Genomic DNA, 71,306 nt, shown 5'->3' on the forward strand with positions numbered 1-71,306 from the left:
GTAAAGCATGTAACTACATATTGTTCCTCATGTCCAACAGAAATGCCATTATATAATATACGTATATAATATACGAAAATATACTGTAGGGAACACATGAAAATCATTAAGCTACAAGGAACATCATCATCTCTGGCAAGTGAATGATTTCATAGTAGTTTTAGTTTGCAACTTACTGTTTAGTATAATTTCAAAAAAGAGAAAGGTAAGAAGTGTTGGCCATTATCTCCTGCGGTAATAAGATAACCTCAAAAAGATGTGCAGGAGTGTTTGTAGCACAAATGCAGTTCCTCAAGGAAAATGCAGTCTGGCATCACCCTTACTGCTATGGATTTTGCATTATAGAGGCATCTCAGTGATATAGCTGGATAATGGTGGTCTATGGCTTCTCTGAATAGATTATGAGATTTATTTTTTTCTGCTTGAAATTTTCCAACCTTATACTGCAACAAAAAATGTTGAAGCAATAATATTAGCCTGCTTTAGCAAAACTGATTGTCATCGTGTTTTTTCACAACTCACACTGCATATTTTTATGAGACTGAAAGACAGTGAGACCTGCTATTGCTATGAAATGCAAGCTCTTGAAAGGGTCTTAGTCATAATTTTCCTAAAGGAGTTTTCTTTCTCAGTGCATAGATAACAAATAGCAATGAAAATTCAGCGCTATTCAGTCCTACAGCTCTTCTATTACTCAGAGTTAATATTTTACTTAAGAATCACTAGTTATTATATTATTATCATAATAATGGCAATTTGTAACTCATTCTGCATTTCATAACAATAACAAGGAATTCTCAGTTTGGCTTATATACAATGAGACTTCTTGAGATGGATAAACTTTACCTGGCAAGTATGATAATTTATGTTTAGAAGTAACATCAGAAGTGAGTAGTGTCTGTGGTAGCTGATACCTCTGAACTATTTGTTAGGTATAGCTCTGCTTCCCAAGGGACAAAACTGTGTGTCTGTGCATGTGTGCATTCTAAAGAGCCAGACAAATCAACACAGACATAGAGACTTACACAGATACCATGAACAATAAACCAGGTTGACATAGGCAGAGCAGTGCCTTTACTGGCAGCTTAGTATCCATAACCACCCCCTTCATGAACATGAACAGAGTCCAGTCCTTTTCTGCCTTTCCAGGTGATCTGGACTGGATGTTTTCTAGTGAAACATGAACACACCTTCAGTCCCTATATTTATAAGCACAGTGTGTTCCTCAAGAAAGAGTATAGAAATTAATTGAAATTTATCCATTGTACGGTCTGTGGCTGGATGTCAAGCTCCTTACCCTGTCCTTGGTGCAAAACTTGGGTCTTTCTACGAACCACGTCTCCTGGGTCAGGAAAGAGTCCCCAGTGCACTGCACACACATAAACACAGATTGATCCCACCTGTAGGCAGCCTAAGACACTTCAGACTTCCAACTTCTGTTTCTAAGATCTGTAAGCCCCCCACTGACCTGTGTTCCCTTCTTCTGCTTAAGCCTTGCCCTCCTCTCTGACCAAGCAGAGTTTCAGTCCTTTGGACAGACTCTTTTCTATTGCATCTGATGTCTGTCCTCAGCCTAATTTTGCATGTACCAGGTGTGGAAGTTCTTGCCTTGCATGGGAGACTGAATGGGACTGAAAACACCATTAACAGTGAAATCAGGTCACTTTATTTCCAACTAAATCAGATTCAGGATTTGTGTCACACAGAGAAGCATAAGCAGGATAGAGCAGGCCTTAGGCACTGAGGCTGACTTTGGATCAGCAGGCATTCATTGCCCCAGATGAAATAGTCGTGGTGCCTGCACTGGATCCTATTCATCCTGCTTCTCTAGCCAATTTTCTCCTTACGATCTGAAAGAGCTCGTGCACCTGTTTAAAAAAATCCACTAGCTTCTGGAGTGAAAATGGGCCGGAGCTAAAGCTGTCCAGTGGTGTTGGTATTGGCCTTGGCATCTGATGGGGTGTTGAGGCAGCCACAGAATGTCTTGATGCTGTTCTATCTGGCTGTGGGTCTATCTGGACCAGGATCCAGTCATAGAAGTGCTGAATGGAGGTGTAGACTCCAGGCTGGTTTCCTCTTGCACAGCCTTTTCCCCAGCTGGTCACACCAACGAGCCAGAAGAAGGCAGCATTGTTGTCTTTGCACACCAGAGGACCACCGCCGTCACCCTGCAGTGGAGCAAGGGAGGAATAAGGTAATGTTGGGTGGCTGCTATCAGCACTAGAGCTGAGTCATTCTCTCCCACAGCCCTTGACAAGGCTGTACTCCTGGTAGAGAAAGTCTCAGCTCACATTCTGGAGCCTCCAGAACTTTGGCTAGGAGCAGGTCAAGGGGCTTGTATGGTAGAGCTGTCTCTCATCTCTGCACAGTGATCCTGGATGTGCAGAGGATGGATATTCCAGACTTGGAATATGGACCTCTGGACTGCCAGTTCTGGGTGTAGAGCCAGGTCTCTGGGACAATGAGAACACTGGGCAAGGACCTGCATATGAGGGAGGGGAGGGAAGCCCTAACAGTGGTGGGCAGCCAGGGCTGGGAGGGTGACTGGTCAGGCAAAGCAGGCCCTGGGCTGTGTTGGGTGGTGCTGCTCAGGCTGCCCCTGCTTCTGGGGGCTCAGGGGCTTGCCCTACCTGGCAGGGGTCGATGACACCCACTGGGTAACCAGCACACAAGTTTTGAGTGTGGATGGCCCCTCTGTACCAGAGGCTGCTGTTACAGAGCTGGACATCAATGAGGTGGACCTTGGCCTCCTGCAGGACATCACTTGGTCTTTGAGCTGTGAGCACAGAAAGAAATGAGTGCAGGGCAGTTCCTTGGCCATTCCCATCCCCTGCTGGGGGATGAAGCCCTTCCCTAGGGCTTCCCTGGGGCTCCCTGGCAAATACCATGTTGTTCTGCTTTCCCCCTTCTGTCTGGATTTGGGAAGTGGTCCAGGACTACCTCTCCAGAAGCAGACATTCTGCAGCCTGACTCTGGCTTCAGCATCTGCTGTTGGGAAGCCCAGCCCATCTCCCTGGTGTGCCAAGTTTGCCCTCAGGACATGTGTCCTTTTTGGGAACTCACCTCTGGTAGTGGTAGAACTCCAGCCAGCAATAAAACAGGTTTTCAGCTCTGACACTTTCAGTGTGGTGTCGGGCACACAGCCCATCTGTACATAGTGGCTGCACACAACAGGCTGGTCCAATTTCAACAAGGCAATGTCATTCCTCTCTTCACCAGGAATATAGTGTTCATGAACCCGTAGCTGCTTAATCTGGCGCACTTGCACCTCAGGGCCCAGCTGAGTCAACTGGGTGGCCCCTATCACCACATGCCACATATTGCTGTTCCTAAGAAGCACATGGAGAAGGAGGTGAGTGGCAGCAGAGTCATGTGCTGCAGCAGCACAGGATTTCCCTATCCTCTGCTTGCAAGACAGAGAAGAAAGCAGTATGTATGACTGCCCTAGCATGACTTAGGCTCTGGGAATTTTGACCTAGAGGCTTCTTGGAAGAAGTGGCAAGACTGCAGGGTGCTCTCCTGGGCAGTCTCTTTGTTGGGGTCTGCAGTGCCCAGGCATTGGGTATACTGCAGGGCAACAGAATAGGAGTAGCCCATGGTGCTGCCAACAGGGTACCTGCTGGTGTTGTGGAGATATACCCACTCCCTGCTGCTCCCTACCTGGCATTGATGAAGCAGTGGGCAGCTGTGAGAACCCACTCTGTGCTGATGAGGGACCCTCCACAGATATGCCTGGATCCTGTTCCTGGATCCTGGATGCTGACAATCCCAGCCCAGGCTCCTGGCTGGACACCTGTGCCACCGATGCTGTGCAGTTCAGCATAGTCTGGATCCATGGGGTCATAGTCATAAGCCATGGGGCCGTAGGAAGCAGACATGGGCCAGAGACCACAGGTCCCTCTGTAAACAGAAACTCGTTGTTGACCTGCTTCATGGCTTGCTGCTGCTCAGGTTGAGAGTCAGCCAACTTCCCTCCCCCCACGGCATTGTTTGTATGGACAGCAGAGCCAGGGAATCCCATGGTCTGTCCACCCATTTCTGCTTGAGCCCCATAGACAAGTTGTGCTGCAGCTTGGGTGTTGTCAAGGAACTGAAACTCCTGCATGGAGCTCACAGGAAAAAACCCTCAACTATTGTCCAAACTCCCTCCAAGAGCCTGAGGCCACTTACCCACAGGTATCCCATGTGCTGAGCACAGACCGGTACGTGGCCAGTAGGACCATAGGACCAAGGATGCATAGCAAATTCATCACTGTCAGTGACATGTATCAGCTGCAAGGAGTGAGGGCTCATTCAGTACAACTGCCAACTAATGCTTGCAGTACCTTTGGCCCTGGAGCTGATGTCACAGAGCTGGTTCAGTGCTTTGGGCACAGTGGCCTAAGGGGTGGGCAGTGGAGGGGAAGCATAGCATCATAGAATCATAGACTGGTTTGGATTGGAAGGGAATTTAAAGATTATCTAAATCCAACTCCCCTGCCTGAATGCCTTACTCTAGAGCAGGATGCTTGAAACCTTATCCCACTTGGGCTTGAACACTTCCAGGGATAGAACAGCTTCCTTAGACAACCTGTACCAGTGCCTCACCACCCATGAAAGTTCCAAGCAGGAGGGGAAGCAGAAGCTGGGATTGGACATTCCTGATAGGCCCCAATGAATGCTCTGCTAGCAGGATCAGGGTGTGCAGGTCTTGTGGCAGGCAGCAGCATCTGGCTTCCAGCACTGCCTGCTAAAAGCTCACAGGAACACACACCCTATGGGGCATCACAGCCTCTTTGGAAAGATCACTGACACCTTGCTCTCTGCATCAGTTTGCCACCAGGTTCTTCTCAAAACACATCCAACAAAGAGCAGTATGCACATGTCTGGGTGCTGAAGATCCAACCCAGTTACAACTGCAGTGTCCATGCTGGCCATGCCAGCTACAGTAACACCGTCTGGCAGACTCCATGTCCTTGCTCTCTGTGGCTTCTATTGCTGCTCTGGACCCACGCTGACAAGAACAGTTTTGGCATCTGTGGGTGTAGCCAAGGACATGTCATTTGAAACTGTGGACCGGGAAGGATGGTCCTGCTTTCAGCCCCACATGCCAATCTCCATGGCTTTGGTAAATCCCGTACCTGTCTCATCTCATCAGTCTGGCTGCTACAGCCTTGTTCCCCTGCTGGAGTGCAGGGCAGTCATGGTAGAAAAGCAGGAGCCAGTCACATCTATTGAAGCTGCTGAGCAGAGCTAGGTTGCTGGAGGGGAGGAGCAGTGTCTCTCTTCTGGTATCTTCCAACAGAAGTCACCTCTGCTATTCTACCCTGCCTACCTTTACAAGACTTAGCCACTTAAACCTAAGGTTGCAGAGAAGAGCCGTGAGAACACAACAGAGAGGAGGTAAAAAGGGCCTAATGGCAAGAAACCCAGTCTGGTTGACTTCTTAAGGAGAAGGTGAAAGATCAGGAATGGGAACTTGGTACTAAAGGAGACTTCAGCCTGGCAAGGAATACTTCACAGACTCTAGCTGATGTTAGGTAAGCTCAAATAGAAGACAAGATGAGGTTTGGTGTTTTGATTTTTTTACCAGCAAGTGAAATTACTGTTAAGGCAGCTTGCGAAAGAAAGGCAGGGACATCCCTCTTTAAGTCTTGTACCATAACTGGATTCTTTGTGCAAGCACTACATGGTACTCAAACATCTGCTTGGGAAGGTCTTTGAGGAAAAATATTTGAATGGAATTTATTAAAATATGGGGAATGTTTAAAAAAAATCTCATTTTAGGATGAAATTTTTTTTTGTTGCTCCTCTAACTGTTGAAAGAAGAACATGTATATGTTTCTGGAAGAGCATGTATTTTGCTCTTGTAAAAGGTACTCACACAATGTTCTGTGTATGTATTTTGACAGAAGAGACAAAAAGGCATGAAAGCAAACAGAAAAGCAGAACAGTACACTGAAGATGAAAAGATGGGGGAAAAAATGAGTAGTTCAGTTTACAAGAAAATACCAAAAGGAACTAAGGAAATGATCAATTGGAGATCAAAATATGTTAAAATCACAGATTCTGAAGAGTTGGGAAGTATACTGTAATGTTTCAAAATTGACAAGAAAGAGTTTTTTGTTAAAAAATAGTGTTCGTGTGTTCATTAATCTCCAGTTAGTGTACCTAATAAAAAAATAAAGTGTTTTATTTAATATACATTATTTGCCTTGCTTGACTTGAATTGCCTTGCTTGAATCAAACTGGAAAGCATAAGAGTATACCTTTTGTGAACTCATCTTTCAATTTTAAAGTTATTTGCAGAAAGGTCTTCACCTCAAATGAACAAGACATCTTCCTCTCTCTGATTCCTACTCCAGATTGTTCACTGTAAGTGCTATGTGTGAAGGGTGAGAGATCCACAGCGCAGTTTGGTCCTGAGCATGTGCAGCCTGTGTTGATTAGCTTGGAGAAAAGGAAGGAGGGGAGACCCTACTGCTCTATTCCACTCCCAGAAAGGAGGCTGTAGTGGGAATTGGTCTCTCCTCCCAGGTAACAAGCAGTAGGACCAAAGGAGCCAGCCCTCAGGTTGCTACAGGAAAGGTCTAGTTTAGAAAATTTCTTTACTAAAAGGCTTGTCAAGCTTTGGAACAGACTACCCAGGGAAGGGATTTAATAACCATCCCCAGACTTATTTAAAAACCACAAAAACATCATGCTTAGGGATCATGGCTTACTGGTGGACTTGTCAGTGCTAGTACAATATAGCAAACATATGGAAAGGAGTAAAAGATCACTTGCAGTTACTGCTGACACTTGACATTCTCTGTTGTGTTTATTTGAGTTTTTTCCTTAAGGATGTCTTCTAAGATATCTTTAAGACACACAGACATCTGGACATCTTCCCTTTACGCAATTAGCATAGGACTAGTAATGCAGCATTTATCATTATTGAGGAATATTGCCAGAAGGGTTTAGACTAATTTATCCACTTTTTTTCAAAGTTGTTATAGTTTAGGGTTTGTATGATGATGTAACAATGAGGACAAACATTCAAAGTTACCCTTTTTAAGTGCTTCTCAAAAAGTTAGAAGGCCTGACCCTGGTTTTGTATCTAGACCACACTTCTGTGGTAAGGAGATGAGCTTCCTTGCTGTTTCTCCTTTCCACACCCATTACGTTACCTAGTAGTAAAGATACCTATTAAAATTTTGAATAAATTGATAAGAAGGTAATGTGCAGGAGGAAGATTACATCAAGTATGTATAATTTAATTTCAGGTTTCTTACTAGAAGTACTTAGAATATAGAACAAATGGACATTTGCATATTGATAATACCAAAGTTTTGTTTTTCCGCATTCTGCTGGTATAGGTTGACCTTCATTCTCTTATTTGATACCAATAAAAGTAACAGACCTGTAAAAAAGGTGCCCTCATCCCTGTTCTGATTTATACAAGGTCCACTCCCAGTTCTGGAAAGCTCAAGATTACAAAAGTAGTTTAAGACTGCCCCAGCCCTTCTCCCTATTTTCTGCTTTGTGTATCTATTCTTTCAGAGGTATAGTGTGAAATGTCTTCATATGTCCATTCTAGGGGATAACAGTGCTGTATAGTGTGTCTGTGGAAAGGTGAAGTAAGATTAGGAAGGCTGCAATTTGGCCTCTTGGAAGACAGAAGAAAGGGAAAGAATTGTTTGGCCATACTTCACCTACCATTTACAGGTGCCATTTATAGCTAGGGCACCTGGATTTGGTTGGAACACAGGAAAAACTCCTTTTCCCTGAACACTTAAGGTGTTTCTAGGTCCCAAAAAATATTTTTATGGGATCAACCTGTGCAGCCTGTGCAGTGCAGCTGTGTATGAGTGGTTTTTTTACCTGTGGTAAGTTTGTATGTCTGGGATCTAATTTCTTGTTTTTCCCTCTCCCTCTCTCACCCTCTATCCCAAATCCTACAGCTATACTACTCTCCTTGTTTAACACATCACAGTGGCTATTGAATAAAGAGACAGAAATTAACTCTACAAGTGTGAACACAGATGCTAGAAAAAGCTACCTACTGTAGACAATATTTCTGATTTTGGTGTTAATAACAGATAACTTAGGGATATGCACACATCAGGAATCAGAGAACCACAATTTCTTTAGATTGGAAAAGACCTTTAAGATCATCATGTCCAATCATAAACCTGGCACAGCTAAGTCTACCACTAAATCATGTCCTTAAGAATCACGTCTACATGAATTTTAAATCTCTCCAGGAAAGGTAACCACTCTCCTGGACAGCCTGTTTCAATGCTTGGCCGCTTTTTCTGTGAAGAATTGCTCTTAATAGCCAATCTAAACCACCCCATGAGAAAACTTGACATTATTTTCTCTTGTCCAGTCACTTGTTATCTGCAAGAAGAGACTGATCATCATCTGGCTACGGCCTCCTTTCAGACAGTTGTAGAGAGTGATAAGGTCCCCCTGAGCCTCCTTTTCTCCAGGCTAAACATCCCTAGCTCCCTCAGTTGCTCCTCATGAGACTTGTATTCAGAACCATTTCCAGCTCCATTGTCCTTCTCTTGACACACTCCAGCACCCTAATAATGCCTTTCTTGTACTGAGGGGCCCAGAACTGAACGCAGGATTTGAGGTGTGGCCTCCCAGTGCTGAGTCCAAGGGGACAATCCCTGCCCTGCTCCTGCTGGCCACACCATTGCTGGAACAGGCCAGGATGCCATTGGCCTTCTTGGCCACCTGGGCACTGCTGGCTCATGTTCAGCTGCTGTCAGCAGCACCCCCAGGTCCTTTTCCTGTGGCAGCTTTGCAGCCACTCTGCCCCAGCCTGTGGCACTGCCTGGGGTTGTTGTGACCCAAGGGCAGGACCCACCACTGGCCTTGTTGAGCCTCACACCACTGGCCCTGGGCCATGATCCAGCCTGCCCAGATCCCTCTGCAGAGCCTTCCTGCCCTCCAGCACATCAACACTCCCACCCAGCCTGGTGTTGTCTGTGAACTGACTGAGGATGCCATGGTGAACAACTGTCTTCCTAACATGCAGCTTCCCTCATTGTTTCTAGTATCTTAAGTGATTTGACCTTGATTTTCCCCTTTCCATCCACAAATGAAAGAAAAAGAGAAAGGAGCCAAATGAGCAGGTTTCTGTATAATGAAACAACTCTTTTTAATATGTAAATATCCTTTAATATTCTGTAACTTGGATTTCGCACCCACCAGTATTCTCTTTCTTATTGGTAAAAATCTAGGGGGAATCTAGTTAGGAAGAATGTGGGGAAAAAAATCTTTCTTACAACTCTGGGGGAAAAAAAAACAAATATTGGCTAAGTAGTTTAAGTAGCAGTATCAGCTGCTGTTGCATGGAGATCCTAAAACCTGCCCAGAAATCTGGCAAGACCATCAGATTATTGATGTGATCTTCTGCCCTCAACTGCTTTTGATACTAGAAATGTAGAAAACTCTCATTTTTATAAATAAATTTCAGCCTATCTTTGGCTGGAGCATGGTCATTCTGTCTCTCTGGCTCTTTGGATTTCAGTTAGAGAATGGTGTAATCCCTAGGACTGCAGCACACACTTGCATCCTGAATGAAGTACTTGGCTTTGATTTCTCAGCTGAGTTTCTTTTTCCATTTAAGACCAGAAAAGAATTGCTCAATAAAAGCCACATTAAATTGTTACTGCTGTTAAAAAAAATCACACATCTCCTTGCTTCACCCTTATTCTGTAGCTAGATATTAATTATTAATGGCTTAACTTGGGGCAATGTGATAAAAGATTTTATCATAGTAATAAGTAATAAAAGTAATTTTGCTTTGTATACTTAATTTAGTTTTCAAGTATTTTCATACTGTCTTAGTTCAACTTACCCAAATGAGCACTGCAGAAGAAGACATTAAAATGTGTTTATCTTATAATTAACAAAGCAACCTCTAAGCCAAAGAACCTGACATTTGCTTTTTTATGAGTGAATAATTTCTGGACAAAAGTTATTGTTTCTTGCTTGAATAGAACACCTATCTGTGATAGGTATGTAAAATATATATCAGGTATATAAGTGATTCTTGGAAGTAACATGTTCATACGTGAGTGCTGATTTTATGGTATGTTTCTGCAAGAGGGGGTGATGTTTATCAGTAAGTTCTAAAATGCACTTCTGGTAATTTGTGTTGAGAATTGCCTTTTATTAATTTTGAAAATGAAGCTGTCAAGATTTTAGAATAGCACATACATTAAAAGCAAATGGACATATGTGGATTTGTATTTAGTTTAACAGGTAATATTTTTAATATTAAAAAAGGAACCAGAAACTCTGCATCAGTTATAACAGTTGAAAAAATGGCAGACTTTTAAGAGCTGACTCAAACTACCTGGTGAGAAGATCTCCATTTTGGAGTAGACAATAGTTAATCAGCAATTCTTTCACCTGTCTACAACTCTGGGAATTCTTTATTTTAACATTTTGAAATCTCAGTCCATTTGTCTCCTCATAATATCTGTGTTCTCCCTGTTTTGCACTTACAGATCTTCTCAGTATATTGTATGTGAGAAAAAATGCTTACTGTTTGAATAGTTTTTATTAAAAATTTTAATAAGGGAATAAAAGGGGCAATATTCAGGCCTGGGATGTTTTGGCAATCAGCCAAAAACCACATCCTTAGCTTAAAACAATGTTCTCTATTTACTATTGTTATATTACAGGGGGTGCATGCATGTTCGTGAGTTTTATACCTTATCCAAACATTCCTGAGAATTTAGATATTCTAGGAATGCTTTTGCTTGGTTTTAAATTTTGACTTGTCTGTATGCTATCCTTCAGATTAAATCAATATATTTTATTTCTTCACATGGCTCATTTACATGAGTAAATTGGCTCATAAATTGGGCTCTGGTTTTTGTCACTGTTATCATTCAGATAAGATAGTCCACAAACGTAAGAAACAACAAAATTATTTTACACCATTCCCTGAGTTAGCTCATGAATAAAAGCACTTTAACATTATATAGTCTCTATTTTAATATTATGCTAAGGCCTAAGATATAACATATTTATCACACTACTATTTATATAATCTATACAGCACATACATAAACTGACATTATATTATACCAATAAGCAGTTAAAAGAGAATTAGAAATTGTACCATATCAAAATCTTTGTGATTAATAATTGTATGCAAAAGCTAATACATAAATGTGAAAGCAAATATTATATTGTCATTTATAACATTATAGAAATACCTCTTGGAAGAGAAAACTAAGTATAGGACCACCTTGGTGAGTGTTATTTAAGGATGAAACTGCTATTGTGAAGAATTATGTTTCACATTAAAGACAAACTTTCATTTCCTGTGATTCCATGATCTGTTGAAGTTGCCTGAGTGGTAAGAGGAGAGAGGAATTAGTATTCTCTGTCCTATCATTGCGAAAGAAGATGAACTCTTCATTTTTCTAGGTAAGAAATGCTTTTGACAAAATTATACCATTATAGAGTGGTCACCTCTTGTAGATCAAGAAATATAGCACATGTACTGTAGAAAAACAAGTTTCAGACCTTACAGTTTATTGTATTCATGCAGGCATTGTTGTTTTGTATTAGCAGTGGTTACTTATATAAGTCAAAATTCTGTTTAGGCTTTGTGACAAAGAGCAAAATAGAAAAGCTTTACATAACTTCAGTAATGGTTTAGTGCTGTGACAAAATAGTTGACATTTACTTACTTGAACTAACGTGTACTTAAATCCTTTGCTGTTTCCTGTTGTTATGCATGGCTGGAAGAATCAGCAGTATGCCAAGATTCACTCTGCTAAGTATGTAAATTGATGTTGGAAATGAAGGACACGTCCTTTCTGTTTTAAATGAAAAGACAGGAAAAATATCCACCTGCTGCAATCCATTCCAGCTGAGCAGGGATCTTAATTAGGTGTTTACAGCAGCATATTTTGGAAGAAAAGCCGTTAATTACAGATCAAAACAAGCAGGAGGAAGGAGTCATCAATTCTTCCAAAAGAAGAAGAAGAAGAAAAAGAAAATTTATAAGTAAAACAGGTTGTGCTCTGTTCTCATTCTTATGCTGTATTTGGCATAAAAATATGTAAAAACAGCTGGTGGAATTTATTTTCTTTCTGGAAATACCCATGGAACATGCATTAATTGTTTCCTGTTTTGTATTTTTTACTCTTACATGAAATACATAAGAGAATGTATAGGAGACCTATATGACAATCCCACAGTAATGCTACAAAACAAATACCCATAGAATCTGATGAAAATTAATTAATTTTCATTGGCATAGCAAAAGTACAGCACTAAAAAATAAAAAATATCAATTTCCTTAGATTTGACTTGTGACATTGACAGTGCCTAGCTTGCTTATGTTTTTGTTTTGGCCAATATTGGTTTCAAATCTAAAAGCTTTTTTGTGAGGATAATTATGAGCAAGCTTACTAGTTTTCTAAAATCTCTGTATTCATTCTCAGCACCCATGGCATGAGTGACTTTAAAGATGATACAAGTTTACTTACTTACAAGTGAAGGAAATTTCTACTAAGTTTTGAAGCAACAAAAACAGTAGAAATCACTTTCAGAGTGCTATCACTCATTTATAAGAAAGCAGTAAGTAAAATGTTCAAGTTGTGTGTTACATCTAGAAATACCCTAAGTTATATGAAGTGCTATTCTAGTTTGAAAATTGAATGCAAAGGATACCAGTATGTTTTCATAGTGGCTAGCCAATTAACCATATTGAGTTCAATAATTTTGACTACTGTTCTTATATACATTAGCTCTTAGAGTGCTTGGTTGTGAAATCCTGCCACAGCACACTAATCACATTTAATAGGCTCTCCTTGTGAGGCTTCATTAAGTTTTTTTTAAATTTATTCTTCTCCATTCAACCCCCGCCCTCCCACAGCAATGAGCAGAACTCTGAAAGAAAAAGCAAAGGCAAAGAATACTTCCAAAAAGGGGAAAATAAAGCATATTCAACAGCAGGAGACAACTTTCAGAGCATTTTTAAGGCCTTAAAATTTTTCAGGTTTGAAACTAGGACACATTAATTCCTGTGCAGGGTGGGACATTCTGCCAACAGCCTGATTCTCTTCTATGCCACTGCTTCAAAGTCTCCTAGATTCAAATATTTACCACTGTACCACATGGATGAATAGTAGAGAAGGGGCAGTTCTGGACATTTTTTTCTCATTTAAAACAACTCCCTTCTGATTTTACAGCATAAGGTAAAAATAAAAGTTTGTACTTTACTAGACAGTGAAACCTTTCACTTCTGTGAAGGCAATGGCCTGAGATGTTATACTTAAGAACAAAAGAAAGGCTCTTCCTTAGCAAAGTAAACTACAGTGGATTTGGCAGCACATTTTACACTTGCTCGCACAGCTGCAAATCAAGATGAAAAGACAATTCAAATTTGAAATCATGTTATTTTAAGAAATCCAGTAATACCACAGAGGACTGATTTCCTGGCTTTATTCCAATGATATTTTCCTGACATACATTGGCTGAGTGTTGTGCTTACACTTTCAATTTCATAAAACTCTTTATTAAATGCAAAAAAGCTGCCAATAGTTTTTACTACAGAATAAAACCAAAACCATACTGGAATTTATTAATTTTACTTAGTTCAGCTAGTGCTGTAAGTTGCAGAATAGTATATTTTTATTAGAAGTATTTTATTCTTTCATCCATTTATAGGTATGCATAGATATATTCTATGCTAATACAGCACCTGAAAACAGAGGTTCCTAATAGACCTACTGGTGTTATAAAAAAATCACTTTGCAGCTGTGCATCACTATATGTGAGTCACATGAAAAGGGAATATTGTCCAACCAGCTGCTTTTTTTTTAAGTTGAAATTTAGCTTGCACTAACATTCAAACTTGTATTATACCAGTGTCAGTTTTATTCCTGAGAGTTCGTTTGATACAGAGAAAGAACTATTTTTCTGTGTTCATTTTCACTGTTTTATGTATGCTCACCTAGGTTCACTGTCTTTACTTTTTAAAATACTCTTACCAATATTCTATGTTATTGAACAAAACATACATCATGTTCATGAATGTAATACCTCAAAAGATCTTTGAGCAGCATGCAGCATTCATACTTTAAACATTCAGCATCTGTTTCCAGGTATTTCCCTGTGTGAAGATAATCCTGTGGCTCACCACAGAAGTCTGTTAACTACTGCAATTTTCTCTCAATGGACTCAGCAATTTAGTTCATTTTGAAACATGAACCTAGAGTCATCTTGCATACCCTTTGTAAGTGTTCTGAGATTTCTCTATGCCTATAGAAGTCTAACAGAACATATTTGTAAGTCCCCCACAGCATAGCATGATATAAAACTAAAAATTATAGGGTATGTGTGTCTTTCACCTTTTCTGTAGCTCTGTGAGAAGTATTGATAGTGCAAGCTACATAAATATCTGTATTTCATTTGTGTCCTTACAAATGAAAAAATCTATAGAGTTGTAGAACAGATTTTAATGAAATTTCTCTCCATGTAATGTCATCCACAAGCACATAGTGACTTTTATAAAATATGTTTCTGTGTGGTTCAGTGTATGCCTCATTCTGAACAAATGAGCTAGAAAATCAGAAATCAGAATCAGAAATGCAGATATAATTTTAATATCAAAACCACAACTGCATAAACAATACAATCAGCCTTTAGCCTACCACACACTGTTGGAAGGCTGGTTTGAATTCAAAGCCCCAGGAAAACAGACACTTTTCTGAGGAAGTTACATGCTGCTCAAAATAATTAAGAAACAGCTATATTTCAGAGATTTTTCTCCAAGTCAATGGCCATTTTAAGATGTTTAAAAATAGATTATGACATTACCAAAAATAGTCCCTAAAATTGTTAAAATTGTAAATGGCTAGAGCTTCCTGGGTGAAGCCATAAAATGACTGAATCATCAGACAATGATTGCCTTATTATTTCTAGTAGCATTTAATACAGCAGGCATTTAGAGGCTGGAAGAATAAGTCTGCAAACTGCATGCCTTTTATTCTTCCTTAAGCCCTGGCATGTGAGCTACATGTTTCTACACTTCATAATTAGAAAACACACATATTTACAATTGTGCATTGATCAAAAGGGAGCTAAAACTGGGGAAAGATGCACTGTCACGGTGTAGCTGGAGAGTCAGCAGGATAGAGGACAACAGTTCAACAGGAGACTCCAGGCAGAAAAATTATGTTCTTGCTGCAAGCACCCAAGATGGTATTGAATACCTGTTACCTGCTCAGGTTCAGCTCACCAGGCTGAACCCACATGGACTTTGATGACATTCGATGCACACATTTACAGAAGAAAAATAAACAAAAGTAAAGTCGGGAAAACAAAGAAAAGGGAGCGGGAAGTATAAAAATACCTTTCCTTCAGTGGCTGCCCCTCCCCAGATTACCTATTTCTCAGGCAGTCTAACAACAGACTTCAGCCTGAGTTTGCTGAGACTTCAGCATTTTTTACAGGAAGAATTAGATGATCCTCGTGTAACTGGTTAGTCTGTAGTCAGATATCCAATGGATTATGATTCCAAACTACTGCACTGAACAAATCATTGCTGAATGGCTCAATAGAACTTACGAAAATCAATCTTATGTTTAATGGCCTCTGAACAAAAGTCAGTGTTATTTTGAACTGCTATTTTTAATTTTATTTTTTCTGCAATAAATATTTGTGAGTATCTGTGAAGAAATCCCAATCTTTAGCATTTTTTCAGTGTGGAAGGGGAAACAGAAACTCATTTTCAGAGTTATGGGTAGTTTGCTATGCTGAGGTGATACAGCTAACACTACAGAGATCCTTAAATGTACATTAATCAAACACTCAAAAGCATTAATAAAAGAGGATGGTACCACAACATATGCATTATGGCTGAGTTCAGGAAATAGCACAGAACTGAACATGCTACAGCCTCTAAAATAAACCATTATCACACAAAATCCCAACAGAAAAAAAATTCCCAAGCAAATATATAATATATCTTGAGGCGAGGAACATGGATTCAGTTTTGCTAGAATATAGCTGGAATTTCCCAAGAATTCAAAGAGAATAGTGCTTTCTTCCCAAGATTTGTTAGGAATACTCAGGGAATACACAGGGCTTGGTCAGGTAAGCCAGTAGATCAAAGAGCACTCATGGTTTTTTATGAAAAACAAGACAAGAGAAAAAGGCCAGACTTCACTCACAACATTCAACTATAATACTGGATTCAGAGGATCTCAGAAATTCTCCCAGTAACACTGATTCTAGGACATGTACATGTCACACTCCATCTGCTCTTGAAATAGTGAGCTGAGAAATGACTCTACAGCTCAGTGTTTTGAGCCAACTTTAGAAAAGGGCTAAAATAATTCACTTTAATTGTCACGTGAATGAAACTCCTAGCAGGTCTATCTAACTATAAACAAAAGAAAGCAAGTAGTATCAAGAGGCACGGAAGCCTGCACTCTATTCTTCTCAATAGGTAGCTAAATTACTTTCACTGTCACTTCTACCAGGTCTCTACACTTTGGGAAAAGAGCACAAGTAGATTCTCACACACTCAAAGTATGGAAATAAAACAAAAACAATAATTAGTCTGTGGCTCTCAGTGTAAACAGGTATCCCAGAGTAACAGACTGTGAAAGCTACTGAGAATTCACCATTTATTTTCAATTGCATCTCATCCTCTTTTCCAACTCAGCTGACTTTTAATGAACAATGCACTGAATTCTAAGTAAGTGAGAAAATTAAAAATCAAGCTAAAACAAACTTGTAGGCAGCCACAGGGGAAAGTAAAATAGGGAGTAGGCAGCAGGAGGCAGAGAACACCTGTGGCTTTGCTGCATCCACTGCTGTGCCATAGTCCAGGTAATGGAAGTAAATCATAAAAACTCTAGATGCTGTTACCACCCTTCCCAACTTCAGCATGGCAGCAGGAGTAGCTGGCAACCAGTTCCAGGCTATCTTTGGATCTCCATCTTTGGCGACTCTTTTGGGCAGCAAAATTCAGTTATGCCTACACATCAGCTGCTGGCAAAGAAAGGATATTTTTTCAATGATGAAATGGTTGTACATAGTTAGAGCAAAGTATCAATGCTGTATTATTGTTACTGAGTACAGCCTCCAGTGCATTTTCATTGACACAAAGCTGTATAAATACCAGTGACCAATTTAAGATCTCACAAGACGTTTTGAGTATACAGCTATATTAACTGCAAATCTGACTCATTTTCTATTTACTTCAGACACAACCAGGAGCCTCTGACACAACTTCCATCAGAACTGGGAAGTCTGGAACAGCTCTTGAGACAGAGAGCACCAGACTTCTTCCAAATCTGTCTTTAGAAACACTACAATTCACAGGTGCAGCCCATACTCAACACAGAAGACTCAGGACACATTTACAGGAGGTGTTGGAGAATGTTACTCTTCAGGGAAGGGCATCCAGAACTGGCCTCAGAATTGGAAAGCAACATCAGTGCGGCAGTCAAGGGATTGCAGAAAGGCAGATGTTGTGCATAAAAGGTTGCTCCTCAGTGTAAGCAGTTTGAGAGTTGTTGAAACAGGCCTAAAAGACAGATCAGAAGCTGCGCTACACCCTGTTAACTTGCACCTCTGTGTCCTATGCTCTGTCCTGTGCTCCATCACACAGCACACCCCTGTCACATGACACTGCAGCCCTCCAGGTTTCTCCCCCAGCTGCATAAAAAAGGCTGCATCTACACACAGTGGGGAGCTGGGAGGCACAAGGATCACCAGGAGTGATAAATGACAAGTTTTATGGTGATTTTGTAGGGTCCATCTCAGGTAATCCTGGCATCAGAAAACATGTCAGAATTTGGCTGAGCCAAGCCACATGTAACCATGGGTTTCCCTCATTCCTGTTCTCAGGCATGCTTTGTTTTTAGGGATTCCCAGTCAAGATGCTTAGAACCATGAGAGTGAAGCCAAGGAAGCCCAAATTGCAGCAAGAACCTCAACCTCTGTGGGGTTCACACATCTGCTCTGATCTGCACAGACTCCCTCTTCCTTGAACTGCTTACCTTGGCTGTTTCAGCAAACATTAGTGAGGGGACCTCAGTGAAATGAGGACCAAGAGAAGTGAATTACCTCTGTAATCAAGTATGATAATCAGCACATTTACGAGCACGGTCCTGGTTCACGAGCCCTTACCCAACCCCCCTCAGGTGAACCAGCACTTGCCAATGGCCTTTCACACCACCCCAGAGCTGGTGCCATCCCATGCTCCCTAGCATCAAGGGTGCTTAATCAGGGTTGTGGCACGTTCTCATTTCTGTTGTGCCCCAGGCAATCCACATCTGAGAAGAGGGGCCCAGGGTGCAGTAAGGGCAGAAAAGGAAGAGGATCGCTGATGGCAAGTTCAACATGGTTTAGCAGTGCCCTGGCAGCCAGGAGGGCCACCTGTGTCCTGGGGAGCATCAGGCACAGCATCACCAGCCAGGCAAGGGAGGGGATTGTCCTGCTCTGCTCTGCTCTGCACTGGGGCAGCCTCACCTCCAGTGCTGGGGGCAGCTCTGGGTGCCACATCAGCCTAATGTAAGGCTACAGAGGGTCCATGAGGATGGTGAAGGGCCTGGAGGGGAAGCTGTATGAGGAACACCTGAGGTCACTTGGTCTGTTCAGCCTGGAGGACACTGAGGGGAGACCTCACTGCAGCCTACATCCTCTCCTTGAGAGGGGGAGAGGAGGGGCAGGCACTGATCTCTCCAATGTGGTGACCAGTGATAGGACCTGAGGGAATGGACTGAATTTGTGTCAGGGGAGGTTTAGCGTGGATATCAGGAAAACATTCTTCACAGAGAGGGTGGCTGAGCACTGGAATGGGCTCCCCAGGGCAGTGGACCCAGCACCAAGCTTGATGGAGGTATTTGGATAATACACTCAGATATATGGTGTGATTCTGGGGGATATCCGTGCAGCACCAGGAGCTGGACTTGAAAATCCTTTTGGGTCCCGTCCAACTCAGCATATTGTATGACTATCTGAACAGAATTCTCTCAGCCTTTCCTTCTAAGAGATGGTCCAGTCCCCTCTTGCTCTCTGTTAGACCTGCTCCAGGAGCTCCACATCTCTCTTTTTCTGAGGAGCCCAGAACTGGACGCAGCACTCCAGGTGAGGCCTTATCAGGGTCAGCCCCTGGAATGGAAAGGATTACATCCTTCTATCTCCTGGGAATACCTGGGAATACCTGAGGTGCCCCTCAGGACACCACTGCCCACAACGGCATACTGCGGGCTCAGAGAGGCCCGACTGCCGCCAGGTCTCTCTCCGCACAGCCGCAGCTCGGCGGGCGTCCCGGCCTGTCCCAGCCCCACGGCAGCGCGCCCCGGCAAGGGCCGCCCCGGCGCGCTGTACGGCACGGCCGCGCGGCACTGTCGTGCGGCAGCAATGCGGTGGCCAATGGGGAGCGGCGCCCGGCGCACGCGGCCGTCAGGCGCGGTCGGGCCGCACGTGTGCGCGGGGAGCGGCGGGCCCGGAGCCGGCGGCGGGCCGGGCTGCGCGTGTGGGCAGCGGCGACCGCGGCGGGACTGCCTGAGCCTCCCTGAGCCTCCCTGAGCCTCCCTGCCCGTGCGCGGCCTCTGGTACCCCACCGCTCGCTGGGAGGGTGTGACTTCGCCATGGGTGTTAGCCAGGAGGCGCAGGCTGTCTTCTCCTCACAGGGGAGCCGCGGCGGTCCAGTAATGCTGTCTCTTGCTCTGTTTGCAGTGTTGCCGCGATGGAGAACAAGGGAAAAAAGAAATTCGTGGGGAAGAGTGGGAAAGGACCTCGTGGAAAAGCGCCGCACTGGAAAAGAAAATTTAAAAAGGATAATGGTAAGAAGGCGAAGGGTCCTCAATAGGAGCCCTGACTGAATGGTTATTATTGTGTACTGTCATGCTTGGAGTTGGTTTTGTTTTGTTTCCCTTGGGAAATTCATGTTTTGAAACGACTAGTTTGGCAGATGAGCAACAAGAAGTGGGTGTTCTCTGCCTGGACTTCAATAAAACTTTGACAGTGTTTTCTCTCCTTTGAGATCCTCCCAGAGGTGCTGATGATTTAAGGGCTGCAAGAGCAATTGGTGAGGTAGATTGAAAACTGGCTGAACGGCTGGGTCCAGACTGGTATGTTCCCTGGAGACCATTGATTAGCAGTGGACCCCAAAAGTCAGCACAAGGTCGAGTTTGGTTCAACAGTTCCATGGAGGACGTGGATGAACATGAGCCAGCAGTGTACTCTGGTGTCTAGCTGAATTTTGGGGTGCATTAGGAAGAGTGCTGTCTGCAGATTGAGGGCTGTGACCCTTGCCCTCTTCTCAGCCCTGGTGAGGCTTCACCTGCAGTGCTGTGTCCCAGCTCTGGCTTTTCAGTGCAATAGAGATATGGACATTCTGGAGAGAGCTCAGTGGAGGGCTGCAGAGATGATGAGGACCTTCTTGTAGGAAAGGCTGAGACATCTGGGTCAGTTCAGCCTGTCCCAGAGAGAAGACAGGGCTGAGGGGGATCTGCTCAATGTGTAGAGGTGTCTGAAGGGAGGTTTCAAAGAGAGCCAGACTTTTTCAGCAGTAGTGCCCAGTGACAGGACCAGAGAACAGTGGGCACAAACTAAAACATAGGAGATTCCTTCTTATTACCAGGAAAACCTATTTACTCTAGGACTGACTGTGCACGGGCACAGATTGCCCAGGGACATGGTGGAGTTTACTGCATTAGAGACAGTCAAAAGCTACCCAGACATGGTCGTGGACAGCCGGTTTTGGGTGGCCGTGTGTGAGCAGGAGGATTGAATGAGGTGACTTTGAGAGGTGCCTTCCAACCGCAGCCGTTCTGTAACTGTGTCTTGTATTCAAAACTGTACTGACTATATGAGCCACTAACTTGCTGAAATGCTTTAAATAGGTTGCATTGGAAGCCCTTCATCTCTGTCTGATTCACCTAAAATATTCTAAGTTAAAAACTTGAAGTTGATAACCTTTTGATTCTAGACTTGGCATTCCTACATTAATACAAAACTATCTGAGAGGTGAAGTTAGATGGGAACCTGCTGTGGGTTAGATTGAGAATATGGCTTTCACTGCTGTCTTAGAACAGATGATGTTGAAACAGCTCTGATTGTGAACTATGAAAAGTTTAGGGATTTGGGGATTGATGACTGGGATGATTGATGCCAGGGATGGTGAAATTCATAATGTAGAATAATCCTTTCTATGCCTGAGCTGTTACACTGCTGCCCAGAAAATAATGCCTGGGCAAAACTTCTTGGGAGAAAACATGCATACCCAGGGACTGCAGTGAAAACACAAGCTTTGAGAAGCACCTAAGAATTTTTGTTAAATATGGAACTGTTATTACAAAGTAGTTTAATTCTTGTTACAGTATTTTTAATTTTTTTTTTTAGTTTTGTAGCAGCAATAGCTGTATGATGGCATTTTAATTTCTGTTGTTTTGATTAATAGATTCAGGTCCACCAAAGAAGGTCTTCAACAAAGGAGATGAGGAAGGAAAGCCTAAATCCATTTCCAAGAAATTTGTTAAAGGACAGTTAAGACCTGGAAAAGCTACTGTCAAACAATTCAAGAATAAACAGCAACCAGAAAAGTTTGCAAAGAAGAGAAAACTACAGGATAATGAAGAGGGAGGTGAGCAGATTTTTAAGCCTGGATATCAAGGAAAGCCAGGTCTTGGGGAACACATTGTTCATCTAGAACTTCCTCTTTCTGTCAGCCTTTCCAAACTGGCTGAATAACTCCAGGTTTACTTCCTTTTTAATCTTTGCTGCGGGAAAAATTACTTCACTTGGCTAGGCTTAAAGTTGAGGTCACAAAAATCAACAGTTGGGAATTTTCTTGGAAGTCAAAAGTAAAGACATAGTAGCAAATTTAAAAATCATCATACCATCTTAAAGCTCTGTTTATTTTAATGGCAATGTTAAGTGATTAGCTAGAAATTGGCAATTGTGACACAGTTTGCAAACACAGAGCTTTTCATAGTGTGTTTTGAACTGTTCTAAAAGTACTTGCTATAAGCTTTGGAATAGAAATTCATGCAACAAATTTGATTATCCTTTACATTATTCCCTCTCTGTGGTCCAGATTATCTAATCACATCCTTTAAGAGGAAAAAAAAGTGTAATGGGTGTTAATACTGCTTTTGCATGTTTTACAGCAGGTTTTTTTTTTTTGTGTTTATGCAGAAAGCCTAAATAGTTGTCTGGTTTTATCACGTTTAAATTAATTTCTTTTTCAAATTAATTTATTCTGCTTGAGATCTTCATCTTTTCCTGTCCTCTCCTTTAAAGTAAATCTGTACTTGGACAGTTGACTAGTCTTGTAAAATGAGAAGTGGAATCTTAAATGAGGGGTTCTGAAGCTCTGCAGAAATATGTAATTTGTTTGAAGGACAGTAGATTATGTCGAGTGTTTTATTATTGCTGTTCTTGCATGTTTGCAGAATGGATTAATATGGAATATGCACTAGATGTCTGAAAATCTAATAACAGTAGAGTGTTTTTATTAGGCTGCTTTAAAAAAAGGAAACCCAAGCAAAGCTTTAAATATTGTTTCTAAGAGTAAATTAAAGCCTCTGTGTATTGCACTGCTCTCAAAGCATTACAAGTTTTTTCTAGTAATCACTTAGGAGAGTGATATAAAAATCAGTAATATGCTTTGTAAAAAGAAAAGCATGGGTTTTTGAATGGGTAAAGTTAAGTACCTGCTGCTAAATACCAATGAGCAGTGCTTTAAGCTGTAAAAATTTAAGACTGTGTCTTTAATGCATGATTTGTGGCCCTTTTATAACATTATTTTGCCCAAATTTGTTGTGTGGTCAGTGTGCAGTGTATCGTAAAATGCCATGCTTAAGGAATTTGACTGACAAAGATTAGGAATGTGAGAAGGGTTTAGCTTTTTTTCTTTTTTGAGTTTTCAGATGTGTATCTTTGAGTTAGGGTTCTCCTTTTGAGAGAGGGAAAAGATGTGCATGAATTAAGAGAGAACTAAAACAGAAGAATTATTGGGGCAGCAATAATTGCTGAGTACATCTTCAGTCAATTTTCAAGCTATTAAGAGATTTGTGATGCGTACTGTTAGAGTTTTGAGGTAAATTAATTGTTTGCTTTGTTCTTCCAGTAGTCTAAAAGTGGTGATTGCTATCTTAGCATACATTCAAGATTTATGGTTTCATGTTATCTAGCTGAGTAACTGTAGGCCTTGTTAGTGATTCAAGTCATAGAACTGTCACAGTTTAGGCTGGTAAAGAATTCTGTTCATGCTCTTCTATTGACTGTAGAAAACATATTTGTTTTTGTCCTCAGGGTCAGATTCTAAGAAGCCAAAATGGGATGACTTCAAAAAGAAAAGGAAAGAGTTAAAGCAAACTAGACAAATTAATGATAAAAGTAATTATGATATAATTGTAAAATCAAAACAAATATGGGAAACCATGAGAAGGTAATGACTTTTTTTCTTCCACTCTGTTGACTTTTAGCTGTAAATGGCTAGATTAACCTCTTTATCATCTTGTAATTATATAAAACTTTGAATCTCTTTGGGTGAACAGTAACATTGCATGCAATTTTGTAGATAGTTCAAACAGAGTATGATAACTCATAGTCCTAGGAATGTTTGGATTGAACTTGTATTTTAGGGTGAAATTTATAAATTTGTGAGTAATTGCTTAAGAAATTGCTCTTTTTTTTTTTTATTTTAACCCTGAAATACAGAGCATGATTGACCCAGATTCTGCAGTGGGATTACTGCATGAGTTTTTTGTGAAAGATCATTGTCTCTCTGAGGGTGTAATTCTAGAGCTGGTGCCCCATGTCAGCAAGAAAAGTTAATTTTGCTTGTTCTAAGTATTTGTGCTTTGCGTGCTTACAGATCTTCGGACCTGTAAGCAGCTCTGACTGCAAATTTGAGTTTATTTTAAAAAATATTTTTACTCAAAGAAAGAATAAAGTTAAAGTGTGGAATTCTGGTTTGATTTCCACAAACTAAAACAGCTTAATCACATCTCTGTACAGGGTTAATGAATGGCAGTGCAAATTTGGATTGGCAGAAGCCAACCTGGTTTTATTTGTACTGTCTTGCTTCTTAATTTATAGATATAAGTGAAGTGTACTACAAAAAAGCTGCTTCCTCAATTAGAATTGTTTTACTGGGGTTCTTTTGCTTGTAGGAAGAAATGTGATAAGGAGAAACGAGAAAAGCTGATGAATGAACTACAGAAGCTTCTTCACGGGAAAATTAAAAATGTAAGAAAAAGTTAATGCCATAGTGCACAAATTCACAAAATCTTCTTTAAAAACTCTTGTGAGCAAAAAGAATAAAAACAGGGCTGAATGACTGCATTTGGTACCTGTATTTCAGGACAGTAGTCCTGAGATGCTTTGTCAGCTGGCAGTTGTAAAAGGCTGCCAAGTAGCTTTAGTCTGCTGAAATTTGATGTTAACTGGGGTTCAGGAACTCAGAGGTTTAATTAGTTACAATGTTGATTTGCAATTTTCTAGGCAAGTTAGTGTCCTCATGCTTAATTGTACTAAACAGTCTTTCTGCTTTATTCTTGAAGTGTATAAATTTGCAGTGAGGAGCATGTTGAGCTTTTTGTATTCCATGCTGAAGTGGAACTGTTCCATCACACTTACTCTGAAATTATAAAGAAAAGGAACAAAATGGAGATAGCATTTAATGGTTTTATTTCAGTATGAAAAACCTTGGTGCTTGTCCTTAATTGTCAGCTGCTGTTGTGTGTATTTTCTTTGATAGAGTACTTGTGAAGGGGTAAAAGCCCATAAGTCTTGGTTTGTTATAAGCAGGTAACTGCTTTTCTAATTTTATAATTGGCATTACGTGTAGCATGAAACTGTACCAGAGAACACATATATAAAGATAATTATGGTGCATACTGCCTTTTGAATGGCCTAGAGTAATGAAATATCTCTGTGTTTTAGCTGTCATTTGCACACGATTCAACCAGAGTGATCCAGTGCTTTATTCAGTATGGTAATGAGAAGCAAAGGCAAGAGACATTTGAAGAATTGAAAGGTATTTTCATTTTACTTACATGCTTCTGTATTGTGGTTAGGATGCATTTAAACAAATGATGCTGTTTTGAATATTTTTGCTTTTTTTTCTGATTTGATGCATCATTTCTAGTGAACTCTTCATACTTATTTAAATAATGACATATTGTTTCATAGAGTTAATGTAGTGAGAAATAAACCAGCTGAATGCTTCTCCCTTCTTCTAGATAGCCTAGTAGAGCTGAGCAAGTCAAAATATTCCAGAAATATTGTGAAGAAGTTTCTTATGTATGGGTGAGTATCAGTCAAGTGAATTTGCTTATCAGTGTTGTGTTGTTTCATTTCCACTGTGAATTCTGCTTCTTAATCTATAGTGGATTGATCATTAATAAAAAATATGTCTCTGGAAACATCTTTGTAATGTAATGGAGTAAAGTCAGGGGAGTGCTAACAGTATTTTTCCTTTTGCAAGAAGTAAAGCTAATGCTGTACATGTGTAGGAGAGTATGACAAAAAATTGGTTAGATGTATGCTCAGAGTTGATCTTAGCTATATATAAAACTCTGGCGTTTTAAAATTTTCTTTGCTAAGTGTTGCAGGATGGCATTCATTATTCTCTAGAATTTATTCACTGTTTACTTTCCCTTGAAGTGTCTTACAATTTCTCCACATTCTTGGCTTTTGTTACATATTTTCCCAAGTGCCATAAGGCTGATTCAGATTCATAAATTTCATGGTTTCTGTGAAAAAACTTACTACCTAAATGTGTTTCTAAAAATAAAACTATCAAAGGTAAGCTTATCTCTAGAGGTTTTAACCATTGCTATTTGTATTTCCCTGTAAAACAGGACAAAAGCACAAATTGCAGAAATAATAAAAAGTTTTAAAGGCCATGTGAAAAAAATGCTCCGTCATGCTGAAGCATCTGCTGTAGTGGAATATGCATATAATGACAAAGCCATTCTGGAGCAGAGGAATATGCTGACAGAAGAGCTGTATGGGAACACTTTCCAGGTTTACAAGGTGGTATTTCAATACTTTGTAGTTTAAGATAGTTTAGCCTGTAAGATATTGTGTTAGTAATGCCTTACCTCTCTTACCTACAATTTCTTCTGATTACATTTCCTTCTGTCAGCTGTCCAAAGGTAGTCTAGTTTAGCATGTTTAAATGTAATGATTACTTGCACATTTCTCGTTTAGATGAAATTATGGGTTTTTATAGTTTGACCTATGTAAAATATGCCATGTTCATGTATGAGATTGCTCTCTGCTCATCAAAGAGTTAGTTCTTATATAGTTTCAGTTCTCATAGTGTCTAGGCTGAAACCATCCTTGCTGAGGTGAGACTTAGTAATTCATCACTAATACTGTAGATGATGACTCTTGTGTCAGAGCTGCCTTCTATCTTGTGAGAACTGAGTGTGGGCAGAATGGGCCGGTATCCACATACAGTGTTCCATTTAGGCTTAGTTTTTCTCTTTGTTTTTTTTCCCATGGAAACTGAAGGATTTGAGTCCAAACTCCACTGAAACCTAGGTCTGTGGTAGATCCTCACCAGGCGGTTGGAACCTTCTTAAAACTACATCCTCCATTCTTTTGAATTCTGTTTTTTATTTTTGCTGATTTGGGAAGTTGGTATCCATTAGGAATTTTGCTACAAAGTACAGAACTGTTTTACACAATTGCTAACTTCACTCCAATGACATTTTCACCTTGTCACTTATAACCAAGATTTCTGTTAAAATCATCTTAAGAAGTTAACACCTCATTTCTAAACCTGTATTTTTCTTAACAGGTTAAGTTAATTAAGATAAGTTCTAGTTAGGCATTTTGCAACACTGAGTAGTAGAGAGGCATGTTTGTTGTGATTATGGGCTGTAATTTGTACTGAGTCAAACAGCCCATGAAATCAAGTGCAGTGTTAGCTTCCATCATTCTGCTGTTTTTGACGTAACTTCTTTAAGTAGCTATGCATTGTGGTGCAAAACCGAGATTCAGCACAAATGTAGGTTTATAAAAAATTGCAGTGTAGTCTTTAAAAATAGCAGGGATGGTTTAAAAATACTTCTTCTGATTGTCTATGCAATCAGACTTCTCTTCAACCAGATTATTTGAAAGTGTTACCACTGTAATTCTTTTGTTATTATACCAGAAAGTGTTTCTGTGTGTAAGGTATATGGTATATATTCCTCCTCTCTGCTGTTATCTGAAATGGAATTTCCTGGGCCTTTGTTAACTTCTCAGTTTATTAACTTGTTGTGTTGCCCTCTGATGTATGCATAAAGCAGGATTTCTGCTTAGCTCAGGAGCACCATAACACAATACCAGTTTTGTGTATTTTGCTGATATAACTGGCAAAAAGCAGCTCAGACTATAAAAGTGGGTTTTGTTTGCTAATGCGGAATATTTAATTTGTAGAAACTTATGTTTACAGCTTCTGACATACTCAGAAAAGGTTTTTATTTTTAATATTGTAAGAATTGTTAGTTTTGCAGAAATTAATTTTGTTTTTGATATTTGTGACATTTTATTGAGAAAGATCTAAACATTTCCTATGGACTCTGATATTTACTGGTATGATTAAACCTCTGATTGTGCAATCATTTCAGACACCAGCTGTCCCAACACTGGAAAAAGTGCTAGAAGCTCAACCTGAAAAGAGAGAGGCCATTTTGGATGAAATGAAGCAGATTCTTACACCAATGGCACAAAAGTAAGGACAAAACTTGGCTGAAAGTGTGACAATGTAATACAAACCAGTTTGTTAGTGACATACAAACAGTGACACTGGTAAATTTCTAAGTTCAGATGACAGTTATACTGTCATCATTACTCTTTTAAGCTGTAATATTGTTGTGCTGACTAGTCTGTGGTTTTGTCCCAGGTGTCATAATGAGTGTCTTACCTTAACTTTGAACTCCACTTTTGTGAATTAAAGTGTCCTCTCTCCCAGTCAGACAGTTGGTAGAAATGTTGCACTGTCACATATTTCCATGATGCATTATTTGATATTCTTCTCCAGTGGTCTTTATGAGAAAATAGGTTCTGTTATTTGTAAGTTTTGGTAGAATCTTCCATGTATTGTAAATGTTAAACATCTGAATCAAAAATGGCTGTGTGTTTTTTGCTTACCACACTGCCTAACTTTTTAAAATACAGATGAGGTATTGCTAGCATAATTGAAAATTATTATTTGTGGTGAACTTGTTGCTTATTTTCATCTATCCAAATACAGAGAGGCAGTGATCAAACACTCACTGGTACATAAAGTATTTTTGGACTTTTTCACTTATGCTCTTCCGAAACAAAGATCTGTAAGTATCTTTATTTCGCTTTTTGTCTTCTTTTGCCTTTCTGTGGAATGTTTTTTATCTTCTTGTGAAAATGTAAGTTAACTAGACAAAAATACACATCTTTCATTGATAGAGTTCTACACATTTGGTGATTCTAGATAGATGATTGGAGAGTAGTTCTGTATGGAGATTCATAGTCACAGGGAGCTTTCACAGTAGTGTTTATGATACTTAAATTAAAAAAAATATGAGATGACTCTGATGTTTCCTCTCTTCCGGCTAAATGATCCTTCTTAGTAGCTGGGGAATAATGAAAGTAAGGACCATTGCTTGCAGTAGTTTAGCTTTCCAATGTGTTGTTTCTCAGCAGCTTGCAGTGACTGTCCAAAAATCTCCTGACCAAAATACAATGAGATTGGCCCTTCTGTCAGCAGCCAAAACTTTGTGTGCTGTATCTGTATTAAATTGCAAATTTAATATTACAGCTGTGTGATGTGACATGATTTAAGCTGATATCATGTTTGACTTTACTTGTCTTCAGGATGTGTGGCTCAGCCTCACCTTGGTTCTGCAGGTCAGAGCCGTGTCAAGTCAGGCAGAGCTTTCTACACTTGCTGTCTCTTGCCTCTTTCTGCCAGACCGGACTCCTGAATACTTCTTTGTTACTCTTAACAAACCCAAAGCTAAGGGTAGGGAGGTGAATTATTTTTGGCCTATTCTGAGTCCAAGTCTTCAGAGCCCAGAACATTCCTGTTCATGGTTTCATGTAATGCTGTGTCTGAAAATGCTTTTGGATTTGCAGGCTTGCATGAATCAGGGGAATAAGGGTGTATCTCCTTGCTTGGCTTTCTGTGCAAATGTGCTGTTATATGGGCATGCTCTTTGGGAAACCCCTTCTGTGGATCTGTTCCTGCCTATGCTTAGTTGTGTAGTGATTGAGCAGTTTGTGAAGAATTGGTGTAATGCTTGGAGCCTTTGGCTAGAGAGCACGTAGAACTAGGGACAGAAAGAGGCATAGGCAGGAGCTGTGCTTCTAGGAGATCTGGAGTAATTGGATAACAGAAGTAGTATCTAGTAACCCAAGAGGGTGTCATTTGATTTGGTTTGAGTTTGGCTGATAGTATTGCCAGATAGCTTCAGAAATCATCTTTCCTTTGATATAAAGACACAGGTTTTGGCTGTGTCTTGTAATATCTGATTTATAATGTAACCTGGTGCTTAAATAACTTTTTAGTTCTTCTTACTTTCTGGCTCGTACTCTGTATGTATGAATACACATCAGCTTCAAAGATTTCTTCCTAAATTAGTGGTTGTCTTTTTCTCTAATTTCTGTCACAGTTCTGAGTACCCTTTCTTAAATTTTTTGTAATAGGACAGTTGACAAGCTTCAATACAATTGTGATTTCATGGCATGATTATGTGAACAATGTAGTTTTAAAGAGAGAAAGCTTGTGTCATTTACAGTCTTTTGGACTCCTCTTGAGCCAGTTTTTCACAGGGCAGGGAAATGAGAGTGGTTCTGCAGAGCCAGTGATGCAGTATAGTGTGGGCAGACAAAATAATGCTTTCGTTGGTATGCCCACCTGCCTTGGGCTCCTCAAGCCTTTTTTTTCATCTTTTTGCTTTATCACCTTTTCCTCCCCAGGAAATGATAGAAGCTATCAGAGAAGCTGTCATCTACCTGGCACACACTCACGATGGAGCCCGAGTGGCAATGCACTGTTTATGGCATGGCACTCCCAAGGTAATGTTTGATTTCCCTCTACTAAGTCTTCCCTGACTGCCAACATGAGTTCTTCTGCTTGTACACATTTTCATGGAATTAACAGTTTGAGGGCAAGGTTAAAAACTGACCGCTCTTTATCTGTTGGCAGACTTAAGCAGTGTTTTTTTTGTGAATCAAATGCATTCATTAGAACTAGTGAAAGCATCTCCTTTTATTTTTAGCAGAGCTTTTGGCAGTGACACATGGAGTAATTTTTGTCCCATGTATTTCTTAATATAAGCAAAACTTACAGTAGGGAGAGGTCAGTAAAGAAATCATAATGTGAAACCATGTTTAGCTTTGGAATGCCAAGACTTATAAAATATTATAGGAAGTGTGTTTTATTTCCATCTGCTGATGTAGTATCCAGAAATATTTTGGTGTAATGTATGTCATCTTGTCTTGGAAGTACTGTAATGCCTCCTGTGTTTTTCTGTATTAAAAAATATAAAAGATGACATACTAAAACAATCCCCTTGTTAAAGAATGCAGAAAAAAATCAAGTTCCTAGGATCTAGGTGTTGTAATGGATCAAAAGAAAACTGAGCAGTGATTCCAAGAGCCAAAAATACAGAGAGGAAACAAAATATTCGTGCTAGTAACAGGGGTTTAAACCAAGCTAGAGTTGAATATGTTGAATATGTTTCTTGAAGAGGTAATGAAGAGATGAAGTGCATTCTTCTTTCATTAACGGACAAAATATTAGTGGATTTATGTGGTGGTTTGGGGTTTTTTGTTTGCTGTGGTTTTTTCCATATTTTCCTGACATCTCCCATCTGAACTTGTAAATATGCCACAGGATCTCTCTGAAATCAAGTCACAATTCAGGTTTAACTTTTCACACAGGTTTTAGGTGTAAACTAATAGAATATGTGTGAGTGTTTGCTTTAGAAAGCAAATTGAAGATTATATTTTTGGAAGGTGTAAATAGCAGTTTAGTTACTCAGAATCACAGATACTCTAGGCTCATTTGAGTTTCTTCTTTCCTTTTGGATAGGACCGAAAAGTCATTGTGAAAACTATGAAGACATATGTTGAAAAAATAGCAACGGTGAGTGTTCATTAACCATTTATTTCATAGTCTCTGAAACCAGTGATTTGATAGAGGATAGCTTGAATGTTCTTTGGTACTGGGAACCAACTTTGAGAACTTAATAAAACAGCAGTGATGTATTCGATAATATAAAATAATTGAACTGTATGGAATATTTAGAGACACACCAGGGAGCTTCATTGTGGGCACTACATGTAGCACTATGCTTCGTTATGGCTGAGTTCATTATTATTCCTCAGTTTTCTTTCTACTTTTTATTTTGTTGATCCCAACTTTGTATTGCATCTTCATGTGCTCATTGGTAACTCTCCTTGGTTGGGAGTAAAACAGCCAGTATAAAGAAGAGGAAGAAAAATCAAGATGTGTTGGAGATGTTATTGAAAAGGCTCTTTGAACATTCATATTTCTTAGAAGATGCTTAGTATTTTTTTCAAGTCTGGAACCTTAAAAATACATTGGCATACAATGGAATAAGTCTATTTTATTTTTTAATTAATAACATATGTGTTTGGAGACTGCAGCACCTGCAGAGTAATGGTTGAAACCAGATTTCATGGAGTTGGGCAAAAGAGCAGCTGTAAAGAAGAGCTTTTTAAATTTCCTTTCCTGGTTGTTGTGGGGTTTTTTATTTGCTAATAGTTTTTGTGGTCTCGATCTGTGGCCTTCAGACATTTTGATCACATCCTGGGCATGCATCCCCAATATATATATTTATGCATAAATTACATGTCTTTACTACTATAATAGTGTACATTATAAAGCATACACAGAAATAGAAAATTTGAAAGGATGGGATAAAAATAACCGGAGATTATTTTTAAGAATAACCTCCGGTTATTTTTATTATTTTATTAATGGTGCAAAAAAATATTTTCTTTCTGCATCACAGTGGATTGTCTTGTGCAACCCACTTTGAGGGCTACTGTTCTGGGTAATGTTTCTCTCCATAATTTTCCACCAGAATAAATGAGTTGCTTGATGTTATAAATTACATAATATTTGGAAATATGAGTCAGTGGATCAATAATGTCTGACACAACGCTGGAGCACAGAAGATCTGGCTTCACTTTGATGTAGAGCCTCACTGACATACAAGTGCATTTGGTTGTGCCCTTTTGAGTTGAGACATATAGCAGTAGAGGCTATATGGCTCATTACAGAGATATAATTTCCAGAAATGTTGTATGGGACTTAGTTCAATTTCAAGTAAATCTACAGTAAAAATGAAATCTATATGTAATTAATGTTGTTGTAGGGAAAATACTGATTTCAAATGTTGACAATACAGTAGTTTAAGCTAATAGCTTGAATGTGATAAAACAGTATATCTACTTGAAATGGAAGATCTACCTTTGTTTTAACAACATACTTCTCTTAATGAACCTTGCTTTTAGAGAGAAACCTAAATGTTGGACTTCTCTCATTCTATGACAGTAGTCAGAGTCTGCTTGTGCTTCATGTTGTGTTATGTTTGAGAACCCTCAGAAGTCCTGATTCTCATTCAGTTAGTATATTAACAAAAAATGACTGTATGTGGTTTCTGATATTTTGTTTTTGCAGGGTGAATTTTCTCATCTGGTGTTGCTGGCAGCTTTTGATTGCATTGATGATACTAAACTTGTGAAGCAGTTAATTATATCAGTAAGTAATTTAATTTCTCCTAAGATAGTACGTTAAATAGTGTCAGTATGTTTGTCAGTGTATAGGAGAATGAAAGTAGGACTCCATCTGCTTTTTTAGACCATTTAAATACTACCCATCTTAATTGTTTCATTATATTTATGTATCATGATTAATTTTTTCTTTGCCTAGCAGACCGTAGCACTTTCATATATTATTTTTAAAATTATTTTAATTATTTATTTTAATTAATTTTTAAGGTAGGTTCAATGCTTGCTGAAATTTTCCCTTTTAGTACACATTCATTCTGGATGATGGGTGGCTGGAGTCTCTTTAAAAAGTCAGTGTCTTGGTCATCCTACCACATCGATCAGGACAGAAAATGGAGAACAAGACATGGCCTTCACACATACACAATTGGCCCATCAGGGCTTATGTGAGGTCAAGAATGGGAAAGGATGGCAGGAAAAGAAAAAAAAAAATCTTGGGATCAAAACCCAGCTGTTCAGATAGTGGATGAAAAAAGTAGCAGATGATGAGTTGGGGGCATCTTAAAATCAAGCATTGAAGCATATTCTGTTAAGGAAACCAGTTTTTAAAATTATTTCAGAAACAGTTAGACTTCAAAAATACCCTATAGACATTAGATTTCTGTCCATTAAAAAATTAGCTTTTTGTTGGTTTGGAATTTTTTCTGGTAGTATTGCAAAATTCATAATTTATGTGAGTTGGCAGTATAGCTGAGAATTTGTGGGTAAAGGAGGGTTTTAAGCTCTTTAAATTCTTTTGAGGAAAGTCTTTTCTTACCATCATCTCTCGGGTCCACAGAGTCTTAATCCTGGACCAAAGTGTGTGTGTGCTGCTTTGAACTTTCATAAGTGATTAGAACTGTACATTGAGTGCTTGGCATGTCCTCTCTTTCATGAGGACTCCAAAAAGATGGAGACTTTACCAACAAGAGATAGCATGTCACTGTCTCTAGAGTTTCTTCTGGTACTTCTTCACAGTTCTAATACTGATAGTGACCAAGAACTGTTATTTCATTAATGTTTCATTGTGGTTTGTTTACTCTCACAGGAAATAAAGGCTTCTTTGCCTGATATAATAAACAACAAATATGGAAAGAAGGTCTTGTTGTACTTGCTGAGTCCTAGAGATCCTGCACATTTTGTTCCAGAAATCATCACACTTCTGCAACAGGGAGATGGAAATGCCTATAGGTAACTCAGATGTGAATGTTACATGTTTTTTCTTAAGAGCCCAGAAGAAGTTGTGCAACTTTTTGTCATGATTTAATTTCAACTTTTCTTTGTAATAAATCTAAGTAATATAAATATATAAAAATAATATGTTTGCCCCTTTTGTAAAGGTCAAATATTGTGATACATTTTGTGTGTGAGCTCAGGTATCAAATTTAATAGAAAAGAAAATTTGTAATATGTGTTGCTGGTGCTTTGGGTAGCATAAAAGTATATCTCAAAATCTAGCAATAAAAATGGAAATTGTTAATTTGATTGGAGTCAATTGAAATTAATGCTCACCAGCTTTTGAAGAGGGAGCAATTCTAGATGACTAGGAAGCTGGCTGAAAAATGCATCTCCCATAGTCGAGATAACAAAATGAAAAGAAATAGTGAATGTCACTAACAACAAAAATTTTATAAGGTTTTGAGACAGTCAGCTTTAAACACTTTTTCTCACTCCATATGTTCTTAAATTCTGTGTCCAACATATGTACATGAAACAGAGGAAGTAATAGTGCCTATATTTGAATCTAGCAGTAATTTAAATGTCTCAAACAGCATATACACTCTGAAATTTCTTGTTGCTTGATGTGCACACAGTGCATATCTTCTGCAGTAATGTGCTGTCTCTTTCATCAGTAAGAAGAACACTGAACTCCGTCGCCATGAACTTCTGGAAGCTATTTCCTCACCTCTGCTGGAGTATTTGCAAGAACATACCCAAGAAGTAGTGATAGACAAAGCTACTTTTGTCTTGGTTGCTGATATTTTAAGAACAGCTGTTGGTGACATACAGCCTGCATTAGATGCAATTGCTAAGTTAGCGGCAGAAGAGCTGGTTCCAGGGGGCTGTGATGGACAGGTAATGTACAGAAGACAAGGTGCTGAGATCTTGCAGATCTTCTGTACTACCAAAATGAATTCTGGTCTTGTTTCTCTTTATGTAAGACATCAGTGTACTGCCCTGATAGCACTTGTACATTTGATCTGATCCTGTTTTCTGACTTTGGGATTTCATAGTTTGCTAGTGCATGAGGAGTGATGGTGGCTTGAGCCAGCATTTCATATGAGTCGTAGGGTAAGGTGCTTCATGATCCTCAATCTTCAGAACTCCTTTAAACACTTAGAGGGAATGTTGCTGATAAGTGTGTTACACAGTCTCTCTTTTATTGTTATCACTCCAATCAAGCACTTAGAAAAGTTTTATAGGTCATTTGTCTATTTACACTGAAAAGGACGGAATCTCTTACCTTTCAGGTGTGCATATTTCCCTGCAAGGAAAGATCTTAGATAAGAGCTGTTTGTTTTCACAGTATGACCTTCTCTTCAAAGAGTTCCCCCCCATTTTGTTAAACTCAGTCAGATATGTGTCCATAGACTAGAAAGCAAAATTATACAATGTATGCTGTATTTAAGATAGATATCCTCCTGGTAGCTGTAGTGTTTTAGCCCTGTGTTTTGCATTCTTTGATACACATTTTATGAAATTTAATGTGAACTACGTATGTTTTCTGTGACTTTCTGTGAACCATACTGTAGTTGATTTTCAAGTGTGGAAATGTGAAAGGTCTGGAAATTCTGGCAGAGGCAGTATGACTAAGACGTTCTGTTTATTAAGAAGGAAGTCCTTGGGAGAGCGGATTAAATGCTGTTTGATACAGTTTATATTACTGAAAGTTAAATGTTACAGGGAAGATGGTAAGAGTTAAAATGGTCAATTTGAATGAGTAGCCAGAAGCTTTCATCAAACTTGTTGATATTAGCATAGGTCATGACTCAGTGAATCAGTGTGATGGCAGAGTGAACAAATCAAGCAGAAATATTTATGGCCAGACATGTAACTGAATTTTGTACCAACATCACTAAATAATTTTGTTTTAATTGATTTGTCTATTCCCCTTAAAGCTTCACATTGCAGAACATCCGGCAGGCCATCTAGTTTTGAAATGGTTAATAGAGCAAGATGAAAAAATGAAAGAGAGTGGAAAAGAAGGTATGTTGGAAATACAGCTTTATTTGTTCAGATTGACTTCAGAGTAATTTGCTATCTGACCTCAAATAAGATAGTTGCAGTTATTTCTTTGAGTGTACTAGTATATGGAAAATTTAATGTTACTGTTTCTACCTTTCTGCTGTTGTGAGCTGCTATACAAACAGAACGCCAAGGATATGTTTGCTTTTTTTGCAGTGCAAGCAGTGGTTGGGATTTTTTCTCAGGGCTTTAATGTGTATTTGGGGCGGAGCTCATTTCTGTGCTAAAAATGTCTTAATAGCTTTGCTAAGTTACGCAGTAGTTTAAGGATAATAATAGAAACAATAAAGTCTTTCTTACAGGAACCCCTGTTTCATTAGTGCTTGTAAGCCAGGCTGTAATCTTAATGTGTTCATTAGTGCTGCTGGGTTAATGCTTTGTAACTGTTACTAAAATAATTTGTGCACAAAAATAGGACATCTTTGCTAGTTTATGTTCCATAAGGCAGATATTGGGCACAGATGTTCTCATCTTAATTTAGCTTTTACGTTATTACATAACTGTAAAATCTTCTATATGTATCATTCTATTCTAATAGTGATTACTTTTTCTCATACAAAATGCTCAAAAAATAAAAGCGTGTGGTTGGCAAAGTGTAATCTGAAGGAACTGCTCTGTGTGTAATAGGTTTTTCTAATGTAGAATTACCAGATCTTGTTGAACTTCTTATTCATTTTCCTCTTGCTACATTCAGGTATTCCTTTAAAAATATTAGCTTTAGCAAATGTTCCTGAAAGTAGACTGTTTTTCCAGTTCTCAAGCAGATAGTTGAAAATGTGCAAAGGAAGAGTTTTATAGATGTCTTTCAGAGACTTGCCTATCTGAAATGATTTATAGCAATCTGCATTTATTTCTGTAAAAATGGTACCATTTCCAGTTTAATTACATGCTGTTCCTGTTGGTTTCCTCCAAAAAGCACCATTCAGAATTGTTGCTCTGAGTTTATTAAATTGTCAGTAAACTCCAAGCAAATTGTTAACACGTGGGGAACAAGTTGTATAAAATCTCACCTGTCTTCAGGTGGAATTAGGATCTAAAGTGAGAATGAAAAATAGCTTCAGTGTATGGAAGCTGGTGCTTATTGGGGTTGGGTGAGGTTTTATGCATTGTTTACTGGTAAGTTTGCTCAGCATGCAAAGTTGTAAGAACTGTTTCCATGCAATTCAGTTCTTTAAATTCAGCTGGGGCCTTGAAGTCAGCCTAGGTTAATGTGATGAATCTGAAGTCAACCTAGGCTTTCAAAGCCACAGAAGAAATAGAGCCCTGAAGCATCAGTACAGCTGAAAAAGACAAAGTTCTTGCATCAATAAAGGATTAATGCTGAAATTTTAAGTAACTTCTGTTCAAATTCTTTTCCTCCAGTTGTAGAGTCAGATGCTTAAAAATAGAGCATTTTTATACAGAGGCGTTTATGTATTTGGTATATTGGATACAATGATCTGTTTAACCAGAATGATTTTGTGATTCTTGCCAAGTCTCTCTTTGGAGTGGATGCCTTCTGTAAGATATTAATAGCCTTTCATGACCTTTTAAAAAAACAAACTGGTTTGCATACTTTATAATAGCAAACTCACACAGTGCTGCTGTTTAACAAGTTCCATGCAGTACATGGAAGTAGTCTAATACCTGTAAAGGTTTACATTGCATTAGACAGTCCATTATTTTTGAGGGAGAACTTTGTGAATACCTGGGGGACTAAAACCAGTTTGATTAAATCAAAACTACAGAGAACTTTCAACAGGCATCTTTGTAGAAAAGATATTTTATTTTCTCTTTTTTTTTTTTCCCCCTGCTTCTTTCCCACATTTTGCAGTTTGCTTTGGAAGAACACTGGTGGAACATGTTGGTATTGAGAATCTGAAGACCTGGGCAGAAGTAAATCGAGGTGCCATTATTCTTTGTTGGTAAGTAAGGCACGTGGCTACTTCTGATTAGATCACATGGTTAATGTCTTGAGCAGCTGAGAGAACATAAATTGAAATTTCTACTAACAAAATGACACTCGGAGTGGGCTGTCTTGAATGCAACTGGCAAGTCTTGCATAAAACAGGGATTAGAAAAATTCAAACCAGAGTTTCCACAGGTTGTACCTTGATTTCCATCTTTTACAGTACCAGTAAGCAGCTCAGTATGAGAAAATCTGAAGATAAAAAACAAAATTATTTTTAAAATTTTGCTTATCATGTCTTGTTTTACAAGCACAAAAACTCTCAAAAGAGCATTCCACAAATACCTACATTAAAAGAATTAATTTTTGAATACCTGGGACTGGTGGTAGCACATAAAAATCTGGAAATGGTTTTGTGATGTTTGTTCTGTTAAATAACTGCTTTGCGTTGATGCCTTAATTGCAAAGCCTAAAAGGTTCTTATACTAAAGTAAAGAAGTGTTTGAAGAGACCATACATAAGAATAGATTGTGCAAAGGCCTATGATGAGCTAACTGATTCACAAATTTGAAGCAGTGAACCATGCAACTAGTGAGATCAAAAACACACCACAGGAATCAGATTATCGTTAGCATTTTGTTTTATCAAGAGTGAACTGCAGTGTTAATCATTGCTGTTTTACTTTGTAGCTAGCTGTCAGTATCAGGTCAGGTCATAGAAACCCAAGGTTTTATCCTATAAGCTGAAGTGTGTGGTCTGTGTCCTGGAACTTGTGTATCAGGCTCGCCCTTCTGGCACCTCATAAAGGCTTTCACTGAACCAAAGTCAGCCAGCAATTCAAACAGGCAACATGATTTTGAACATTAAGTCTCTTGATCTCTTTTTTCTGCTCTACTTTCCCCTAAAGTAACAATAGATTCCTTGGTGTTTGCTTTCCATCTCTGGTATATATCTGTTTAGAGTACGGCTACTTTGATGTTTGTGCTCTTTTGGAAAACCAAAGCTGTTTTGTGAATCCAAAGCCATTTTCACATCTGTTAGCTAATCTGAGTTTAATTCTAACTTTTTTTTTAGTCATTATCATTCAGATCACTAGTGAGAAGAACTGATAGTAGAAGAGTAGCTGCAATACAGATACAAAACCTGTTCATACAGCATCTTACTAGTCATATGTGTGTGGCTGTTAAGGTTGTTCAGCTGCCAAAATGGTAATGCTCTTTCTTTGCCTCTTACAACAGGCCTTTAGAATTCAACAAATGCACCTAATGCCTTTAAGTTATCTGATCCTGTGCACAGATGTTCAGAGAAGTTTTGTTAGGCTTATTCACTGACATTATATTAATGCTTGGACGTTTTTCCTTTAAGTCCAGGCTGAACAGATTCATTTAACATGTGACATTTCTGGTCTATGTACTAAGCTGTTGGGATTGTCCAAATAAAGTTGTAAATTAATAGATTTTTTCCAGTATTTGACACTTTAATAACTGTTTGGTGATCACTGTGACAGAAGTCTTCTAATAGACATGGAAGACTTTAGAGATAAACCAGAAAACTGGTAATTACTCATTAAAGAAACTAGCACAGGAGTGATGTATTTTGTGGAAAAGTCTGTGAGGAATTGCAGTCTTTCTCCTCCTTTCCTATTGCTCATATCACTCCAGGTGGAGCCTTGACAAGTGTCCTTTGCTACCAAGTGGGGGATCTTACTTTCCACTATTTTTACCCATACTGAAACTTAACTTAAAAAGTATATTGTGGGACTGTTTGATGGAATTTTGTTTGTAGTGTTTGGTTTATTTCACTTAAATCTAAATCCTTTGTAGAATGAACTTGTCCTGATGACTTTTTAGGCATGATGTCCTCTTGTTTAGGCAGCTGATGTATAATGATCTCCTTTTGTTCCATTTTATGTGACACTTGCTTACCTCACTAACACATAGCAATTAATCGCATTTTTATTTAGCTGCATGAACTGAAGTCAAGAGATTACCTAAATTGTACAGCAGTGATGAATTTAGTCTGGTGTAAAGTAACATCCGGCCGGGGGTGTTAGCATAGAGTAATTTTTGAGTCTTTAGAAACCTTTTTGTTCAAAAAACCCAGATACTTTTTGTGGTTTGACACTGGTCAAATGGCAGGTGCCCATGAAAGCCGCCTACTCACCCTCCCCTGCCACAGCTGGACAGAGGAGGGGAAAAAAACTATCAATGGGTTAATGAGTTAAGGACCAGGAGAAAATACTCCAAGGGCAAAACAGTTTTAACCTAAAGGTAGAAAGTGAATTTATTATTAACAGAATCAGAGGAGAATAATGAGAAGTAAAATAAGCCCTTAAAAAAATCCCACCCGCTCTTCATCCCCCACATCTCCCACTGGATCACAGCCTCCTGCAGGCATCCACCTGCTCCAGCAGGGGCACCTCCATGGGCTGTGGGTGGATCTCTGCATCCCCATGGATCCCCATGAGCTGTGGGTGGATTCCTGCATCCCCATGGATCCCCATGGGCTGTGGATAGATCTGTGGATCCCTATGGGCTGTGAGTGGATCTCTGGATCCCTGTGGATCCCCTTGGGCTGTGGGTGGATCTCTACATTCCCATGGATCCCCATGGGCTGTGAGTGGATCTCTGCATCCCTGTGGATCCCCTTGGGCTGTGAGTGGATCTCTGGATCCCTGTGGATCCCCTTGGGCTGTGGGTGGATCTCTGCATCCCCCATGGATCCCCATGGGCTGTGAGTGGATCTCTGGATCCCTGTGGATCCCCTTGGGCTGTGGGTGGATCTCTGCATCCCTGTGGATCCCCTTGGCTGCAGGGTACATTTGCTTCACCCTGGTCTCACCACAGCCTGCAGAGGAATCTCAGCTCCAGTGCCTGGAGCAGCTCCTCCCCTCCTTCTGCACTGACCTTGGTGTCTCCACGTTGTTTCCCTCAAACGTTCTCACCTCCTCCTCTTCTCTGGCTAGGAAAAAATTGTATGTCTACTTTGTTTTGAATTTCTTTTTAAATATGTCATCACAGAGGCATCACCCATATCTCTAGTTGGCCCAGGCTTGGCCAGCAGTGTGTCCATCCTCAGAGCCATTAGGGATTGGCTCTGCTGGACGTGGTTGAAGCTTCCAGCAGTTTCTCACAGAAGCCACCTCTGTGACCCCCCACTACTAAAAACCAGGCTGTATAAAACCAACACACATCTTTTGTCATAAAGAATCTCAAATGCTTAGACAGAGGTAATTTTCAGACAATGCTAATTCCTCCTAAAGCCATGATTGATTTCTGTTTTGTTGCTGGCTTTCAGAAGCCATCTGTCACATATGTGCCGATCTGAAACTCAGAATTACTCAGTGAGTCCATTTGAAGATTTTTGACTATTTAGTCCTTTAAACTTATTAGTCAGTTATAAGCAGTCACTACATGTGGTTGCCTTCTCAGTAACCTGGTATCCTCTGGACCTTTCCTTGCCCTACTTGCTTTTGATTTTTATAAAAATACCTTGGGCCTGGTTCTGGCTTAGTACTATCTTGAGGAGCCCAAAGGTAATGAGAGTACCCTCTGCATGTTCACATGTGTGTTAAGTGTTGTAAATACATGAATGTCATAAATGCTTGCCTATATAAATTCCTATTTATGACTTTTCTGTATATTTTTAAATTTGTAAAAGGTGTGTAGCATCAGAGTAGAAAATGGATTCACCAATGTGTTTCTGATTTCCTTTATTTCTGTAATCTGTGGAAGTCATCTTTTACGTCTGCAGAATACATAGGTGCCATTCTAGACTTTGTTACTTGGAGATGGGTAACTCAAAAATACCCCACTATGTCACTATGTTGGTCTTTTGGCTGCGTTACCAAACATGCAGGTGTTCTGTAGTAAGAACATTGTCTTGACGTACCTGTGGTTATTATGAGTTTGAAAGCAGCTTTACATGTATAGCTGTCAGAAGCTGACATTCAATTTTAGAAATAAGTAAAATGCAGTCCAGAGTGGCTTGCTGCTTTGTGTGATCTTTGTCTCTTTTGAGTGAAACATAAATATCTCTCCATGTTAATAACCAATGTGTTCAGCACGTCCTTTTCCAGAATTCTGGACTTTCTTGCTTTTATCAGGGTACATGACTCATAGAAGAGGTGAGAAGATATCACACTAAGCTGTGTTGAACTCAGTTTTAAAGAAGGCCTCTTGATTAAATGGCACCATTACAGCTAAACGTGTAGCACAATTTGCTGCTAAAGGTTGTTGTAAAGTCATAGTCATAGATATGAATCTGGGAATTAAGTAGCTGAAAGTTGTGATGTTGTCAGATGGATGTCCAGCATTTTTCTGCCCATAGTGTTGCCATCCAGCACAGGATTTGGTGCTCTAAAGGAGACATAATTTACATCTTGTCTTAAGATACTTTAATTCCTTTATGTCTTACTCAGTTCAGTTTGCCATGTCTAGTCATTGTTTAAAAAGTAGGTAAGGAACAAGCTTTTAGGTCAATGCAAATTTGGGAGCCACTTGGAAGAATCCTAGGGATTGTAAGGACTTGTAGCATCATGCAGCCTGCTTCATACACATGGATGTTACAGTTTGTTTCCAAAAGTCTTGGTTTAGTTTTTTGTCAGACTTATAGTTCTGATCTGGTTTGCACAAATGGGCTATAGAAGGCACTTTTTTAGGCAATGTTCACTTATCATTTTGAAGTAGCTAATTAGGTGTGCCATTAACTCAGCAGATCTTGTATTTCAATCCAAGAACATTTCATTATTAACTGAAGAAAGGGATAAAGACAGTCACTACTAAGTTGATAGTACTTTACAGCTTATGATGAATTTCTTTGTTTCTGAGGAGGAGATTTTTTCTGGGAAATATGGAATGTTTTCCTGAAGTAGTATCCAAAAGGAGAACAGAACTGGTAAGGCTTCATCGTTCTTCACTAACTGAAAGTACAATACTGCTTGATGTATATTAGAGGTACTTCACTGCATCCAGTTTTATGGCCCCCATTACAAGAAAGGCATCAACAACTGGAGTGAATTTGATGGAGGGTGACTGGCATAGTCATGGGCTGGGTCCCTTGGCCTGGAAGGAGAGGCTGTGGGGCCAAGTCTGTTTCAACTGGGAGAAGGGGCAGCTTGTGGGCTCCTGACAGCATCCCTGGCACCAACGGGATGGATGGAGAGCTGGTCCCTTCGCAGTGTAAGAACAGAGAGCAAGAGGCAGTGGCACAAACTGAAACACAAGAAGCTGAGGCTGGAGATAAGGAGAAACCTTTTTCCCATGAGGATGGTGCAGCAGTGGGGCTGGGGCCTAGGGAGTTTTGGCTGTCCTCAGCCTGGCAGGTTTGAAGCCCAGACTGGGTGAAACCCTGAACAATCTGGTTTGACCCAGTACTTGAACGTGCTTTGAATAGGGGTAGCAGTTCCTTGCAGACTGATTTATTCTCTGTTGTCTGTGTTCTGACTTGGTGTTTTGCATCTTTTTTGTAATATGAAGTGATAGCATCTGGCTTGAATTATATTCTTCTTAAGTAGTTAATTTTTTCCCATCATTGACAGCTTTTTCTATAAGCTGTATGCTGACCTTTGATATCCTTCATTTTTTTCCTATGTCTTGCAGCCTTCTCCGAAGCAGTGATGAAAAGGTAGTAAGCACGGTCAAAAAAGGACTAAAAAAGCTCATCCCAAAGCTGAAGCGGAATAGAAATGTAAAAGGAATAGAAGCATTACTGGAGAAATTGACTTCCTAGTGTAAATGAACCTAAAATAATTATTTACATCAATGCAATCAACTGAGATTTGGTAAGGTTTTGTACCATGGTTGTTTTAAGAAACAGTGTATGCGTTTGTATATTAAATAATTTTTAAGCAACTTGTCATTGTACTCATTCTGTTGTACACAATAGAAGATTGTTCTCAGAGATTGAAATCTCAAGATTTAAGAGCTAATGGAAACTTCTGAACACATAATCAAGGCATTCAATCTTTACTGATAACTTGCACAAGAATGTTTTAAGTGTTGTTAAAATTTGCCTGTGTGGTGTCATGGTTACCATAGAAACACAAGCATCTGTTCTGGACATACTGTGTTTGGGCAACTGTATTTGTTTTAATCCCCTTCCCTCCTGGTTTCCTAAAAAAAAAAAAGTCCAAACCAACCAGGAAGACTACTTAAGTCCCATTCTTACCCTATGATAGAGGCTATCATCCCTAGGAACTAACAAGAATAGAATTAAAATAGTGTCTCTGACTTTTTTCAGAGAAGGTCCTGAAGGAACAGCTGACTGTTTCAATGGACCACAGTTCAGTTTCACTCAAACCTTCTAACTACACTTCTAAGCCCTAATAAGCCCAAGGGATTTGGGGTATTGGTTGGGGAGTTGGGGTTTTTTTTGTGGTAACGGGGGAGAGGTGAATTCACTTCCATGTGATACCAAATCAGTATCCTGTTGATTTTTCCTGTACCTTATTTTCATCTAGAAAAAATAAGCCAATATCTTATTTCCTCCATTTAGAAAAAAATCCAAAACTTCTTCATAAGGCATTTGTAGAACACCCACCCTGCTGGTGCTTGAGGCTGTGCTGATAGACTGATCCAAGCAGAGAGCATGATTGATTAAATCTCCAGCTGTATGAGTCACTCTTTACTGTCACCTAGCTTGTCAAGATGTGGTTCCATTAGTAAGAGCAGGTACTTAGGCATTGCTTCTCCTAAGACAACACCTTCTTCAACATGATGTGCAACACCATCAATGGTTGGTTGCTAGTGGTTAAGTAAACTGGTTTAAGTTCCCGTGATTTACATACTTGAAATCAGTCTCCCAAATTACTGCATTTACTGACAGAGGTCATCGTGAGCCACCTCTAGTCCTGTGCTCTACACTCCTGCACACATCACAGCCAGATTACCCAGTGTCAGACTCAGACTTGAATGCATAACCTGAGGTAAAATACTCTGGTTGTCTAGGGAGCACCTGTACAGCCCTGATGTTAAAGGAAACCGTCAAAGCGTCAGATTCGTGTAAAGCATACATTCTTACATGGCTATTTGGTATTCAGTTTATCAGCACCTTCTCTAGCTATGACTTAATTTCATTGCTCCCATATGTCTGTGCCAGGTTCTAAACATTAGATTATTGCCCTCAGTAACCTGAAAATAGAGAAGGGGATCTTATTGCCCTCCCTGTTGTGCTCTACTACTAATTGGAACTACAAAGTTGGTCAAGGAACTAGAGTATCTCTCCAGTGGGGAAAGGCTGGGGAAACTGGACCTGCTCAGCCTTGAAATCACTTGAGTAAAAAGACCTCATCAATGCCTGTAAGTGTCCAAAGGGAGGGTGCCAGGAGGATAGAGTCAGACTCCTCTTGGTCCTGAGAGACAAAGGGTGGAAACTGATGCACAGAAGTTCCACCAGAATATGAGGAGGTGGTTGTGTGCAGTGGAACAGGTTGCTTAGAGTCTGGTCACAATCCTTTGCTAAGTGCTTTAGGATGACTTTGCCTGAGCAGGAAGGTTGGACCAAATGACCTGCTGTGGTCACTTCCAAACCAATTTATTCTGTGATTCTGTAATTCCCTAATTATTCAGCATAAATCTGCTGTATATTTTGTTCAGGTTGGCATTTTGTAGTAACTTAGACTTCTTAATAACAGTTCACTACTGTTTAAATTCACTATCTGTTGCTAATTAAAACAACAGAAAACACAGAAAACTGTGTTACAGACACTAGTGAGCTGCAATTGTCAGTAACTGAGAGATGTGTTTACAAGCAAGAACACTTAATACCAGGGCCAAGCAGGTCTTATTGGGATTAACCTTTAAATATTTACATCTACTCATAAACTTTGGTGGCATTAGAGGACAGCACAGTCTGCAAAGTATCAGTAAAACAACAGATGCAAATAAGCAAACAATGTTAGAAACCATTTTCATAACTATAACATTCATGTACTGCCCAAAGTAGCCTAAGTAAACTACAAATTACAATTTGGTTTATGATTTATTTGTTTTTATGAATTCACCTATTTGAGTGTTTTGTGGTTTTTTGTGAACTAACAAACACTGCCTCCAGACAGGATCAGTGAAAAGCAAGAGATTATTTATAAAGATGAAACAGCACATTTCACTGCTTTACACTATTTAGACTTAAACATTCACACCTAGAAGATGTACTTAATTCTAGCATGATTGGCAATGGCATTAAGTGTTCCTGCTTGTAAACATCCTCTCAGTTACTGAAGATTGGATCTCATTAGCTTCTGTAACAGGATTTTCTTTTGTGACAGTAAAACAGATTGGTTTAATTAGCAGCAGATAATGCATTTAAATTGTAGTGAACTGTTTCTAAAGAAGTCTCAGTTCCTGCCAAAAAGTCAACCTGAATGAAGTATGCAACAGATTTGTGACTGAATAATTAATGGTAAAATAAAACAGGGAGAGGAAAAAAATTCTAGTACAACCCTTCTCAATTTTTGGATTATTAAGGGGAACTAATGCTTACAATCTGGCACAGACATACTTCCAATCAAGAGGATTACAGGGAGGAATGAAAATAAGTCATAGCTAGAGAAGATGCTAATAAACTGAACAGCAAAAAGCCATGTAAGAATGTGTGCTTACATGAATCTGATCTGATGCTTTGATTGTGTGCTTTAATTACGGTTGCTTTAGCTGGATGTGTACCAGGCAGTTTATTTGCATTTTTGAGTCTGCATGCATCATTTATTTTAGGTTATGTGTAGTAATTTGCGGTGCTAGCTGTTAGTTTTCCTCACTACAAGGTGAGAAATGCCTCTTTTCATTAAGTAGGCATCAGTTAAGGTTATGCTATAGTTGCCCCTGTTTTCCTACCAGAGATAGAACATAAATTTTACTGTTAAGGTGTGTCTTTAATGTTAATTGAAAACAAATTCTGGAATACCCTAAATGGAAGGAGAGGAAAAGCAGGTTATGTGGAGTATGAAAGTTGTTTCAATGGCTTAAGTTACTTCAAGGAGTTGCCTGGTTTTTCCTAGTGAAGAATCTGATTGGATGAAGTGCCATGTCTGTCCCAGTCTGCCATGGGTCTCTGTGGCTGTGTGAAGGCAGAGAAGTAAATTTTTTAAAAATTCTGAAATAGTGGTGGTTTTCTTCTCGATTTGGGGGTTTTTAAACGTGTATGCTTTTTATTTTGTTTGATTTTTGCCTACTATAGATTATCCAAAGTGCTTAGATTATTGCTGATGCATCTTAATACAGCTTGTAGTAATTTTTTTATTGCCAAGAAAACAACGGAAGTGCACAGGCTGCAAGTAAGTATTTTTGTCTGCTACTTGCTTTGACAGCAGTTACAGGGCATTTGTTTTAAAGCCATTTTTGCTTGGTGAAATGCCTATCCCTTGTGACCAGCCAACAATTCTCACCTTATTTAGCAGAAGTTGGAGGGTGAACCACCATTGTGAATGCTAGGACAGAAAAGGTGGTAACGATTGTTTTATTTTTTGTTCTTAGAGGACAGAAGACCTATTTCCTTGATATTGATGTGTATTATATTGATGTGTAACAGTGTATTTTCCATTACCTTGGAAATAGGGGCATGCAGATGGGTGCAGTTGCACTTTAGTAGCTCTTTGTTTAAGGTACAGAAGAGTCAGGCTTCCCCTTTGCTACTGACAACAGGATCTACCAAGGGCATGCAATGTTTTACTTTCCCACTGATTCCACCAACTTACCTTATCTTCTAAAGCAAAAAGGTACACAATGACTTTTGAGTTTGTTTCTTAATGCAGAACTGAGGAAAAAGTGGGATCAGCAGAAAATGCTGAGTGATTTACTTAGCCGGAAATAAAGGAGGAATGTTTGGGGACAGTATAGACTTGCAGACAGACTGTACCCATAAGCTATGAGACTTTCTTGCTTAGTCCTGTCCATCTCTTGCCTAGTTGGGTTGTAGACTGTCAGAATGGACACAAGACCATGTCCACATATGCACACTGCATGGTATTTATGGCGTTCTACCATGCGTTCTCTTCATTCCTGCGTTACGTCCAAAAAATTAAATTATAGTAATTAAATATTTTTACTTTCTTACATCTTTAAAACAGATTTATGCGGGAGTTCATTGCATTAATCAAGACGTATTTCCTTCTGCTTTCTTGGAAGAAATCTGTACTGCCCATTTAACATTTGGCATTATCAAGAGCAAGATCATTGCCAAAACCCATCCATTTGTGCATATCATATTGCTCAGCTACTTTGTGAAAACACCAGAGTTCATTTACCCTTAATCGTATTATTCATCCATAGTTTCCTTATTTTCTGCTTGGGATTTAAAGCTATTGTTTTGATTTGCTCCCTTAGATTCACCATTGTGTAAATTGCACTCTTTTTCTCTTTTTCTAAGCTTTTTGTTGTTTAAAGACCATTCTATGTTTTTCTGTGTCTTCTTCTAAGATCCTGTACTTTTAAGATGTGAAATCTTTTTAAATATCTATAAGTAGTAAATACCATCTAATAAAAGAGGAGCAGGTATTTCTGGAAATTGTTGCTGTTTAAAAAACACTAATTAATCTAGTGTAGCAGGTCCTCCACCTTTTCTCTCATTCCTGCAACTCTAAATTTTAGCAGTTCAGGTTTTCCTTGACATGATTTGTAAATGTATGCAGAACGTCTAACCCATTTTACTGTAGCATCAAAGTAGCCAGTAGGGTGTTACACACTGTTCTGCCTGGAGGGGTTGAGGGAAGGGAAAGTCACTGACGGCTGGAAATTGAAAAATATGTGAGTTAAACACTGTTATCAGTAGTAATTCCTTGCATATGCCCAACTAAACATCATATACCTTTGTGATTTTCCTCTTGCACTATTGAAGTTTTGTCAGGGGCTATATTGGCTGAAGTGGATTTAACCATTTTGTCATCTGCTGTCATGGAATGGTTTTAATTGCTGGATTTATGTATCTTTCAATCAGAATGTATCTTGCGAATGCACTTATGCTTTACACAATGCAAAAATCCTACTGATTCTTTGATTTCCACTGTCTTGCCCACAGCTAGTTCTGCCTGCCATTCAAGTATCTTTTTTGGCTGTGCTCTAACTAGAATGTGTATAAATGGATTACATCTTTTATTCGAATTTAAAACCAAAAAATAAAATGAAGGGAGACTACAGCACCTCTGGGTGTACAGTCATAGACATGCAGATGCTATAAGCATTGAATTGAAAAGCCATCAAAAAGTTTTTATCTGTTTGCAAAGCAGACACTTGATGATAGATACTTGATGGGAAAGAAAGAAAACTGATCCAAAACAGCCAACCACCACCACAAACAAACAAACAAACAAAAACAAAACAAAAAAAACAAAACAAAAACAAAAACAAACAAACAAAAAAAAACCCAAAAAAACCAAAAAAAACCAAAAAAAAAAAAAAAAAAAAAAAAAAAGAAGAAAGAAAGAAACCAGGATTTATTATTTTAATGGTAGACTAAATTATAAGCATCTCTGAGAAAACATTTTTCTGAGGGGAAGAAAGAATAGTAAGATAATATGAGAATTGGTTCAGTGTCCTGTGGTTATTAAAGTTTCTGCTCCCAAGCTGTGGTGAGAGGAAGAACATCAGCTGCCACAACACTTGCAGTGAAGTCATCTTCACAGCATGGTGATAGAACCAGTTTTCAAGGCAGTTATTCTTACATTTGAAATGCTTTCTGAGGCTGTATTACAAATTTATGCCAACTGTTTTTCTGTGTAGGCATATAAATAAATTTATGGGTTTTTTTCCTCTGTTTATCTAAACAGGTAAAAATATTTAGATTTAGAGCCTCTTTCAAATTCTGGTTTTTTTGATAGTGGACAGTAAAAAAATAGACTGTACCAATTAAGAATGTTTGAGATATCTGAATTATTTCTCTTCAAATGAATTTTAAATGGTTGAACTTTTACATTACTGGAAACACGCCACCCTTGGTGACAAGACCTCAGGCTTTTGGTAGACTGCCTTAGGAAGATGCAAGCACAGCTAGCTAGGTAGCCTGGCACCAGATACTGTTAAGGAAAAGGGGAGGCTGGCAGCCCGTAACCTCTGAGCGGCAGCAGTGAACAATGTTCCATGCCAGGAGCTGTTCTTCCCACAAGGGGGCCCACCCAGCTGCTTTGTCCTGCCCTAAAAAGGCCCCCCCGTCACAACAGAGAGTGCTGTCACAATCTGCCTGTGATTTCCTGAATTTTCCTGAGCTTCTGGAACATACTATTTGGGGGGTTTTTTGCTCCTTTGTTTTGTTTTTCATAGTCGTATGTTGTTGTTGTTGTCCCTGTCTCACTCCTCCCCAGCCCCTGCCAAAATTGGTGAAGGAAGAAGTGAACATGGTGGCCTGAAGAACAGTTATTGAGTGGTGGCAAAACACTGGCTTTAAAGCATGGAACTTGTTTATCTGGTTATTAATGATGTCAAATTCTTCTGCTTATAAATCATGCAAATCCACTTCAGGAATTTGAATGACAGTACAGAGTAATTTTTTAGAGTAGAACTAGACACTGACAAGTATTATTTAAAAACCTTGATAATCTGTATCTCAGGACTTGTAGAAAGCTTAAATTTTTCTCAGCATATTTCCATTAAATTAACTAAGTACATAAAAAAACTTCTACATCTGACCTTTCCCTATTTTAGTCCTAGATAAAGGACTGGATTACAGTCAAAAGGCATGTAATTTTTATACTACTGAACAAAGAAGTCAATTAAAGTTTTGTAATAGTAGATAAGCATATTTTTGCATGACATAAAACCAGAATGACCTAAACAGTTGAAGCTATTTTTTGGAGCAAGGTGATGATTTTTATTTCTTAGTCTTTTGATAGTTTCTGTTTTTAAAATTTCACTTAGTTTACTTACAATATTTAAAGACTGTATATTGTTATTTGCCTTAGAAACCTGGGAATAGTACCAGATGCCTGTTAATACATCGTGTGCTGTAGCTACCCCTTCAAGTGCTATCTTTCTGAATGAGAAAAGCAAACAGCTCCTGAACTGCACTGAAAAAGTGATGTTCTTCTAAGATAGGATTTGTGCAGGAGCGTATTCTAACTGGAATTCTTTCCACTCTCTCATGTAAGGACAGACTCTACATTTCTACTACCCCCACCCATATTTTAAAAAAAAAATCTCCATTCTTTTTTTTTTAATTTTTTTCCTTTTTACTATTCTTTCCTTTTTCATCCCTTTCCCCCCCAGTAATTTGCAGGATTAAATTAAGTGGAAGAAACAATGGTTGGTTCTTCCAAAATGAAGCCCGGATGTCCGGATAAAATGTTTCTTTGTCTTACAGATACACCATGTTTGTAAGTCTGTAGTGAAGCATAATGATAGAATGTATTTTCCTTCTCCCTCTGGGTCTCATTAGTATCTGCAATTAGTTAAAACAGAAGACTTTAGCATGGCCATATTTAGAGAGATTTCTAATTTCTCAGTGGTTTGAGAATTCTCCACCCTGTTTCCCCAAAACCTTAGTTATGCCCAATTAGCATCTCATAAAACATGATTGTCTGCTTTAATAGTATTGACCATCTTTGTTGTGTTTAAGCATGTTTTTCCTTGATGTGTTATTTCAAAACCTTTTGATTGCCAAAGCCCTGTGGAATGCAAGTAACCAAGACAATCATGACTCTGCTGTGTTGGTTTTGGATGTCATCGTGTCTACCCCTTCACTGTTTCCTTTGAGTAATTTAGGGACAGTGATGCTGCTGAAAGTCTTTGTGGATGTGGCACAATAAATTAACTGAGTCTGCTGAGGGAAGCATTTTGTCAAAAAAAAACCAAAACCAAAACAAAACAAAACAAAAGCAGAAATGCTTCATCCTCTTTCAAAACCAGCTGATACAGGTTTGCACAGCCTTCTTCAGGTTCTCAAAGTTTGCTCTGTGGTAATACAAACTTATTCCTTTCTCTGAGCTGGCTGGATGTCTGCTGTGTATGGTAGGAGCAGAAGAGAATTTGTGGAAGGATCTTGCTAGTTCCTGTCTACACAGGTAGTGTAGAAAAGTGGTGGTACTGACAGAGCCTTGAGCAGTCCAGGCACTGTCTGGCTCCTATAATGGTACCTCAAATTTAGGCATAATCTTTGTTATTGAAATGCACAGACTTAAGCTTGTCACCCCTAAAATAAGAAGAGATAAGCTAAAGGCTGAAAACTGCATAAGATAATCCAGAGAAGAAAATGACAAATCCTTGGGAAAAAGCCTACCAAGCACTAACTTCTGATTTTCTGGAAAGTGCTTTACTCCACTAATCTCCACCTCTTCAGTGCAGCAGAGTAAGGATGACACATACTGCAGAACAAGACACAGCATCTTAGTGTAACCTTATGCTTAGTGTTTCACAGTCAGAGGTGTGTCCTCTGGCCTGCACACTTCTAATATGTACCTTGTACCAGCTCTGGTGCTAGTCAGAGCACTCGCCACTGAGCTTAGTTGTGAGCCAAGTGAGAATCTATCCCCAGTCCCCCAAAGAGTCACATTTGTGTACTGAGTCAGTGCACAGAGTAGTCAAGGTGGTACCAAAGCTGCCATCTGTGAAGTGGTCGGGCTGGATGAGGCATGAGGGGCCAAAGTGCATTGAGAAAAAAGAGAGTGGAGCAGCTACTTGGTAAGCTGAGGTGCCCAAAGTGTGATGGCCTTGGTGCTCATGGCACCCAAATGGGACCTGGTGGTACTGGTCACAATGTCTTGTGCTTCTGAAGGGACAGAAATCATTCTGTGTCTGGCAGTGTTTTGGCCCATAGCCATTAGCCTGTGAGGTACATGTGGCTGTAGTGTGTGGAGACTCTAGATTCCTTCTAAACTAAAGCCCTCAACTAAAGATTGCTTGGGCCAGAGGACACTGAGCGTTTGGGAAGACTTTGCTACTTGGTCAGAGTACTTTGTTAGCTCTTTTTTGAAGCAGAGTTTGTGACATCCTTCTTTCCACCCACCTAAGTGCTGGAAACACCAAACACTATTGTCTCTTCCTTTTACTGTCACCTTGTAGGCCATTATTGATCTGGTGCAAAGTGGAAGAGATTCAACTAGAGGGATGCAAGAGACCTTCTTCAAGATGCATTTGAACAGTTAGGGTGGTACTGATTTGTGCACTGAAATCTTACTGAGCAGATAAAGCATTTGCCAAGGACATTCAATTCTGGCTTCTGATTAAAAGACAAGACTCATTTTTCTTCTGCTCATGTTTGGTGTGGAAAATCTATTTCATTACATGTCTTCGAAAATGTCTACTTGAATAGGTCCTGAAGGTGAGGCAAATGGGGTGGAAAACAAGACTAGTGATCTTTGTCAGGTCTGAGGCTGTGACAAAGTCCAGGCTCAGCAGTTAGTACTCAGGCTCTGGGTTTCTGTAGGTGGCAAGAAGCTGCTGAGCCTGCCATGCAAGGCTGAGTATCTGTATCCCATCTGCATGGTCATGCAAGGGTGAATTCCTTCAGCAAAAAAATTGGTTTACAGTGTCCTGTATTTTGGCAATTTCAGTAATCATCACATTTTAAGACCTTTTAATGGGTCTAACTCAATTTGCATGTTGAAAATAAAGCATAGTAATGTTTTTACATGCTTGTAACTTGTCACCTCACGGAACTGCAGTCAGAGGTTTCCTGTGGCTCCTGGATGCTTCTTGCCCTGTTGTTGCTGTGCAGAAGGACTATGCAAATTCCCTACAGCCAAAGCAAAGCAGCTATTCTTCTCAGTGAGTGCCAGGATTGTGCTGCTGCATTGTGTGCAGTCCAGAACAGCAAACATCTATCACATTGAACTCCCAGGGCTCAGCTGTGCCTTAAAGACATGGTTTAGCTTTTAACAGAGCTGATCAGCACACAGTGTTCTGACTGTCATTCCTAAAGAACAAAATGACAGATGGGCTTATGATACGTTTGTCTGGAGGTAGAGAATGAGAAGAGCAAGTTGGTTACTAATTACCTTCCCACCACTGAAAGGAGAAATGTCCCCATGCTTGACACAATTCGCATGGATGTGTCAAAATTAATGAACGTTTTCACCCTCGGCTGTCCCAGAGTGAGCTTCACACCACTGTGTCCCATGTGGCCCTGAGATCTTAATGCAGCCATTTGCATTCATCAGGGCAGCGCAGACACAATGTGAGAGTTCAAGAGTTTTGAAATGCATCTCTTTGAATGCCACCAAGATGCCTTGCAGCAGGAGCACTGCTGAGTAGCAGCCATGGGTCATATCAGTGCACTGTTACTGTTGATCCTTTTCATTACGCTGTTTTTCTTCAAGGTCTTTGCAGCTGATTATCAATAAAATAATTTTTCTTTCAGATTACTGTTTCTAAATTGGTATGACTGCTGTTACATAAAAAAAAAATATTCCTGATAGTCTCTGAAGTAATACATAAAACTGTAATTCTGTTTGATTATTGTTGGTTTTATTTGTTATTTAAGTGTTGGAATGAGTTTAGACACATGAGAAATCCCCTTCAGCTGTGCAAGAAGACACAGTAATCTTAAGACATAAGGTACTCCTGAGGGTCAACTAAGGTGTCAGGATTGTGTCCCTAATGGCTGTATGTATCAGATAATATCAATTATCTTGATTTAAAATTATATTTAAAATTGGTTACAGTTAGATGCTAATAATATCCTTGGTGTGGTCTTTTAACAGTTAGTACCCATTACTCAAAGGAATCATATTTCCTTTGATTATTTTTTAAATACTTCTTTAATACTTATGTTCTTTGACAGGTCTATTATTCTAACAATCCAATAAGTAGATACATTAAATACTGCAAATTAAATTATCACTTAATCCTATACCTAAAAAGGATTGGGTTTGGAAATGTTTTCAGATTTGATCAATGAGATTTATCAACTCAGACTCCAGAGTTCTTCACTACTTGTCACACTGAAATATGACTATAGAGGTGGGGGCTGGGAAATGCTAAAAGTGCATTACTTGACTAGGCTTGAAGATAGGAGGGCTCATTTGCAAGACTGCATTTGAAAAATAAAATTGGAACAATGAAGCATAGCTATCTGGCAATAGAAACAGAGGCTGATATTTTAAGAAGTGTAGCTGCTGCTAATATTTAGGTAAGTGCTTGAAGCCAGTTTCCTCTAATTGAAAACTGATGCAAAACCCATTTAAGTGATGCAGTCAGTATATTGGGTATTCTATTTGTTTAATTTTTGACACTACCTTAACAGAGGTAAGGTGGCTGACCCTTAATGACAGCAATTTTTTTTCAGTCTATACAATTATGGTGGGTCTTTATTGTCAATCTAATCAGTAGCAGGGAGTTTGATCTTCATGGGGACTTATTCAGAGTGTTTAATCTGTAGGAAGTAATTTCAGAGAGTTGATGAGCAGTTTAGTGCTGCTCACAGGATATCAGAATTTTAAAAAATTGGTTGTTTAAATCTGAGCCTTTTTAGTTTTGAAAACAACCCCCTTCAAAACAGATTTCACCATCTACTTTTGTTGCTTTTGGCCCTTTTTGTTTATCTTTTGGCTGATTTACTTTTCCTCTTTCTCCTCCAGCTTCTTGGTTGCTCCCCAATATCCGAAGCGCTATCATTGCTGTGACGGAGGGTGGGATGCACCTTCTCCACAGCACTCAGATATTTTCCTCATGGCTCTCCGTGTGAAGTCGACCTTCCCTCTTTCTTTCTTGAGAGCTGTGTACTCGTAGGCCTTCAGCTTGCTGTAATAGTCTGAGAATTTATTGTAGAGGATGGAGATGGGCATGCCATTCAGGATTATTCCGAAAGCAATGCAGAGGAAAGCAAACAGGCGTCCAAGGTGAGTTTCTGGACACATATCTCCATATCCCACTGTAGAGATGCTGACCTACAGGCAAACCAACATGCTTATTAGAGAAGAAATAGACAGATAGGTTCACTGATCAGGGACAATGTTAAAGTTAGCTCTTTTGTATTTTGCATTGTAAGTCTGAAATAAATACTATACTGGGCTTTTTTTTGTGGGGGGGGGTTGGGTTTTTGGTTTTTTGTTTGTTTGTGGGGTTTTTTGGTGTGTATTAGCTATCATATGCAAAATATCCCTAATAAAAAATAAAAATAAAAAAAATCCCTCTCATGAAGTAAAGAAAGACAATGATTTGATGCCATTCAGGAAGATTTTTAGATTTTTGGCTACAGAGGGAATTCCTGGCCGATTTCCACAACAGCCTGTCCTGAAGGTGAGTTTGCTTGGCTGTAGGGAGAGGAGAGATGTGACTCCCTGGCCATGCAAATCCACTGATAGCTGCAACCCTGCTCCCTCATCATGTCACTTGGAACAGATGTCGTGTTTCTAAATCCACTGGGCTGATAAAGCCCTGTATTTGGGACTTATTCTGTGGGTTGTATATTGAGTTTTGCCCTTATTTGTAATATATATGTTAGGAACTAGTGAAAAACACATAAAAAACTTCAATTAATTATGAAATGAAATTTCCTATTTGCAATACATAAAGAAATTATGCAGGACTTCCAAGTTTCTAGATAAAATCTCCTTTAATAATTACATACCTACTAGGAACTGTAGCCTGGAAGATTTTGCTTGCAGTGTATGGTTGCAACATGTATAGCTTTATATACAATATATAAGTTATTAGCTTTTATATATAAGCTATAGCTTTAAATAAGTACACAGCCAGGTAATTTTTGCTGAATTTACTTATGAAGAAGGATTTAGGGGTTGTTAGAAATGTTTGAGCTTTGATTACTGTATTTGGTTTCTTCTGAGTTTTTAAAATGATCGTATTTAGTATATTTGTTTTGTATAAATCTGAACACTTTGCCAGCTCATTGTTCATATACCTTCACATTTTTCTTCTCAGCCAATATAATTTTCTCTTTCTAGCCTGTGGATATATGTGTTATGGGCCCAGTGCTGCACCAACTGCTGAAATACTTCCATTGTAAAATTCAGATAAAAAATGAATCGATGTTTGATTATGGAGATGCTACATTTGAAAGACATACTCTCAAAGAGTCAACATAAGATAACTTGTAATTTGTTTAGTTTCACTGTACGCCTCCTAATGTTTTATAATTTTTACACTTAGTAAATATAACTTACTTTTGTTTCTGGCAGCTAAAACTTGCATGTTTCTGTCACCTCTCACTTTCTAGTCTGTGCAAGGCATCTTTTTCTGTCAGTGAATTTTATTTAATTTTTTCTCAGTGTCTCAACACACTCTGTGTATCTGTTAAACAGTAATCTAAAACTCTGACCAAAAAAAAAAAGCCACATAGAGCAGGACTTTCACTGTAATACCCTTGTGGCTTTAGCATGGAAATAAGTCTTCAGAAGGTCACTGTGTAGAGTTTGCCACCCTCTAAAATGGTAAATAGAATGATATTTTAAATGAAGAAAGCATTAGAGTACATGAGACAACACTGGGTGAGTACAATTTTAGGATGCACCTGGTGCTTCCTGTGGAATAAAAAGGATTAGCAATTCAGTTTAATGGAAATTAAGTCACTGGATTTGAATGATAATACAGGATAAATATCTCCAAAAATAAATACTGAGATGAAGGCAAGATGTTCCAGCCAGGACAAAAATATTATCCTGTGGTAAGGTTCTGTACTACTGGCATAGTCTTATATATATTGTCTGTAACAATTTAGGAGGGATGCTTCTTCTCCTGCATGTGTGAGGTGGTGAATACTGTTGGATTTTTATAAAATTTGAATGGTCTAAGTATTTTAATTTACAGTCTTAAAAAACAAATAGGCTTTTAAAGAGTGTTTTATGCTTTGGAGTTGCAGTGTGCATGATACAGCTTCTGTTTTGAAGACAGTGCAAAATTGCCTGTTTTGAAGACAGCTAGAATTGCTCAGCTAAATAGGCCTTTTTCACCTGGCCATGTGAGTTTATTAGGAATATCTAAATGATTATGATGTCACCAGTTAGCAAAAATGAGCCCTGACGACTTTGCATATAACCTGCATGTTCAGAATACAAAATATATTTTAGCAGTTTCTGAATCACCAATGTTTTCATAGCCTTTGTATATCACTTAGAGATTGTCTGTGAAGATCACATTACAGGACCCTTTCCTATATTCACTGATTTTTCCGTCCTTCCATGGCCCACCTTAAAGGATATTCAGCCCAGTTACACATTTGCATGTGCACATATAAATGTGTGCATCTATGCTTGTTTGTAAGGCTTTTTTTTCTGCCATGTGCTGAATCACTGCAAATGTGTGGTAAACCATCACATCTCATTGTCCATGGCTAAATGAGAAGTGCAGACCTTGGGCTCCAGGACAGCTGGCCAGGAGAAGTGACTTTGAATGAGTTTGGATTACTACCCAGTGGACCGCATATGCATCTTGGTGCATCCAGTGTCTGTGCTGATCAACTAGCATGAGATATTCTAACTCCTATCCAGTCTATTTGCCTGGGCTTCTTTCTCAGGAGAAGTGGCTGGGACAGAGCCAGACCCATATCCATGCCCAGGGGTCAGAAGTGCTCCTGGGCCCCCACATAAAAATGGACTATGCAGGCTGGCATCAGCTGCTGCAAAACAAAATGTGTGACAAGAAAATAGGACAAGCCTTAGGGTTGTGGATGGCCAAGATATGGGTCCTGTGCTTCCCTTGTCTAGCTGTGCATAGAATAAGAATGAAAACCCTGTAACTAGATAGCCTAATGCTGGTGGTTTTTTCCCTATTGTTTTGGCAACAGTGACAATGGCAGTAAATTGGGAAACGCTTTTTTATCCTATGCATTTGCCTACTTCTTTAAAAGTGAAAATACTGTCTGCATTTGGAGATGTAGGAATTTCAAGCCCGCCTGCCTGATTAAGCCTTGATTTAAGCTTACAGAGAGGTGAATGAGTGCATTTGTGTGTGTGTGTGTGTGTGTGTGTGTGTGTGCGTGCACATATGTCCTGTAAGCTCAGAATTCACAGCAGATGTTCGCTGATCTGAGCCTGTTGTTTTCAAGTCTGTCAGCAACTCCAGCAAGGAAGGGGAGGGGAAGGAAGGGAGGGTCTCTGGCTACCCAGCAAGGTAAGATGTGTTTACTTACGGCAGCCCACCACCAAGCATGGGGAATGCTGGTGAAGTTGGTACTGGAGACATCGTGCTCCACTGTGTAGACCATGGCAGAGAAGGCAAAGATGCCCATGGCAATGAAGAGCAAGAGGCAGCCCACCTGCTGGTAGCACTGGCGCAGGGTGAAGCCAAAGGCACGCAGCCCTGTGGAGTGGCGGGCCAGCTTGAGGATGCGGAAGATGCGCATGAGGCGCATGATGCGAAGCACTTGTCCTACCTTGCTCACCCTTCCCACCTTCTCGATATCGTGCTCGTGTTGGGAGCCCCGGCCCCGGGGCTGGTCGTCGTCAGTAAAGCATTCGAGCAGCAGCTGCAGATAGAGGGGCAGGATGGCAATGAGGTCTACTGCATTGAGGGCACTGCTGGCAAAGCGGCGCAGGTCTGGGGTAGAGACCAAGCGCAGCAGGTACTCCAGTGTGAAGAATGCAATGCACAGGGTCTCGACATGCTCCAAGACAGGCCGGCTATCCCCACTCTTCCAGTCCACCTGGTGCATCTCCTCTACTGTGTTGAGCGCCAGGGCCACCACAGAGATGAGCACGAAGAAGCTGGAGGCCACTGCCATCACTTTGGCGGTGACAGAGGAGAAGGGTTTCTCCATGAGGTTCCAGAGGCGCCAGCGCTGGGGACCGTAGTAGCGCATGTGGTGGAAGAGCTGCTCGTTCTCCTCAGCCTCTGCCTGGGAGCGCAGCTCCCGCTGGACCTTCAGCTGCTCGCTCAGCTCGTCGCGGCGCTCCTCGAAGCAGATGCGGCAGCAGCGCGGTGTGTATTTGAGACGCACGCCCCAGTAGCTCAGCTCCTCCAGGAAGCTGCGGGGGCACAGCTCATCCCTCACCCGCAGCACCCCCGAGGCGTAGAAGTTGTACACCAGCTGGAAGACAGCTGGGTCCCGGTCAAAGAAGTACTCGTCCACCTGAGCAGCGTAGTCGTCGCACAGGCCCAGCTGGCAGCGACGGTCAGTGGAGGTAGCCAGGCGGCCCAGGCGGGTCTTGGGATAGGTGGCCACTGCCTGGTAGGTGAGGCGGTAACTCTGGCCACCAACGTTGATGTTCAGCACAGATGGAGCTGTGGCCGGGGATCTAGGGGAAAGAGCCGGGGAACAAGGGATAAATGATGAGGCCTCGCCCTCTCCTTTAAATGCATCTTCATGTGGCCATTTTTCTTGTTCTTTCTCTTCATCTTCCTCATCTTCATCATCCACATAATAGTTGTAATTCCCCTCAGGTCCTAGTAGCAGTAGGGGCTGGGCATTCGAGGGAGTGGTGGCAGAGGAACCACTCTGCTTGTCTACACGAACGACTTCCTTTTCCTTCCCCTTGCTGGGCTGCAGGAGGATGTTTGGTGCTTCCATCTCTCTGCCTTTACGTTTTAGGAAAGGAAACTCTTGCTGCCTGTTAAACTGCAACATAATATTACTCCTTACTCTTCTGCACTCTTTTCATTCACCCGATCAAGCAGTTAACACCAGTCCTTTTCAACACTGCAAAAACTGACAATCTGCTTTTCTTCTCTCTTTATCTCAGAAGTATCATGTGCAGCAGTGGTTCTGCATATTTCTCCCGGCCAGCCACCACTCCAGTTGCTGTGAAAGCTCTGTGTGGGATATAGACACATGAAGACTGCTGTTGACCGTTTTAATCTTGCTGACAGCAAAGATCTGAGTGCTTAGAGGAGGGGATTTAAGGGCTATTATCCTGTTCAAGCCTCGTTTCCCTTAGGCTGTGACGTGAATGATTATGGATCCATAAAACTATGAAAAATCAGTAGAGGGGGGAAATCCCCTAAAGTTTTATTGCTAATAAAACCCACACATTTTCCTATTTCAAGTATATATGGATTAAAAATAATCTCAAATAAAAATGTATGAGGGGCAGAGAGAAAAAGAGCATTACAAATTTCTTTCATCCTCATGAGCATAGCATGGCTTGGTTTTCTTTAATGAAAACAATTAATAATTGATATGCAGATATAGGGGAGGAACTCACTGGAGTAGCTCTTAAAATGTTTCCAAAAGGTGAGCAAAATGAAGTAATTTCATTTTATTCACAGTTATAATACCTCCATTTGGTTAAGAGCTAAGGAATGTTTCAGTCTGTGCCTAAAGTTTTGAATGTACTCTGGAAGTGCAGGTCCAATGCAGAGTGGAAGCAAAGGACAGTGCTGTGAAGGGGTTTCCAGCTTCAAACTCTACATGAGCTCCTGAGAAACAGCATAAATCCACTCTCGTTTCTTTTGCAGATAGTGTTAGAGTAGTATAAAGCTGTAGTGGGCAACTAGCAGGACAGGAGAAATGCTTTCTCTTTGTTTGGATGGAGGTTTCATCTTCACCAAGGATTCTTGTAACAATGAGCATCCCAAAAATCAGGTTACTTCCCTTTGTCACTGAGAGCACTTCAGCTAAGCTGGAGCTCCTGTAAAGCAGGGGATGCACACAACAAAATGCTGGTTCCTTGTGCATGCTCTTAGCACCTGACTTGTGACTCCTAAGCAGCAGCTTGTTATTCCACCTGTATGCAGGCTGGTGCAGGAAGAGACAAGGCACCGGAAAACTACTAGCTTTGGCAACACCATTGCTGGTCTGGAAGGCTTCCCACCTGCAATTCTGTAGCCTGCCTTCTGCTCACAGTTCCTTTTCACACAGGCTGCTGGGACAGTGTATCCCAGAGCACTGCCACAGGGTTTTCACTTTACTGTCCTCAAACTCCTGTTCTTCTGCATTGGTCTCATGTTCTTGCATCTGCAGAGCCCGATACTGTTTTTTTGGTGTTGTCCTATATGAAGCAATTGCTGTTGCTATGAGAATCTCTCCTTCTTTTTTCCTGTTTCCTTACCTCTAGTTGTAGCTTTTGTATTTATTTTTACTAGTCCTTGACAGAATGGAAGATGCCATAGCTGAGCATTTTGCAATACTTTTGGTATCAGTCTGTATTCTAGTGAGTGGATCACACTAAACTGTTCAAGGTTTCTTTGAGTCACACTATTTAAGGTGCCTAAATTATTTGTAATTCATATTTAACTCTGCTTGAAAGTGAATTGATCTCTCCTGCCAGTTCTCTTTCTTGCTGCAAAAGAGGCAAGGCCCCTATTAATAGGGATTGTCAGTACCTCTTTAGAGATACCAACGTGGTTTGCAGTTTGCTTTGGGCTTTAAACCATTCCATCGTGAGTCCTTTGTATAGCAACCTTAATGCAAATTCATGTCAAGTTTCAAGGCTGTTTCTTTCTCCTTAGAAAACTAATTCAGATGCTAGAAAAAAGATAGTTCACAATGCCATCATTTTAGTACCGAAAATTCTTGAGTATTTCTTAATCAAGATCCAGGGTAGACTATAACCTTATTCCTCATGCCAGTCTCTGCTGTAGCATTTAATTTTGCATTTTGTCAGGCTCCCTTGCCTCTTCTGGTAGATATATAGTAAGGTTTACTTCTCATTATTAAAGAGACCATTTCTTACACCATACTGCAGCAGCAGGAGCTTTTACAGGGTGAAATTCATGACTGTCAGGCACCAGCTCCTCATGGACTCACATCTTGGACATCCTTACTAAGCGAAGCAAGGAAGATCACTGGCTTTGTTCTGATCACACTAATCTCTTTGACCTAAATATTCTTGGGAATAGAGCTCAGGGGCACCTGAGCACTCCACTTTGCTCAAACTCGCCTCTGACAAAATAGCTAAAACAAAATAGTTTCATATATGTTTTTGTATTTTCTGGTGGTAGTTAATTCTGAGACACTAGATTCTCAGCATAGATGCATAAGAAAATGAAATGACTGGAAAGGAACCACTTTTCCCCCTTACCTATCTTATTCAATGTGCTGATTTTCTTCATAAATGTCATTAATAATAATTGCTTATCTTTTTGTATGGGGAGGAGCAGACTATGGGCTGCTTGAAGAACTAGTTAGGAAAGTTTCTTGGGAACCTTTTTTTTAAAGTTTTTTGAGTTACATGCTTATCCCTTCTCAAAAGCTCTCTTTTAAGCGTGCGGGAGCAGCCAAACACAACCTGTTGAAAGCCAAGCTAATGGAGCAGAAGGTCAGCTTGGCTGAGCCGTGTGCTTAGATGGAGAAAGAAAGCTTATGGATACTGGAAGCAAGCTGACATGGGAGGACTACAGAGATGCTGCTCGTCTCTGTGGAGAGAAAATTTGGGTGACCAAAACTCAGATAGCATTCAAGCTGTCCAGGACAAGCAAAAAGGGGTTTTTGGGTTTTCACATGTTAACAGCAAAAAAAGGATCAGAGATAACATTGGTCTGCTGCTTAATGAGGTCCAAATAAAATTGCAGACACAGCAGAGAATGATGTCACCTTCGCCATCTGTTTTCAAGACCAATGATGAACTGGGATCCTTGGATGTCGTTGTTGGAAGGCTGTCACTTGGGGAATGATAGATTCCCAGGCAATCCTGAAGTTGAGACTTGCTGTTTCAGTTGGGTGCATACACAGGTATATAAGGCTGGATAGGATTCTTTCCATGGAAGAACTGGCTGATGTACTTGGAAGTACTTGATGTACTTGTACTCTCTCCATTATATTTCATTTGTCTTGTGAGTCTGGAGATGTCCCAATCAACTGGAATATGGAAATTTGTTCCAGTTTTCAAGAAGGGTAAAAAAGAAAACTCTGGAAGTTATAGGCCTGTCATTTTTACTGCAGCACATGTTAAAATTATAGGGAAGGGTTTTCTGGGAGTTACTGGAAAATGTTTGAGAGACAATGCAGCCATTGGTTACAGTCAGCACAGGTTCACAAGGGAAACGTCCTATTTGACCAATTTAATTTTCTTTTATGTCAAAGTAACCCGTCTAGGTTACCAAGGGAAGCAGCTAAATGTGGACTGTTCTTTGTTTTAGCAGAGCTTTTGGTACTGTCTTCCACAGTAACCTGCTGGATAAACTGCCTGGCACACAGCTGGTTGAGTCCACAATGGGTTGTGTGAGCAACTGGCTGGTGGGTCAGGCTCAAAGGGTTTTGGTAAATGTTGTGATTTTGGTTGTGATTACTCTGTATTGGGACAAAGCAGTCAGTAGCCATGTTGTTTGAATTCATAATGTCTCTTGGGGTGGAGGCCTTCATGTGTCTCTGGTCCCTAGGCTTTTTTGAGGTTGTAATAATTTTGTTGTCCCAGCCTGCTGGTTTAGGATAAAGCTCTCAAAGGAGAGCTCTCTCCTGTGTCCACCACAGCAACACAAGCCAGGAGATGAAGAAATGGAACTCCTGTCTCTATGTTTTGAAAACAACTGCCTCAGACATTCCACCACTTCTCCTTCCCTCCCTTTACTCTCAAATCCAACCTTAAAGGTACAAAACTTACTTCTGGGCTAGACAGACAAATGGGGTTACAATTCAACATCACAAAGTCACCCCAGGATACCTGGCCATTGCTTTCTCTATTTCTGCTTGTTGGGTTTTCTTTTTCCCTCACTTACCAACCCTGCTGCTGCAGCCAGCCAGCTAGTGCTTAGAAAAGATGAATACGTGGGAAGAGAGGGTAATTGAGGGGAGGGATAATCACTGTCATCTAGTTGACCTCTTCCTGGCTCCAGGTAAGAGCTCACGTGCCTGTGCAATGCGCTCACTCATCAGTGTTGCCTTCATCTGGAAGGGGAAAGAGCACAGAATGCCAGCTGCAGACACAGACAGGAGGCAGAGGGGCAGATGGGTTGTTGTCTCCTCACCTGAGCATTCAGGCTGTGTATCCAGGACAGTGGTGTATGTCCAAGGGGTGTACCAGCTGACTGCAGCAGCATACCTGAATCCAGAGTCCCGGACAAATGACATGCACTCCCACTGCTGTTGTGTATCAGTGTGTCCTTGTCGGTATCTCTACCTCGGCCACTCTATGCTATCACTTTCCTTTCCCTGTGAACTTCTACTTATTGTTGTAAATCACAATATTTTTCAACAGGAAAAATGACAGTGTTTAGGTGCTTCAGCAAGTCAATACCTTACAGCAGCAAACACACATGAAAATGTGACACACACAAAAGCAGCAGTACTGCATTCCTTATCTCAGTGAGTTCATAACCCTTTTTTACAGATAGGATCCTGAAGAACAAAATGATTTAACCTGGAAACAAGCAGACGAAGAATAAAACAGTATTTCCTGTATTTCATATTGCTGGGCTTTCTACTGGGCCTTGCTTACTGCATGTGGTGTCTCATTCATAAACATAAGCAGCTCTTCAGCTCACAAGGCAACTGGTGCCAGCCCTGCAGTGAACACTTACAAACAGAAAAAGCACAAACAGCAGCAGCAAGAAAAAGTTTACTAAATGAGTGGAAATTAATATGAACTATATGTAAAGAAACAGGAAATATGCTGGAAGAAGAGACCAAGTCATGGCGGGAGTGACTTGTGCAATCAACAGGATTTACATTTTCTGAGCATTACAGATTTATGGGAATAAACACTTCTCTTGCTGACAGATTTGCCAGGTTTACTTTGAGAATCTTTTTCATATCCCTGAATGTGAGGAAGTATCGCCATGTTTATGCAGTGTTTCTGCTTCCTCTCTCTCCCAGGAATGTACACTTGTAGGCTTTTTATTTGTTTTGCTGTTTCCTTGTATATGATAGAGGCACTTTTGACTGACAGCATGCAATGATACAGTGCTTTTTTTTTTTTTTTTTAGTGTGAGAGGACCCTGCAAAAATGCTGTTATACAAAGAAAAAAAAATCAAAAATTCAACACTAATAAAGTCACAAAACAGAAGCCACAGATGAAGATGTGGAACAACCAAACAGCCCTTTGTGATTTCAGGACCACGGGTGGGCTAGACATCCAGCTGTCCTATGAATTACAAAGAGCCTACTGCGTTTGTAAACTGGACCATTCACCACTTACTCCTTTTTACCATGTTCACATCCCAGCCCTAGAAAGAACCAGCTGAAAGGAACACAAATCTCAATTTGACATCGTTTAGGGTGATCCAAAAATCAAGATCTTGAAAAACAACAAACAAAAACTTCCAACCAACCAACCAACCAACCAACCAACCTCGGATTCCAATTGGTGGCATAACAGTGAGTTGTGTTGGACTCATTTACAGAACAATATGATAGATACACATGTCGTGGTCTCTGGATAGAATTTTGTTTTGATTTATGCATTCTGTCATACGCTGTATTGGAAACTGCTGGTTCTTTACATAGACTTCACTAAAGCCAGCTAGTAAAATGTAAAATACCAACTCATTCATGCACTTTCCTTGTAACCAGATCATAAAGACTTTGGAAGGACTTAATGCAAGGCATATATCCAGGAATAGTCTTTTCCAAGTTCTGCCCCTTAGCAAACATATCCATTGTAATAACTTTTTACATTGTTCCTTCTTGTTTCCTTGGGTGTAACTGCTCCTCCTGAGCCTTTCTTATACTAGCACTACCAGTGATTGTAAATTAGAACAGCTTACCTGTCTTCTGAACATTTACTTGCTGCTTTGCAGTTGAATTGCCATCATGTGCAGGTCTAATGCTATACTACATCCCAAATCTGAAAAACAGCTTGGCATCAGATAGATCCTGCACCCAGAACATCCAGCTTCCCACAAACATCACCTTTAAGGAAGGGAAAAGAGATGCCATGCTCCCTGAAGGGAATTTTCTGTCCCCAGACTTTTAAGTCCATAATCCATAATGGGTTTTTTAAGGCTGTGGTGTTGTGAAATTCTGTTTGCTTCATGCATATGCATGTTACATCTCTCCCTTTCCTTCTCCCTGTGAGTGTGGGATTGCAGCCTGGATGTTCTCTGCTTTTCTGACATTTATTCTTGCTTCCTTCTCTGCCCCTGTTGTATCTGTGCTGTACTGCCTTGGTCCCACCTATCTGCCTGTTCTACAGCTGCATCTCTCCCTGCAAAATCAGTGACACTAGCATTCCTCTGAATCAGGTGTTTATGTTCTTCATGAAGATTTCTCTACCCACAGCATGTGTGAGGGCTCATCTCTCAGCTTCATTATGAGATTTTAATATGCTCTATCATGATGAAGTTCAAAGAATACAAAGTGTATGCTTTTAGCATACCAGTTGAAATGCTGCAAAATTATTAGCATTTTCTTACACATGCGGAAGATTGGCTAAAAATAAACTAGCTGCTCCTTGAATTTTCAGAGGAAATTAGTTAACTTTGTGAAGTGGAAGAAAATATTTCAGTCATTACTGAGATGCTTAATCAGAACTGATTGTGATTTTAAATTCTGGGGGATATTTTCTGAAAACTAACAGATTTATAATAAAGCTCTCTATCTGTAAAGCTGCATACCAAGGAACAAATCAGTTCAGGGGCAAAAAAAAGCTTTTGCAAGCCTGGATTTTAGCCAGTTTTTGTGTATGGATGTTTGCATACACACATATTTTATGCATATGTGTGCAAATCTGTCAGCAAGTTTGCTATCCTATGTGCCATTTGCAAACCACTTTAATGCAGTGAGCATTTTGGGCATGTCATGAAAATATAGTTTAGTAATTTGAACAAGTTATCCTTTATTTTCCTGCTGTGGCCATTCACTGCATTGCACTGGCTTGGTTTACAGGCTAAACTTTTCTGGAGAAGAATTCAATTCTCAACTCCATACTTCTCTTGCTCAATGCAAAGCAGTACCCACAACATTTTTCTCTGTTTTTCTCAGAAACTGTCATTGTTTGGAGAATGAACAAGATTGAGAAAAGATCTCTTGCTGATATTGTCTCTGAAGAAATAATGAATATACCTTTGATAATATTACTTTGATTTTGACTTCTGGTAAAAAACAAGTTCATTCCTTACCCTGCCCTCAAAGGCTGGCAAGAGAAAGAAATAGGTAGAGCTGAAAAACTGCAGAAGGTTTTCTAATGTGACAGAGTAACAAGTGCCTGCTTAAGCTGATCACTAGCTTTGTCAAATACTGCTTAAAAATAATCTTGAAAATTGGTTCTTTTAAAACATACATTGTGCTCTGCTGTTTTAAAAAAAGGTCCCAAATATCCATTTTGTAATTATGAATGTTAATTTTGCTATAATGGCGTGCTAATTGCAAGATGCTTTCCGTCAAACTGGAACTGCAGACCTCTGTACACAAGAGGGTCTCATGAGATTTGCTTGGAAGAGAGTATTTAGAAAATATTCTGCAGAAACAGGATGTCATTGCTATTGTGAATAGCCATTGCACAAATAAAGGATCTAGACAGCTAAAAAACAATATCAGCAGACTTGCAGTTTATATCTTTAAGTAGACTTAGAAAAGTAAAATATATTAATGAAAGGTGATTCAAAGTAACATTAATTTGATCATGAGTGACTTCAGGAAATCAGAAGAAAAAGTCAGGCATACGGGCTTGCTAAAGCTAATACTCAAAGTGTAAGAGAATCCTTATTCACCCCTGGTGAGGATGGCTTAGTACTAAGCTGTTGAGAGGGAGGGAGGGAGAGAGGGAGGAGGGAGGAGGGAGGGAGGGAGGGAGGGAGGGAAGGAAGGGAGGAAGGGAGGAAGGGAGGAAGGAAGGAAGGAAGGAAGGAAGGAAGGAAGGAAGGAAGGAAGGAAGGAAGGAAGGAAGGAAGGAAAACATTTCCTAGAATAAGCTGGCACTTGGTGACCTGAGGCAGTGATAAGAAGAATAAGAAGTGCAGTCAGGGAAGTAAACAGTTCACTCACAAATGAAGGAGATTCAGGAGAAACAATCCATACATAACTAACTGATAATATCTAATGTAGATTCTAGACAATGTAACAAACAGGGATTTGTCTAAATTTTCAGCACCTCTGCTTGAAATCCATATGAGGAGCTGTACAATACAGTATAAGTGTAATTATGCTGCATGCTGCATTTTTTTGAATGTGTTTTGGTACCACTTACAGGACCAAGGATATGGAGTTAATGGCCAGGAGGTCCCTTCCAGCAAGGTCCTTGGCTTGTGATTAGTCAGGCATTTTTGATGGGTCAGGCACACATGCTTATGTGATATTTTCCTGCCTCAGAGACCATATGGTTCAATAGTCATTTTCATATCCTGTCATTCAGTGATTTCCTTAATATCTTCAATACAGATTTCTTTCTCAGTAACTTGCTAAAATCCTCCACTAGGACAAGTAGGTCCTGAAGGACAATTCTCTGTCACCATTCTGCTCCACTAACTACATTAAGTTATGTCTGACTTCATTAACTGTCCTCCATCCAGTGTTTTACTTTGTTACCAGTTTAATTCTCCACTGGCTCATCACTGTAGTTTTTGCATGTATCTCCACAGCAAAACTTGTCTATATGGGGTCAAGGGGTTCAATAATCTGCCAGATATAATTTAGCTATGAAAAGTGTGGGATGCCATTATAGAGGGAGTAAACTGTGAGGGTGAAATGGTAGGGAGCAGTGGTTGCAGATCAGAAGGACCAGAAGAAGCAAGGAAAGAAGGAGACTTGGTATAAAACAACACATGCAGGGGCATTCACATTTAAAGATTTAACAGGGAGTCAGGCAGGCAAGGAGATAGGGAGCCATCATACCAAATTGCTCTAGGACTCCAGAGAGTGATAAAGAGGGTGTTTAAAGAGGGCATTCTTTTCCTTACACTTTCCCTTTTGCAATGAAAAAAGAAATTATCCATTCTGTGATATTTTACTACTCCACAGCACAAAGGCAACGAGTTGCACTCAGGATTTAGCTACTGCTGTGAGCAAGCCTACCACCACTGACACAAACACATCACCACCAGTGGCCTCTTCACTATCTTTGAAGTGGAGAACAAGAAAGGAAGAAACCCCAGATTGCTGTCCTTCCTGGTTGGAAACAATAAGGAAGCTCACACCTGGTGACAAGAAGCTGCTTCAGCTCTGGGCACAGTAGTGGAGGGCATCAGCACAGGAATGATAATTCATGGCCAAGGGATGCTGAGGTACTGAACACTGAAGAACAAGGAGATGAAGCACCAAAACCCATCCTCACTGAAGGACCCCAGGTAATACAAAAGGCAATGTGGTTCATCCAAAATTAATTAAGACTGGAGTTTACTGCAATAAGTGAAGTAGTAATGCACATGTAGGAGAAGGCTTACAGTGTGAGTGAAATGGTTGTGACCCTGTGATAACCAATAGTCACAGGTCATCAGTTACCTCAGCTTTTCGAGGTCTGTGGTGGATTTTGTAGACCTTGAGAAGAAAGTTTAACTTATAAAAGGTGAGAGATATTTAAAGAGAAAGTTGCTCTCTGGACTGTTTTCCTAGCATTTGTTTTTCTGAACCTTCACAGAGGTGGCTGCCAGAGCTATTTTTATTTTTCCTGGCTCTTCCTCCATGTCTCCCCATGGAGATGAACCAACATGTTCACACAGAGTCTGCTGGAGGCAAGACAGTGCATGGTAGTCATGAAGCATCAGAGAGCAGCTCTGAACTTGCCACATATGCATGGTACTTCACTAAAGTATTTTTCTTAGAATTAGATCACCACAGAGAGCTGTAGGTTGGGGTGCTGGCAGTTCAGATGTTCCCACTTTGCCTGATCCCAACCTTCTTGCTCCTGTCTGCTGCTGGTGACCACAGCCTGTCCTGAAGCCTGTAGTGCTCCATTGCAAACAGTGATTTGCACACATTTTGGGGAAGTATTTGTTACTCCTTGGCTACCCTGAGAATAGCAGGGGACCTGGCATATATTACAATGTCCTAGGTTGCTGTTTTCCTGGTGCTCAGAATTATGAACTGCAGTTAGTTTTGTTTTGCCATGGACTATGCTTTAGGCTAAATCTTGATCTTAAATTAACCCAACAATATATCTCTGGCTCATGATTCCTTGTACTTTCTCTTTTTATTCTTTCTGATTTTCTTTTTCTTCTCAAATGTGAGCAATTACATACCCATCCAAGGCTGGTAAGACTAAATTGTAATGAGCACAGGAAAGACATTATATTCAATTTGGAAAGTGAAGCAGCACACAAGGAATATAATTTACTTGACTGCAGTCTTATTTATAAATTGAAGAAACATACACACATAATACATTTAACTACAGATGGCATAAATCAGTCCATTTAATTTAGATGTCCAAGTTACAAGGCACTGAAGGGGGAGTTTGGGGAACTAGTGCCTGTGACATGGACAGAGGGGAACCTGCCTCACACTGCCACCACTATCTCCTCCAGCAGCTGCAGCATGGGACTGCAGCTTCTGCTCCCCCGGGATCAGCAGCATGATGTCACCAACCCACACCATGCTCCCAGGTTTCTCTGGGAGGCCATAGCCTAGCCTGGGCCTCTGTATCCCCAGGTATCCTCGGGGTGGGCAGGGATAGCCTGATAACTTACTGCCAGGGGTACCATAGAAGCATGAGCCTGGTTAGAATGGTGGAATGAGCTAAATAATTCAGGTGCTTTGTTAGGTTGTAATGGAAAGCAGATGGGTTAAACCAGCCCC

General features: G+C 40.0%; 3 protein-coding genes across 3 annotated transcripts; 1 reads left to right on the top strand and 2 right to left on the bottom strand.

The window, feature by feature from the left end:
- Positions 1-1,645: 1,645 nt before the first annotated feature.
- Positions 1,646-4,318, bottom strand: LOC130265655 (acrosin-like). Its single transcript, XM_056514908.1, has 5 exons — positions 4,171-4,318; positions 3,661-3,900; positions 3,064-3,329; positions 2,631-2,776; positions 1,646-2,168 (listed from the first exon to the last, which is right to left on the bottom strand). The coding sequence occupies exons 1-5, from the start codon at positions 4,263-4,265 to the stop codon at positions 1,815-1,817; spliced, it is 1,101 nt and encodes a 366-aa protein (XP_056370883.1). The 5' UTR covers positions 4,266-4,318; the 3' UTR covers positions 1,646-1,814.
- A 15,109-nt stretch (positions 4,319-19,427) lies between these two features.
- Positions 19,428-43,740, top strand: PUM3 (pumilio RNA binding family member 3). The gene is made up of 18 exons (XM_056514905.1): positions 19,428-19,580; positions 19,705-19,811; positions 21,431-21,613; positions 23,287-23,422; positions 24,150-24,225; positions 24,922-25,015; positions 25,221-25,287; positions 25,842-26,016; positions 27,603-27,706; positions 28,229-28,307; positions 29,932-30,030; positions 31,049-31,102; positions 32,666-32,746; positions 33,803-33,945; positions 34,608-34,830; positions 35,874-35,961; positions 37,814-37,904; positions 43,489-43,740. The coding sequence occupies exons 2-18, from the start codon at positions 19,715-19,717 to the stop codon at positions 43,616-43,618; spliced, it is 1,920 nt and encodes a 639-aa protein (XP_056370880.1). The 5' UTR covers positions 19,428-19,580; positions 19,705-19,714; the 3' UTR covers positions 43,619-43,740.
- An 11,651-nt stretch (positions 43,741-55,391) lies between these two features.
- Positions 55,392-60,328, bottom strand: KCNV2 (potassium voltage-gated channel modifier subfamily V member 2). Its single transcript, XM_056514906.1, has 2 exons — positions 58,895-60,328; positions 55,392-55,694 (listed from the first exon to the last, which is right to left on the bottom strand). Exons 1-2 carry the CDS (start codon positions 60,326-60,328, stop codon positions 55,419-55,421), a joined length of 1,710 nt encoding a protein of 569 aa, XP_056370881.1. The 3' UTR covers positions 55,392-55,418.
- Positions 60,329-71,306: the final 10,978 nt, after the last annotated feature.

This window comes from Oenanthe melanoleuca, chromosome Z, assembly GCF_029582105.1.
Source record: "Oenanthe melanoleuca isolate GR-GAL-2019-014 chromosome Z, OMel1.0, whole genome shotgun sequence".
In the NCBI taxonomy this organism is placed as follows: domain Eukaryota; kingdom Metazoa; phylum Chordata; class Aves; order Passeriformes; family Muscicapidae; genus Oenanthe; species Oenanthe melanoleuca.

What these genes read in the sequence shown, in the direction of transcription:
- LOC130265655 (XM_056514908.1), bottom strand. Translation starts at nt 4,265, where the DNA reads ATGTCACTGACAGTGATGAATTTGCTATGCATCCTTGGTCCTATGGTC. An exon ending in CACTGCTTCATCAATGCCAG is followed by an intron (nt 3,330 to 3,660) that starts GTAGGGAGCAGC and finishes TGTGCTTCTTAG; the next exon opens with GAACAGCAATATGTGGCATG. An exon ending in GTGTCATCGACCCCTGCCAG is followed by an intron (nt 2,169 to 2,630) that starts GTAGGGCAAGCC and finishes GCTCCACTGCAG; the next exon opens with GGTGACGGCGGTGGTCCTCT.
- PUM3 (XM_056514905.1), top strand. Translation starts at nt 19,715, where the DNA reads ATGGAGAACAAGGGAAAAAAGAAATTCGTGGGGAAGAGTGGGAAAGGA. An exon ending in ATATGGGAAACCATGAGAAG is followed by an intron (nt 23,423 to 24,149) that starts GTAATGACTTTT and finishes TTTTGCTTGTAG; the next exon opens with GAAGAAATGTGATAAGGAGA. An exon ending in GGTGCCATTATTCTTTGTTG is followed by an intron (nt 37,905 to 43,488) that starts GTAAGTAAGGCA and finishes TATGTCTTGCAG; the next exon opens with CCTTCTCCGAAGCAGTGATG.
- KCNV2 (XM_056514906.1), bottom strand. Translation starts at nt 60,328, where the DNA reads ATGTTGCAGTTTAACAGGCAGCAAGAGTTTCCTTTCCTAAAACGTAAA. An exon ending in ATGCTTGGTGGTGGGCTGCC is followed by an intron (nt 55,695 to 58,894) that starts GTAAGTAAACAC and finishes GTTTGCCTGTAG; the next exon opens with GTCAGCATCTCTACAGTGGG.